General features: G+C 32.9%; 5 protein-coding genes and 1 pseudogene across 6 annotated transcripts in view; all 6 read right to left on the minus strand.

The window, feature by feature from the left end:
* Positions 1-3,964: 3,964 nt before the first annotated feature.
* Positions 3,965-6,693, minus strand: LOC132254259 (pleiotropic drug resistance protein 1-like; annotated as a pseudogene).
* A 6,500-nt stretch (positions 6,694-13,193) lies between these two features.
* On the minus strand, positions 13,194-20,596 carry LOC100251419 (pleiotropic drug resistance protein 1). The gene is made up of 24 exons (XM_010656415.3): positions 20,026-20,596; positions 19,659-19,779; positions 19,475-19,563; positions 19,233-19,317; positions 18,972-19,131; positions 18,780-18,856; positions 18,488-18,541; positions 18,296-18,386; positions 17,879-18,180; positions 17,498-17,779; positions 17,093-17,409; positions 16,828-16,988; positions 16,623-16,726; positions 16,381-16,540; positions 16,187-16,300; positions 15,949-16,112; positions 15,509-15,841; positions 15,113-15,403; positions 14,942-15,025; positions 14,708-14,841; positions 14,353-14,580; positions 14,095-14,266; positions 13,756-14,010; positions 13,194-13,655 (listed from the first exon to the last, which is right to left on the minus strand). Exons 1-24 carry the CDS (start codon positions 20,349-20,351, stop codon positions 13,395-13,397), a joined length of 4,365 nt encoding a protein of 1,454 aa, XP_010654717.1. The 5' UTR covers positions 20,352-20,596; the 3' UTR covers positions 13,194-13,394.
* Positions 20,597-26,548: 5,952 nt separating this feature from the next.
* On the minus strand, positions 26,549-33,948 carry LOC100246279 (pleiotropic drug resistance protein 1). Its single transcript, XM_010656414.3, has 24 exons — positions 33,446-33,948; positions 33,144-33,264; positions 32,960-33,048; positions 32,739-32,823; positions 32,477-32,636; positions 32,282-32,358; positions 32,095-32,148; positions 31,903-31,993; positions 31,508-31,809; positions 31,125-31,406; positions 30,720-31,036; positions 30,473-30,633; positions 30,268-30,371; positions 30,035-30,194; positions 29,841-29,954; positions 29,583-29,746; positions 29,160-29,492; positions 28,497-28,787; positions 28,323-28,406; positions 28,087-28,220; positions 27,734-27,961; positions 27,476-27,647; positions 27,139-27,393; positions 26,549-27,038 (listed from the first exon to the last, which is right to left on the minus strand). The coding sequence occupies exons 1-24, from the start codon at positions 33,769-33,771 to the stop codon at positions 26,778-26,780; spliced, it is 4,365 nt and encodes a 1,454-aa protein (XP_010654716.1). The 5' UTR covers positions 33,772-33,948; the 3' UTR covers positions 26,549-26,777.
* A 9,316-nt stretch (positions 33,949-43,264) lies between these two features.
* LOC132254260 (pleiotropic drug resistance protein 1-like) lies at positions 43,265-50,619 on the minus strand. Its single transcript, XM_059739527.1, has 24 exons — positions 50,095-50,619; positions 49,793-49,913; positions 49,609-49,697; positions 49,386-49,470; positions 49,124-49,283; positions 48,929-49,005; positions 48,742-48,795; positions 48,550-48,640; positions 48,155-48,456; positions 47,772-48,053; positions 47,367-47,683; positions 47,120-47,280; positions 46,915-47,018; positions 46,682-46,841; positions 46,488-46,601; positions 46,230-46,393; positions 45,807-46,139; positions 45,144-45,434; positions 44,970-45,053; positions 44,734-44,867; positions 44,381-44,608; positions 44,123-44,294; positions 43,786-44,040; positions 43,265-43,685 (listed from the first exon to the last, which is right to left on the minus strand). Exons 1-24 carry the CDS (start codon positions 50,418-50,420, stop codon positions 43,425-43,427), a joined length of 4,365 nt encoding a protein of 1,454 aa, XP_059595510.1. The 5' UTR covers positions 50,421-50,619; the 3' UTR covers positions 43,265-43,424.
* A 1,424-nt stretch (positions 50,620-52,043) lies between these two features.
* LOC132254261 (uncharacterized) lies at positions 52,044-56,704 on the minus strand. Of its 2 annotated transcripts, XM_059739529.1 has the most exons (7): positions 56,243-56,704; positions 55,201-55,741; positions 54,839-55,108; positions 53,808-54,728; positions 53,588-53,718; positions 53,429-53,504; positions 52,044-53,337 (listed from the first exon to the last, which is right to left on the minus strand). In XM_059739529.1, exons 2-7 carry the CDS (start codon positions 55,736-55,738, stop codon positions 52,118-52,120), a joined length of 3,156 nt encoding a protein of 1,051 aa, XP_059595512.1. In that variant the 5' UTR covers positions 55,739-55,741; positions 56,243-56,704; the 3' UTR covers positions 52,044-52,117. The 2 variants fall into 2 exon arrangements, with proteins under 2 accessions (XP_059595512.1, XP_059595511.1); XM_059739528.1 differs by lacking the exon at positions 56,243-56,704 and having other exon boundaries at positions 55,201-56,006.
* Positions 56,705-65,142: 8,438 nt separating this feature from the next.
* Positions 65,143-71,074, minus strand: part of LOC100241161 (pleiotropic drug resistance protein 1) — a 7,576-nt gene continuing 1,644 nt past the window's right edge. Inside the window, exons 6-24 of the mRNA XM_010656413.3 lie at positions 70,886-70,962; positions 70,699-70,752; positions 70,507-70,597; positions 70,112-70,413; positions 69,730-70,011; positions 69,325-69,641; positions 69,079-69,239; positions 68,874-68,977; positions 68,633-68,792; positions 68,439-68,552; positions 68,181-68,344; positions 67,758-68,090; positions 67,095-67,385; positions 66,921-67,004; positions 66,685-66,818; positions 66,332-66,559; positions 66,074-66,245; positions 65,737-65,991; positions 65,143-65,636 (exon numbers count right to left, since the gene is read on the minus strand). Of these exons, the coding sequence (XP_010654715.1) occupies positions 65,376-65,636; positions 65,737-65,991; positions 66,074-66,245; positions 66,332-66,559; positions 66,685-66,818; positions 66,921-67,004; positions 67,095-67,385; positions 67,758-68,090; positions 68,181-68,344; positions 68,439-68,552; positions 68,633-68,792; positions 68,874-68,977; positions 69,079-69,239; positions 69,325-69,641; positions 69,730-70,011; positions 70,112-70,413; positions 70,507-70,597; positions 70,699-70,752; positions 70,886-70,962 (3,584 nt within the window). The 3' untranslated portion in view covers positions 65,143-65,375. The remainder of the gene's footprint in view (positions 65,637-65,736; positions 65,992-66,073; positions 66,246-66,331; positions 66,560-66,684; positions 66,819-66,920; positions 67,005-67,094; positions 67,386-67,757; positions 68,091-68,180; positions 68,345-68,438; positions 68,553-68,632; positions 68,793-68,873; positions 68,978-69,078; positions 69,240-69,324; positions 69,642-69,729; positions 70,012-70,111; positions 70,414-70,506; positions 70,598-70,698; positions 70,753-70,885; positions 70,963-71,074) is intronic.

Consider the following 71,074-nt stretch of genomic DNA (forward strand, 5'->3'; position numbering starts at 1 on the left):
ATAGACATGATTGACTTTCAAAAGCTTAAAAAGAAAATGACTTTCAAAAGCTGCTAATGACTCCATGATACATGGGATATGAATTGTTAAAGATTGTCACAACTGCCCCTTTTGACCCTTCAAATTACTTCCACAGTCCATCACTTTGCAGCTTTCTTGACCCTTGTTTACCAAGTAACCCAATAGGCATAAGAATTATTGGAGGTTGGCCCAACAGCCCCTTTTGACCCTTCAAATGGCTGACACAGTCAACATTTTCAGCTTTACTCACCCTTCTCAACCAAGCAAGCAACTCACTAGGAATAGGAATTATCAAATTAAGTAACTTTGCCACAAGCAGCCCCAACCCCACCCCCAACCCCCCACCCAACATATTTTTTTGGCAATTTTTGTTAAATCTAATTTAATATTTTGATATTTGGATTACCTAAATTAGAAATGTAAGTTAATTTTTAGAATTTTGTTTGTAGTCTAATTTAATGTTGATTAAACTCGAGTAAGTTCAAATTAGGATTAAATCTATTTAAGGATGGTGTTAAACAAATGAGGAAACCTAAACCTTAATTAAGTGGGTTATTAGAAAAAATATTATGGTATTAATTATTGCATGAATTTGTATGGCTTAAAATTAGTTAATAATACCCCCTCATTATTATTCAATAAAAGTGGCCAATTCTATGGTAAAGAATAAAAATATTAAAAACATTAGATACCCCTCATTATTATTCAATAAAAGTGGCCAATTCTATGATAAAGAATAAAAATATTAAAAACATTAGTAAAAGATGTTTTAGACTTTACTAAAAAAAATTAAGTTAAAAGACTTTTTCAAAAGAATTTTAAAAAGTATTTAAACTCCCCACTAAGATATTTTTAATAAATCATTTGTTTTTTGTTTACCAAATGGAAATTTGAATTATTAAATGTTATCTAACTGCTAGACAAATTAATAACTTGTTTGACAATTATTTTTTGAGAAGTGTTTTTTGTTTTTATCTTTAGATTGTTTTCACTTATTTTTTTAAATTTGTTTAAAAAAATAATTATACAGAAGAATGATTAAAAATAAAGTATTAAATATAAAAAAAAATCATTTTTAAAAAACATTAAAAACTATTTTAAAATATTTTAAATTCTCAAACAAACTTTTATTTTACAAAAAAATAAAAAATAATTTTCAAAAATTGTTCTTAAAAACTATTTTTAAAAATTATTTTTTAACACAATTACAAAACAGATCATAACTTTCTTTGCCTAAGTGCAAATCTACCTAAATTGTAAATGTAAAATACTTTTTGGCAATTTATTTATAATTTAATTTTAAGATTCCACACTTTGGGTTTTGGATTACCACTTTTAATCTCCCAACTTTTTAGAGTAGGATTGGATTAGCTAAATTTGACTCAATGCTTAGAGTTAGGTCCCGGGTGGTTTTTGACTGGCTCATACTCTCCTAAATTATAAATGTAAGTACATCTTTGGGTTCATTTCCTTCTTTTTTTTTTTTTTTTTCAAAAACAAAATATCTTATATGAAAAAAAAAAAAAAAGAATTCTTGTATAAAAGCTAGTTATATACCTTGTATAAAAATTTAAGTAATTTTACTCCCACAAATTTTCTAGGTTTTGAAAAGAATTTTTAGAAATACAAGGTAAATTTTAACTTTTTATATAAAAGTTCTTATATTTTATATAGAAATTTTTATTTTTAAATATAAAAAATAAAAAATAAAAAATGTATCTAATCACCACCTAAATTATTTTTCACCATTTTTTTTATACTATAATCTAATGTTTATGATCCAAATCTAGTGTTTGTAGTTGAGTTTGTATTAAAGTTTAGTCAACGTATTCATGGATGAAGCTAAACTAATGGCAGAAACTTTATTTAAGTGAGCAATTAGAACAATTATGAGGGTAATAAATAATTGATAAATTTTCAAAATTTAAAATTTGTTAACAATTCCCCTCATTATTATCAAAAATATATATACAATTATAGAGGTTAATTATAAAAAAGAAAGAAAATATATGATATATCAAATTGAATAAAAATAATATCAAACATATTGGTTAAGATATTTTAGTTTTTCTAAAAAACATCCAAAAAATTAAAAGGTTTTTTTCAAAAGAATTAAAAAATAGTTGAAATTTTCAATAAGAAATTTCTAATAATTTTGTTTTAACAAAAAAAAAATCCTAAAAATATTTTTTTTTTAAAAAATTCAACAATTCCACTTATAAATTTCTTCTATTTTTCAAATAGCTAAAGATAAATTGACTGAGAAAACTATTTTTTTTTATGAAGTATATATAATATAGTAAAAATATCATATTAAGTTATATAATTTTTATAATTAAAGTTAAATTCAAATTCTCATGATATGAGTCATTATGTAGGATTAAATGAGATTTGATATGATGATACTTATAAAATCGATGATTGATATTCAAATGTTTCTTTTTAAAACAAATTGATTTAACTCTATAAATGATACCACCACCCATATAAATTAATATTAATTACAAACTTCCATAATACAAATCATTGCATAGGATTAGATTTATTAAAAATTAAATAACATATAAATTTATATAGCTTTGTAGTAAATTCTAAATTAGTGATTATTTGATTAAATCTAAAAAATAAAAATAAAATGACCAAATCAATCTGCAAAAAATTCACCACTCAAAATAATTTAATAAAATTTCAAATACTAATAGAATTTTTTGAGGGATGACGTTTAGAAAAATCAAATTTAGCTTTTTCTATTTGAAAAAACCTCATTTTCAAGGGAAGACATTATTAAATCCTCCTTGATGATGGTAAAGCTAGGGAAAGAAAAAGAAACAACAAATCTTAATATGATGTTTCAAGGAACCCTTTCTTCAATGAAGCAAACTAGTTTTATGGGGCCTAATTGACTGGAAGTTCTTATTTTCATTTGTCCAAATAAAGAAATATTCAGAAACTGAAAATCTTCTTTCCTCTCACAATTCTGAACAATCAAAGCAACTATTAATAAAAAACACTGAGAATATGACAGATTTTGAACTTAATATCATCTCGATTCACCTACTCAAGAAATTTGATGAGTTTTTGAGCTTGGAAGAGTCAGGTCAAATCCACATGTCTGAAAATTTGGAAGGCAGTGATTCTACAATTCAAAGTATAACTGCTTCATTTGGATATGATCATCAGGATACCACTGTATGAGCACCAAACTTTCTTACATTGAATGAGTTGAATACTAGGAAAACTGAACTAACTCTTTTCATGGGTCAATCATATAACTAGAAATGGGATCTGTAAGTGCAGTCATGGAACTGCTGGAAGCCTTGAAATACCTCTGAACTTTCTGAAGAAGGTCAAAACTTTTCTTTTTGCTAGCTCAAGTCTAAATTTAATAGCATTTCAAACCCTGCCCCGTCATACATTTGTGTCAAGTAGTCTGTCTTTGATATCTCCAAACTCTGCTGTAACCAATCCATACAAAGTTCATGCAACCGGACATGCCCAATAATACCATCTCCACCACACAGGAATCCTCTGCATTCATCATGGAAGAAATGCAACAAAATGAGACAGTTTCGTATCCATGTGCTAAACAAAGTTCCAATTTAAAGAATTATGGGTTGAGAGCACTAACAGTCCGTGGGACGATAAAACCTGAGAAGAGGTTCCATAATGCATAAAATGCTACAGCAATGATGGCAGCAATATGTTGATTTGTTGTGGCAGCCACAGCCATCATGCCAAAAAAGGTAAAGTATAATTGGCTGAAGAACGTAAAAAACAAATACCAGAAGAACTTAGCAGCTGTCCATTCAAATCCAATCATTGCATAAACTATAGCACCATACACCACAGCTTGTGAAAAGACACATGGTATCTCAACTAAAGCCTGAAACAAGAGATGAATTTTGATTAATAAAACCCATAAAGCATTAGAGACATACAAAGTCTAAAGCATAAGAAAACTTGTTACCTGTGCAAAGGCTTATGGCACGGATGAATACATTCCTGCAGCTCTTTCTCTGTAAAAGACTGTCTATTTCAACTGCCACGACTGGTTGCACCAATTGGCCATTCTGAAACCCAAGGAAGATAACAGCAGCTACATAGAGCCCATTGCATTAGAAAGATCTCGTTGCCTTGTTCTGCATTTTCCCATGTGAAGTAAAAATTGAAGTTGATTTGGAGAAGCATACTGAGTTCTCAAAATTCTTAACTTACTTCAAGTTACCTTTGGGTGCCGAGATCCCAGAACATGGTTCCAAACATCAAGGCTATGAAAGTTGTGAAGAAAAATCTCACTGCCGTGTATGGTGGATTGCGCCAGTATGACCAACATTGTTTCCATAAGCATGCCATACATTGGGTGAAGAAGGGCTGGGAGTATTGATTAGGGAAATAGAGGTCCTTAGAACTAGGGGTAGGTTGGCTCAATTCTTTAATTAAATCTTTGTTTCTCCTGAAACATATGCCACATCTTAGAAAAGGCTTCAACAACAAATTCAAGCCTGCATGATGAACATTGAGATGGCTGTATATGACATTTCAATATCATAAAGCATTCGGATATCCTATAGTTAAATCACCTGTATATGTCTGAGTTTTTGTATATTTCAGTGAAATTCACCCCCAAGATTAATTCTTGTGCAGAAATGGTAACTTCCAACATCTTTGATTTTTCCTACTCCTCCAATTCCCTAAATGAAAGCGAGTCACATGTATTAGTAAGCACTTGATATGAATTAACTCAAACTAAAGTATTTTGCTTATAGCTTTTACTTTATCATGGCAGCATACCTCAAAATACTTTATCAGATGAGAAGAATGTCTACCCAGTGGTCCCACATATATTTCTTGTCCTCCACTAAAAGCAAACAGCTCAAATTCTGCAAAACTGGTGAAAATTTCACACAGTAGCTTCTGTCTCACCTTCATGAAGGCATCGATATCAGGATCAGGCATAATATTTGCTGCTTTCTCTCTTCTTGAGAGCTCTGCTAACATGTCTGCAGATAGCCAAAAAAAAGTGTCAATCTCCTGGCCCATGCAAATGTCATACAACTACATTCACAACCTTCAAAAACAAAGAAAATAAAAGTGAAGGCAATGGTTTAGACTAACCATATCGATCTCCAACACCCTGGCATCTTGCAGAGAAGGTCAAGGTTTCCCGTACAGTCATTTCTCCTATATGGGTATCAAGTTGGCTTATGTAGGCGGCAGTTCTCTGGGGTACAAACTCATTCATGCCGTGACCCTTGTATGTCACCCTTCCCGCAACCTAAACAAGAAATTTCAGCTTTCAAATTGGATATGAGATTAAAGAGCTAAAAAGTGAATATTCATCAAAGAACAAAAGCAATAGAACTTTCTTTTTTTTTTTTTTTTTTTTTTTCAATTCAACCTTTAGACTAGAATCAAGGATTCCGTACAAATCCAATAAGAGAGTGGTCTTTTCAGAACTTGGAGGACCCAAAAGCAACGTCATTCTGCAGAGAGAAAAAATGCACAAAAAATTGAATACGGATCTTCAGGGCATTCTAAATTTGAGAAAATAAAAATTCATTTGTTTTATCAATCAATTTTTTACTAGAAATAAATTCTTATTCTCACCTTCGGGGTCTGATGATTCCGCTAACATCATGAAGAATAGTGAATTTCTTCTTTCTACTTGGAAGAATCCGAAGGGTGTTCAAGATATCCTTTAAAACAGAAAGAAAAATTATAATCTAAAGACAAACTTACCTAAGAGAATATTTGTTGCTTAGTTAGTGATCTGTCTTTGCATTTTAGTTACCTCAATTTTATTAAAAGCAGAATTAATGAATGAAGGCAAAGCTCTGCTTCCTACATAAGCTTCTGCATCAATGGTAAGATGCTCAAATCTAACTTCAATTTCGGGAAGATCAATTCCAACTCTGAAAAATGGAAGGGACATGAAAACCCATTATTAAGAAGTCAAAGGAAGATGCTGTTTGGTTGAGAAGAAAATGTAGGAAACACTGTCAGGCATATTTAAGTTGAATTCTTTCTTATCCACTATTTTCACTTTTCAATGTTCAAAAAGCGGCAAGGAACGCAAGAAAAGAGGAGAAACCGCACCTATCAATACGATTCTTGAGCTTCAACAAGAACTTCTCATTGTCCTCATCGGCGATTTTCACCAACCGCTCCACTAAACTCTTCTTTTCCTGAAGCCCAAGGTTTTGTATATCAACTTCACTGACCTCACCCTCTGATCCCAGCAGCAAACCTTTCCTTAACCGATTGTAGGTGGGGAGTTTCTCGAGTGCGGCCCATTTCAAAGCTTCCTTGTCATCCTCACCCCTCGAAGATTGGGTGAAAATCTCAACATCAGGGGTCCTCCATCTCATAGAACCGGCTCTACGAGTTTCAGGAGTCGACATTGCAACCAGAAAGGAAGAACTCTCCTGTAAAACCAAAAAGAACCCACCAAAACCCAGAAACCTTTCCGAAGAATATAAGCTCCTTTCTTCTCTCTTAGTACGATGCTTTGTCTTGTTCCATTGCTGCTACTTTGCTCTGCACTGGAATAAACATATAGAATGGAAGGTTTATATGGTGATTGGTAGGACAGAAAATGAAGCGGCTCAAAAGATTCGAAACTGGTTTATTTTCCTGTGATTCTTAGAAAATTGGCGGGGGAAAATTGACCATAGAGGAGTCTGCACAATGACTCCGTAATAATGTGCACATGCCACCATCTTTACCTTTCACAGTTCATAATTACTTCCTATATTAAGACTTTCACGGTTCATCTCACACTCCCTATTTAACAAAAAATTTATATTTTTCTAAATAAATGATAAAAATAAAAAATAAAAAATAAAAAATAAAAGAAAAATAAATTTATAATCTAAACACTCAAATGATATTTTAGACTAATGAAAAATAAAGAACCTAAATATTCAATAACATTCTCCTCTATTAAGCCATAAGCTTAGAATCTTAAAACAAATTACTCTAAGGCTATGTTTGGTTATCATAAAATTTGAAGGAAAATGCAAGGGAAAGAAAATGCAAAAGAAAAATAGAATGAAAGAAAATAAAAAATAGATTAAAAGTTGATAATTTTTTTTATTACTTTAAACTTATTTTATTTATTTTAACTCATCAATACAAAGATTGAATAATTTAAAAATACATAAGTTTTTAATTAGTTTTAATTGTATTTGATTTTCTTTTATATTTTTTATAGGACAATCAAACATGAAAAAATCATTTTCCTATGCATTTTTTTTCTTTCCTTAGTATTTTCCAGAAACCAAACATAACCTAAAAATATTTTTTAGAGTTGTGTATTTCAAAAAGAATGGGATTGCTTCTTTTTTTTTTTCATTTTAAGTCTTAAATTACTTTAAAATTTAAAATCAAAATATAAAAAATTTTATTTTTTACATTAAGATAAATTTATCTTATACAAAGTAACAAGTTAATAAACAAATAGTTTTAAAACGACTTAAGTCTTAACACAATTAAGTATTATTTTAAAATTAAACAATAAAAAAACCATCACCTTACAAATAAGATTTAAGTGGGTTTTACCATTCAAAATTGCTTGAAATCTAAGAGGTTATTTGTTTTTTAAACTTAAATCTTAAAGCTAATTGCTTTAAAATTTATTATAAAAATAAAAATAAAATAAAATAAAAACTTTTGTTGTTAAGACAAAATTTTATTTTAAAAATGATAAACTAAAAAATAATTTCAAAAATGACTTCGATCTTAAAGCAACCCTTTCTATTAGGATTCCATGTCTATCCTAATTAAAATTAATAATTAACTTGATTTTCAGTAAGATTATATCGATATTAACCGATATTATTTTCTAATAAAAGTATTTATGAAAGCACAAACACATTTATGCTTCAAAAAATGGAAAACATTTTTTAGTATTTACAACTATATTTACAAAATAGTTGGATTCCTCACATCCTTTCAAACACACTGCAGGTACAAATTTAGAATCCTCACATGCTTTCAAACAAACTATAGGTGCAAATTTAGAATCCTCACATGCTTTCAAACAAACTCTAGGTGCAAATTTAGAAGTTGTTGCCATAAGAGATTTTCAAATTTAATTTTTTTCCTTTTTCATAAGGAAAAAACCTAGGTACTAAATTTGTAGATACCAACTTTGTCTATCCACATAAAAATATTCCAAATATATTTAAAAAAAAATTGGAGTCCTCACATAAAGTCATCTTGAACAAAGGGTACTGCAACTTTTTGGGCTGTCTTAATTATCTTGAGTTAAATGGTATAGTGTTTAAGAATGTGGACCCGAGACACGAATAATTAGAGTAAGATATAACCAAATAAGACTAAGATACGAAATAATGAGACCAAAGAATTTGTCTCTAAAAGATATGAAAAAATGAGAGTTAAATATAAATTAACCCGATATAGGTATAAATTTAACAAGAGAAATATTAGCTATGCTTAAATGTGTGAATTTAGGAAAATCTAAAATTTCGATCATAATTTTTCATGATTAAATCAACTATATATAGGAATGGTTGAAAATAATGAAAGCAATGTATAACCAAATGGGACTAAGAAAAATAATGAAACCAAAAAATTTGTCTCTAAAAGGTAGCAATAAATGAGAACCAAGTATGAATCAACTAAATATAGGTATAAATTTAAATAAAGAAATATTAGCTATGCTTAAATGTGTGAATTTAGGAAAATCTAAATTTGGTCATAATTTTTCATCATTACATCAACTATATATAGGAATGGTTGAAAGAGTAGTAAATTTGGAAGGCTGTGATTTTACAATTCAAAGTATAGCTGCTTCATTTGGATATGATCATCAGGATACCACTGTATGAGCACCAAACTTTCTTACATTGAATGAGTTGAATAGGAAAACAGAACTAATTCTCTTCATGGGTCAAGCATATAACAAGAAATGGGATCTGTAAGTGCAGTCATGGAACTGCTGAAAATACCTCTGAACTTTCTGATGAAGGCCAAAACTTTTCTTTTTGCTAGCTCAAGTCTAAATTTAATACTATTGTTTCACTGTTACATTTGTGTCAAGTAGTCTGTCTTCGATATCTCCAAACTGTGGTGTAACCAATCCATACAAAGTCCATGCAACTGGACATGCCCAATAATACCATCTCCACCACACAGGAATCCTCTGCATTCATTAAGGAAGAAATGCAACAAAATGAGACAGTTTTGTATCCATGTGCTAAACAAAGTTCCAATTTAAAGAATTATGAATCATTGTAAAAGAGTAAATTTATGGACATACAAATTAATATAATTGTAGGAAAAAATAGGATTTGACTCACTAATACGAAAATATATAGAAAAAATAGCCTCAAATTGTTATTCCCTAAAATATCCTTTTTACTTATCATGTTATCAACACCAATTGATAACTAGATTCCTTCAAGTAAATTTATTATTATTATTATAGGAAAAAGTAGGTTTTGACTCACTAATATGAAAATATATAGAAAAAATAACTTCAAATTATTATTCCCTAAAATGTCTTTTTTACTTATTATGTTATCAACACCAATTGACAACTAAATTCCTTCACGTAAATTTATTTGTTATTATTATTATTATTATTATTATTATTATTATTATTATTCCTTCACGTAAATTTATTGTTATTATTATTATTATTATTATTATTAAAAATGCCCTAAACAATCAAAGTCCTTAAAATTAACCTCAACTTACCTTAATGAAAAAAAATCATACGAAGACCTTGGAAAAAACCATAAACCTTATTTTCAGCAAACTCAAATTAGCTAAGGTTTTACCTACTAGTTATATTCACACTCTTTCAAATTACCTCACTTTTGCTATGAGATGTTTGTTTATAGAAAAAAAAATCAACTTTTCCTAAAGGGTCTTTGTTTTTGGAGAAAAAAAATCTAAAATGATAATAATAATAATAAATATCTAAAAGGAAGATAATTAATTACGTGGAGTTTAGTTGTCAATTAATGTTGATGACATGACAAGTAAAAATGGCATTTTAAAAAATAATTAGATGACTCATTAAAAATTGCATGTATTTCAAATTATTTTAAAATAAATAAATATAATATCCATATACAAAATTTAGAGTTCTTTTTTTTTCATATATTTTCATATTAGTGAATCAAAACCCATTTTCCCCCCATAATTATATACTCAATTTATATATTAGCCATTATTTGATAAAATTTAAAATTATTTTTAAAATATCAAAATCAAGCCCTAGATAACTCACCATTAAAAAAATATTTAAGAAGTTATAAAAAGCTCCTTTTATTATATTTTTATGGTATATAGTAGAATTTAAATAAAATTAATTCTAAAATTTTTAAAAATTAAAACAAAAAAAAATCATTTATAAAAGTTATTAACCATTAATAATTGATAGTGGTTGTATTATAAAAAAAAAAAAAAGAAGGTTGTATTAGTCTTGTCATTGATATTCATAATTGATAATATCATATATTAAAATTATTAACCATTACTAATAAATCAACACTAATTATTAATTATTTAGACCTATTTTACAAAAAAAGAATGAAAATTTTAAATTAATATACCAAAATTAGTTTTAGAAGCATATAGAGAAGATTGAGAATAAAATTTGAGTTTTGTGGTGTTGTTTTAGTGTTTTAAGTTTTGAAACTTGAGTTAAGTGATTGTTCTTTGCTCTGTTTGGTTGTTGAGAAAAATAGAAGAAGATTAAGAATTCAACTTAAGTTTCGTGGTTATTGCTTTGGTGTTTGAAGTTTTGAAACTCGAGCCAAATGGTTGTGCTAATATATGTATCTTTTTTTGTATGGATTCTAACCAAATCATGGTGAACACACTTGTGCACACATCCAAGAACATATATATCAAATTTGAACAACCGTATAATGCAGTTGTATTGACCATACAAAGATAATGAACAAACTATGTAAAGGGTATACAAGACAAATCATGGATTTTGAACAGCTATACAAGACCGTTACATTGACTATATAGGAGCAATGAACCAACTATACAAAATTAATGAACTAACTACATAAAAAGTGTACAAAATAGGACATGAATTTTGAACAACCATACAATACAGTTGCATTCACTTTATAAGGCCAATGAACTAATTATACAACCAATGTATGAATTTGAATGTTTGTTTACAACTTATTTCTATCCCTCGCCAAAACACCTCAAAGGTTTATGACAATAAAAAGAAAAAAAAAAGTATTAATTTTTTTTTCAAATTTTAAAAAATCCAATAAATATAAAAATAGATTTTTATTTTTTAAAGATAAAATTAAAAATTGAAAAAAATATGATAAATTTAATTTTTTTTATCTTTAACTTAATTTGTAAATATTTTAAAAATAAATAGGAAAATTAAAATATTGCAATTGATTTTTAAGATAAAATTTGAAAACAAAAAATAACAATAACTTTCATATAAAATATAAAAACTTTTAGATACTTAGGTGGTGTTTATTTTTTTTACTTAATTCAAAATAGAACCTTAATGTTTAATAGTGTTAAATATTAGGTTGTTTGTTTTTATAGTATTTTATTTCTATTAAGTATTAAAAAGTAAAAAAAATAAATATGTTATTTTTTCTATTTAGAAAAAGCTACATATTTTGGCTTTTTCTATTTAATAAAAAGTTTATAATAAGTCATGAAAAAAGTAGAAAAACAAATAACCTAAATTCTAAAACTAAATTGCTTTCAGCAAAAAGCCAAAAAAAAAAACACCACCTTAAACTAAAGAGGTAATGGTAATAAAAAAAAGTAAAAAAAAAAAAAAAAAAAAAAAAAAAAAAAAAAAAAAAACTCTACCCCTGACTTGGTCCCCATGTTCGATATTGTACTATTAAACACACTTCATTCAAATCCATTCAAATTGCAGTCTTTGTATGAAGAGACTTAGCTCTGTTCATGGGGCATTACCTTGTTCAATGCTGAGTTTGAGCAGCAAACATAGCTCCCTTGAGTCCTAGAGACCTCAATGTGACTTTTACAGAGTCAGATGATCCCTTGCATGTCTTTTACCCTTGTTTAGATGGCGAGAAAATTAGAAGAAAAGGTTTTAGAAACTCACCACTAAGCAAGGATTCATGCAGAATTTGTTATGGGATGATGCACAGAATATTTGCCTTCTTTCTCCTCTGTTCTACAAGCTAAATGCACATACTAAAGTGTAGTATATAACTTTGTATTAACTCAATGAGATAGTGACACTTCTCAGACTAATAGAATGGTTTGATCAAATTCTGCAAGTATAAACAGTAAAGATCTCAGCTGAGCAAACAACTTTGTATTACTTTTTCATGTTGGCCACAATCACTAGATCCTCTATCCCCTGTTGAACTTTTTTGCTGTTAATGAACTCAAAAATCAAATTTAGCTTTTTCTATTTGAAAAAACCTCATTTTCAAGGGAAGACATTATTAAATCCTCCTTGATGGTGGTAAAGCTAGGGAAAGAAAAAGAAACAACAAATCTTAATATGATGTTTCTAGGAACCCTATCTTCAATGAAGCAAACTAGTTTTATGGGGCCTAATTGACTGGAAGTTCTTATTTTCATTTGTCCAAATAAAGAAATATTCAAAAACTGAAAATCTGTTTTCCTCTCACAATTCTGAACAATCAAAGCAAGTATTAATAAAAAACACTCAGAATATGACAGATTTTGAACTTAATCTCATCTAGATTCACCTACTCAAGAAATTTGATGAGTTTTTGAGACTGGAAGAGTCAGGTCAAATCCACATCTCTATAAATTTGGAAGGCAGTGATTCTACAATTCAAAGTATAACTGCTTCATTTGGATATGATCATCAGGATACCACTGTGTGAGCACCAAACTTTCTTACATTGAATGAGATGAATACTAGGAAAACTGAACTAATTCTCTTCATGTGTCAAGCATATAACTAGAAATGGGATCTGTAAGTGCAGTCATGGAACTACTGGAAATACCTGTGAACTTTCTGAAGGCCAAACTTTTCTTTTTGCTAGCTCAAGTCTAAATTTAATACTATTCCAAACCCTGCCCCTCATACACATTTCATGGTTTTGAAACCATACTATTTTCATGCTGATACCTGTCTTTATGATTTCAGCTGCTTAAAGCAGAGACTGAAAGTGGAGCACCATACCAGTAAGTTGGTCATCAAGATGAAAGGATTGCATAAGGTTATATTATTCTCTTGAATTTCAAATTTCAAATTACATACAACTGGGAGAAAACAAAATACAAGAATTTAACAAGATAAATATTACCTCCTCATAGCAGGGCTATCAATACTATCTAACAGCCTATACATAGAACGAAACCATTTTTTCATCTTTGAAGAACTTGAGCTTTTATCGCCTTTGGAAGTTAAATGCCTTAATGGAAAAGGCAAAGATAAATAAGAAAAGCACCGTAAACCCAACAATCACAGCTGCAACCACTCCCAGGAAATCATGTTCAAACCCAAAATAGTCATCCAAGTATTGTTTCACTGTTACATTTGTGTCAAGTAGTCTGTCTTCGATATCTCCATACTGTGATGTAACCAATCCATACAAAGTCCATGCAACTGGACATGCCCAATAATACCATCTCCACCACACAGGAATCCTCTGCATTCATCATGGAAGAAATGCAACAAAATGAGACGGTTTCATATCCATGTGCTAAATAAAGTTCCAATTTAAAGAATTATGGGTTGAGAGCACTAACAGTCCGTGGGATGATAAAACCTGAGAAGAGGTTCCATAATGCATAAAATGCTGCAGCAATGATGGCAGCAATATGTTGATTTGGTGTGGCAGCCACAGCCATCATGCCAAAAAAGGTGAAGTATAATAGGCTGAAGAACGTAAAAAAAATATACCAGAAGAACTTAGCAGTTGTCCATTCAAATCCAATCATTGCATAAACTATAGCACCATACACTACAGCTTGTGAAAAGACATATGGTATCTCAACTAAAGCCTGAAACAAGAGATGAATTTTGATCAATAAAACGCATAAAGCATTCGAGATATACAAAGTCTATAGGATAAGAAAACTTGTTACCTGTGCAAAGGCATATGGCATGGCTGAATACATTCCTGCAGCTCTTTCTCTGTAAAAGACTGTCCGTTCGACTACCACGACTGGCTGCACCGATTGGCCATTCTGAAACCCAAGGAAGATAACAGCAGCATACATAGAGCCCATTGCATTAGACAGATCTTGTTGCCTTGTTCTGCATTTTCCCATGTGAAGTAAAAATTGAAGTTGATATGGAGAAGCATACTGAGTTCTCAAAATTCTTAACTTACTTCAAATTACCTTTGGGTGCCGAGATCCCAGAACATTGTCCCAAACATCAAGGCTATGAAAGTTGTGAAGAAAAATCTCACTGCCGTGTATGGTGGATTGCGCCAGTATGACCAACGTTGTTTCCATAAGCATGCCATACATTGGGTGAAGAAGGACTGGGAGTATTGAGTAGGGAAATAGAGGTCCTTAGAACCAGGGGTAGGTTGGCTCAATTCTTTAAGTAAATCTTTGTTATTCCTGAAACATATGCCACATTTTAGAAAAGGCTTCAACAACAAATTCAAGCTTGCATGATGAACTTTGAGATGGCTGTATATGACATTTTAATATCATAAAGCATTCAGATATCCTATATTTGAATCACCTGTATAGATCTGAGTTTTTGTAAATTTCAGTGAAATCCACCCCCAAAATTAATTCTTGTGCAGAAGTGGTAACTTCCAACATCCAAGTTGCAGGGTTATAACCATCTTTGATTTTACTCACTCCTTCAATTCCCTAAATGAAAGCCAGTCACATGTATTAGTAAGCACTTTATATGAATTAACTCAAAATAAAGTATTTTGCTTATAGCTTTTACTTTATCATGGGAGCATACCTCAAAATACTTTATCAGATGGGAAGAATGTCTACCCAGTGGTCCCACATATATCTCTTGCCCTCCACGCTTCAACAGGAGCAACTTCAAATGCATTTTGAATATGTCAGTACTTACATTCAGGAGAGCATAGAAGAGAATAAATCCTTTCTATCCATTAACATTTCCCACCTCATCAAAGGCTTCAAAGATGTCAATACTTGGCTGATGGATGGTGCACACAACTGTTCTTCCTGTGTCCACTGTGTTCCTGACTGTTCTCATAACAATTGCAGCAGCTCTTGCATCTAGCCCTGAAGTTGGCTCATCCATGAATATTATTGAGGGATTTGCCACAAGCTCAACTGCAATGGTCAGCCTCTTGCGCTGCTCGGTTGAGAGACCATTTACACCTGGCAACCCAACTAGTGCATCCCTTAATGGGGTCAGTTCCACGAGCTCCATGACTTCCTCAATGAACATCTGTAACCATTAGCAAGGATTACAAATTGTTTGAACCAGCACTTTTCCCCACAGTGAAGCTCAACCAAGTTTGAAAAATATGGAAACAACTCAAGAAAGTCTCACCATTCTGGTTTCAGCATCCACATCAGGAGACAACCGCAGCCAAGCTGAGTAGAGCAAGGACTCGTGGATAGTAACATGAGGAGAGTGGATGTCATTCTGCTCACAGTATCCACAAATTCGAGCAAAAGTCTCTTGCTTCTTTGGGTAGCCAGAAATGCTGATGTTTCCCTCAATATATCCACCAGTTTTCCGACCAGCCAATACATCCATGAGAGTGGTTTTACCAGCACCACTAACACCCATCAGAGCTGTAAGAACACCTGGCCTGAAAGCACCACTCACCCCCTTCAGAAGCTCCAATTTGTCTTCAAGGACACCCTGACTTTTCATTTCCTGGAAATTCAATTCAAACAACTTAGTTCTCATTTTTGGTTTATTAGTACAGTAACAACACTCCTATGCAGCTAAAATGTACATTATTTGCAAAAATATGAAGTTACCTCTGGCATGTCAACTGAGTATCTAATATCATCAAAGGTGATAGAATGTGGTTGGAATGGGAGAACCATCCCTTTTTTCTTGTTATGGTTAGCCTCAGCAATGGCTTCTTCTGTCACATATGAGAATGTAGATGAGATACTTCTCCCAATTTCCCCTCCCCTCTCTGCAAGTTAAGTTTAAATTTAGTGAGCCATATAACACATGCAGTTAAATGACAACATGTAAGAGTTTCATCACTTGTGGATGCAGTTTGGTCAATTGAGCCTTTTCTATGGGATGATAACTCGATCTTTCCTCCAGTTTTGGCATTGTCAGACTCTTCTGTTATCACAGCTTGAGGCTTCTCAAATGCTGCACAATTTGCACAAATCTTAATGCACCAACATCCAATATTTTAGGAGTTTCAATGCAGAGATGGTAAAGATACCCACGATTTAGGTAAGTGAGAGCCACAGTGTAAAAGAAGTTGAAGACAAATATGAATCCAAGCAGTGCCCCGGCTCCTATCCAGCACCAGTGTGCCTCTGTGAAGAACCCACGAGACTTCAATACTGTGACTCCAAGGGATTCTGTTGAAGTGGTAGAAGCATTCTGAAAATTGGAAATACATTTAATCATCAGTTACTGACACAAATAAACACAAATATTTACATGGACGATTCAAGTAACTTACTTTGCTCCAACTTTTCCCAAGGAATTCATTTACCACTATTGCGTTCTGTGCATACATCAGAGGGGAAGACCAGTAAACCCAAATCCACCATTTCTTGATATTTTCTGCAGCATTGACCAAATACAAAAAGAAAACAAAAATCCATTATTAGGGTTTATGCACAAGAAGGTTCTACAATTCCTAAAAAAATCTTTCATCCTTATACCTCGTGATAGGACAAAACCACCCAATGCAAAGAGTAAAAGTAATGCAAATGTCCCAAATGTGTTTGCAATAATCATGTTTCTACTAGCTGCTGCTATAAATCGAAATAATGAAGATGCCACCTGATTAAGAAGCAAGAGGAGAAGATACTGTCTAAACAACCTGCAATAAAAGATCTGTTCATTGAGCATTGATCATTTTGGAACAGAGAAAACATGTGAAACAAATCTGGACAAGTTTCAACATCATAACTTTTTAACTTTTACCTTCCCACATTTGGATCAAATCCAATGACATAATAAGTGATGAATACCCAAACACCAACTTCAACAAATGTGATGGGGATCTTGAGGAACCATGAGGGAAGAGCATATGCCCATGCAGGATAGAAAAGTAGGCCTCTTTGCTTGTAAAAGACAGGAAGTTTTACAATGGTCATGGCAAGTTCTGACATTCCATTAAACATGACAGTGATGACAATGAAGAACAAAGCGCCAGTGTAAATGTTTCCATCTTCTGTTGTGTTTTTGTGCATTTCAGTTCTTAGGAAGATTGTCATGCCAATCACTGCCATTATTGTGAGCTAAAAGCAGAAATAGACTTAATAAATTAGGATCACATATAGAAAATTAAAAACCATCATTGTAAGTAACAACAGTAATAATACTCACTTGGGTGAGCTTGAAAATATAGACAAATGAGTTCCTCTTCATCAGCAAGTACTCCCTTGCAATGCAAGCATCCAACAGTTCCTTCTTTCTAACACCATACTTTTCGGTTTTCATAGCAGCTGGGTGGCTTTTGGTTTTGTCAAATGGAGTTGCAAGCTCATCTCCTAGTTTCCGTCCAATGTGAAATGACTGGAATGCCTCAGCAAATTCCTTGACTGTGACAAAACTGTAAGGCTCATCTTTACATATCCAATACTGCTCCTGATCTTTCCTAGATGTTACCTGTAATCAATTTTAAAATTCATGTTCTAGCTTGGGTTTTTCTAAAGAAGGGGAAAAAAATGAGAATATGCCAAAAGCTACAAAGCTATTAGCACTCACTTCTTGTAGGAAGTCTGCCACACCCTTCCTTTCAGGACATCTGAACCCCATGGATTCAAAAAAGTCAAGAACGTCTTCACGAGGACCCTGATAAACAATCTGGCTATCAGAGAGGAGAATGATGTCATCAAAAAGATTGTAAGTCTCAGGTGCTGGCTGGAGGAGAGAGATGAGAGCTGTCCCTTTGAAAATGTGGATGTTTTGTCTGAGAGAATTCACGATTTGATAAGTCGTTGAGCTATCCAAGCCAGTAGAGATCTCATCCATGAACAGTGCCTTTGATGGTCCAACCAGCATCTCACCTATCATTCATATATTTTCAATTAGTTGAACTATATTAGATTAATGAAGGAAAAAATATCTTCTTCTTTTTTCTTTTTTTTCTTTTTTTTCCTGTTAGGACACAAATTATCCTACCAGTTGTGACACGCTTCCTTTGTCCTCCAGAGATACCCCTCACCATTTCATCTCCTACCATGGTGTCTGCACAAACTTCTAGTCCCAGAATCTGTAAATTTAAGTGTAAATGAAAATAAACAAATTATGAGTTAGAATTGGATTTTCTTAGAAATCTGTATTCTATCATTGAAAGTTTTATGGTTCTGATACCTTTAATGTATAATCAGTGATCACATTCTCCTTTTGCCCTTCAGCTGCCACTGCCTGAAATGTTAGAAACCAATAATGAAAATCTCAACCACCATTAAAGCTAGTTTGGTTCATCAAGAAATTCCGTGGATAAGACCACAGAACATGAAGAAAACAAAGTCAATTTGCCTATCCATGTGAGAGATCAAAATTTTCATTCTAGAGAAGACAAGAGTCCATGTTCTCCACTAAAAACAAATAGCTCAAATTCTGCAGAACTGGTGAAAATTTCACAAAGTAGCTTCTGTCTCACCTTCATGAAGACATCAATATCAGGATCAGGCTTAATATTTGCTGATTTCTCTCTTCTTGAGAGCTCTGCTAACATGTCTGCAGATAACCACAAAAAGAGTCAATATCCTGGCCTATGCAAATGTCATACAACTACATTCACAACCTTCAAAAACAAAGAAAATAAAAATGAAAGGCAATGGTTTAGACAAACCATATCGATCTCCAACACCCTGGCATCTTGCAGAGAAGGCCAAGGTTTCCCGTACAGTCATTTCTCCTATATGGGTATCGAGTTGACTTATGTAGGCAGCAGTTCTCTGGGGTACAAACTCATTCATGCCATGACCATTGTATGTCACGCTTCCCATAACCTAAACAAGAAATTTCAGTGTCCAAATTGGATATGAGATTAAAGAGCTAAAGATTGAATATTCATCAAAGAAAAAGCAATGATTTTTTTTTTCCATTCAACCTTTAGACTGGAATCAAGCTTTCCCGACAAAGCCAATAAGAGAGTGGTCTTTCCAGAACTTGGAGGACCCAAAAGCAATGTCATTCTGCCGAAAAAATAAAATAAAATAAATAAATAAAAATAAAAATAAATAAATAAAGCTAAAAAAATGGAGTAAGGATCTTCAGGAGATTCTAAATTTGAGAAAGGAAAAATTCATTTGTTTTCCAAACAATTTTTTAGAAATAAATTCATATTCTCACCTTCGAGGTTTGATGATTCCGCTAACATCATGAAGAATAGTGAATTTCTTCTTTCTACTTGGAAGAATCCGAAGGGCGTTCAAGATATCCTTTAAAACAGAAAGAAAAATTATAATCTAAAAACAAACTTACCCAAGAGAATATTTATTGCTTGGCTAGTGATCTGTATTTGCATTTTAGCTACCTCAATTTGATTAAAAGCAGAATTAATGAATGAAGGCAAAGCTCTGCTTCCTACATAAGCTTCTGCATCAATGGTAAGATGCTCAAATCTAACTTCAATTTCGGGAAGATCAATTCCAACTCTGAAAAATGGAAGAGAAATGAAAATCCATTATTAAGAAGTCAAAGGATGATGCTGTTTGGTTGGGATGAAAATATAGGAAACATGAAAATCCATTATTAAAAAGTCAAAGCAAGATGCTGTTTGGTTGCAAAGAAAATGTAGGAAACACTATCAGGCATATTTAAGGTGAATTCTTTCTTATCCACTGTTTTCACTTTTCAATGTTCAAAAAGAGGCAAGGAACGCAAGAAAAGAGAAATCGCACCTATCAATACGATTCTTGAGCTTCAACAAGAACTTCTCATTGTCCTCATCGGCGATTTTCACCAAACGCTCCACCAAATTTTTCCTTTCCTGAAGCCCAAGGTTGTGTATATCAACTTCATTGGCCTCACCCTCTGATCCCATCAGCAAACCTTTCCTCATCCGATTGTAGGTGGGAAGTTTCTCGAGGGCGGCCCATTTCAAAGCTTCCTCATCATCTTCATCCCCTGAAGTTCGGGAGAAAACCTCCGCACCAGAGTTCCTCCATATGGAAGAACTGTCCTTCCTTAAACTACCACTGGCTCTATAAATTTCAGCCGTTGCCATTGCAACACGAAACGAGGAACCCTCCCTGCAAAACTAACCAAACCCACTAGAACCCAGAAACCTTTCCTACAAATCAGAGGGAAAAAAAACCCAAATTTCGAGCTCTGGAGCTGAAAAAGCTCAAAATCAGAGATGGGTCGCCTCCACCCTTTCCTCTATGCATGCAATTCCGTCTCTTTGCATTGTTAAAACTTTGTTCCATGTTGGAAAAATGTGAAGAATGGAAGGTTTATATATTGATTGGAAGGACAGAAAATGAGGCTGCTCAGAAGTTTGAAAACCGCTTATTTTCCACTGACTTCATCTAGAAAAATTGGCGGGGAAAATCGAATCTAGAAGAGGCTATGAAATTACGAATGTCTCCATTTTTGACTCTTCAAATTCTTATTTTTACATTTTCACATTTCATAATTTTCAGCCTTCGAGTACATTGTTTGTCAAGTGACTGTAAAGAAATGTAAATTGTTAAATATTGTCTAACCGCCGCACTAAGGGCTTGTGTAGACTTTCCCCCTGTTTCAAGAATGGGTTTTTGTTACTGAAAACAAAAAATACAAAAAACTTATTTGAGGAAGGGGATGTGTTTTTATTTTTGTGTTTTCCGTGTTCTCAAAAACCACTTTTTTTCAGAACAATAAAAAAAATGTTTTCATTATTTTTTCAATAGAATAAATTATTTTTTGTGTTTTCTTTTTCTTCTTTTTGTGTTTTTCTAGCTCCTTTTTGTGTTTTCACAAAGGTGAGCTCCACCCTCACCCTCACCTACAAACCCTTTCTTTTTCCTTAAATTATTGAAATTAATATATTTACACATTAACTTTCAAACATGTTTTTTGTTTTACTTATTCTAAAAAACTTTTTTATTAACTCAATAAAACATTTTTTTTTTAGAACAAAAACTGTTTTTCAAAACAATTTTCAAAAATAGCAACCAAACAGACCTTAACTTTTCGGTTTAGCTCAATTCCCCCTAAATTGCAAATGTAATTTTTTGTGGTTAAAAAGATGAGGGAAAAGTAGGATTGATTTACTAATATGAAAATACATGGAAAAACAAACCTCAAATTTTTTAAATAATTATTATCTTCGTTTATTTAAAAATAATTTCAAATAGATACATTTTTTAATGAGTCATCTAATTATTCCCTAAAATATTTATTGTCATATCATTAATATTAATTGATAGATAGATTCTTTCACGTAAATGTTTATCTTCCTTTTAGATTTATTATTATTATTATTTTATTTGGGATTTTTTTTTCACTGCTTTTATCATTCATACTCTTCAAACTATCTCACTTTTATGAGATGTTTATGAAAAAAAAAATGTCTTAACTTTTCCTAAGGTGTTTGTTTTTGGGAAAGAAAAAAATCTCAAATAATAATAATTGTGGGATGCTCACAACCGTCTAGCATGATCCTTATGTGTCGTCGAGAGTGATGCCTATTTTGTGCAATCGTCATGTATCTGTCTACCTTAAAATGCAAACAGACATAAATCATTGGGGCACTATACATTCCCACCAATCAAGTATTAAATACGACAGATATTAAGTGCATTAATTGACATAACCATTACTAAGCATAAAACGTCATACTTCCAAGGCTCAAAAACTAGTAATCATTAACATTAAAGACGATAAAAGTGCAATCAAATGTATAATAAACGCATTGAGAAGACATTACCTTTGAGCTTGAATAAACAGTCATTATTCATAAAAAAGAAGTGACTTAAGCTTCCAAAGGATGTATCCGAAAAACTCATTCAAACATTCTTTTGTGCAAGTGCAATCGTCGTCTACATCACATGAAGGCTAGCCGAATACTTCATTATTGGTCATGCACCAACAATAATGATAATAAATCTATAAAAAAAAGAAAAAGAAAAACCATTTATGTGGACAAGTCTAGTTGTCAATTAAGGTTGATGACATGACAAAAAACAATAACATTTTAAAGGATAATTAAATGACTAATTAAAAGCGCATGTATTTCAATTTTTTTTAAATAAATAAAGATAATATTGATTTAAAAAATTTAGGTTTCTTTTTTTCCATATATTTTCATATTAGTAAGTTAAAACTCACTTTTCCCTTAAAATTAAATTCAAATTCTTATTATTCAAAGCATTACATTAGTTTGGATTTATCAAATATTAAATAACATATAAATTAATATTAATCATAAATTCCCATAATATGAATCATTGTAAAAGAGTAAATTTATGAACATACAAATTAATATAATTGTAGGAAAAAGTGAGTATTGACTCACTAATATGAAAATATATAGAAAAAATAACCTCAAATTTTTTAAATCCATATTATCTTCATCTATTAAAAAGTAATTTAAAATATATGTACTTTTTATTGAGTCATATAATTATTCCCTAAAAAGTAATTTGAAATACACACACTTTTTATTATCTTCATCTATGAAAAAGAAACTTTTTTTTTCTTTTCATTTCTTTTATTTTTTCACACTCAATTGTTTTTCATATTATTCTTATATTTTAAAACAAAATAATTTCTTTAAATAATAAATTATAAAATGATTTTATTATATTCAATGCTTTTTTAAATTTGCAAAAATAGACCATCACCCTATTCACCTCCCTCTAGGGTGATTACCATAGGTTGGATTAACCTAATATTTCTAATAATTTTTAAAATATCAAAATCAAGCCCTAGATAACTCACCATTAAAAAAAAAATATTTAAGAAGTTATAGAAAGTTCCTTTTAATATATTTTTATGGTATATAGTAGAATTTAAATAAAATTAATTCCAAAAATTTTTAAAAATTAAAAAAAATCATTTATAAAAGTTATTAACCATTAATAATTGATAGTGGTTGTATTATACAAAAAAAAAAAGGTTGTATTAGTCTTGTCATTGATATTCATAATTGATAATATCATATATTAAAAATTATTAACCATTAATAATAAATCAACACTGATTATTAATTATTTAGACCATTTTTACGGAAAAAAAAATAGTGAAACTTTTAAATTAATATACCAAAAATAGTTTTAGAAGCATATAGAGAAGATTGAGAATAAAATTTGAGTTTTGCGGTGTTGTTGTTTTAGTGTTTTAAGTTTTAAAACTTGAGTCAAGTGATTGTTCTTTGCTCTGTTTGGTTGTTGAGAAAAATAGAAGAAGATTGAGAATGAAACTTGAGTTTTGTGGTTATACAGTTGCATTCACTTTGTAAGGCCAATGAACTAATTATAAAAGCAATGTATTGTTTACAACTTATTTTTATCCCTCACCGAAATACCTCAAAGGTTTATGACAATAAAAAGAAAAAAAAAAGTGTTAATTTTCCTTTTCAAATTTTAAAAAATCAAATAAATATAAAAATAGATTTTTATTTTTTAAAGATAAAATTAAAAATGGAAGAAAAATATGATAAATTCAATTTTTTACCTTCAAGTTAATTTGTAAATATTTTTAAAATAAATAGGAAAATTAAAATATTGCAATTGATTTTTAAGATAAAATTTGAAAACAAAAAATAACAATAACTTTCATATAAAATATAAAAACTTTTAGATACTTAAACAAAAAAGGTAATGGTAATGAAAAAAGTAAAAAAAAAAAAAAAAGTGAAGTTTCAAAAATTTTATCCCATCTCAAATTCAAAAATTTTTAAAAGTAATTTTTAAGGATATAAAACAAACCTATATTTTTTATATAAGAATTTTCCTTTTTTTTAAGTTATAAAAATTATTCTCAATTTCTCCTTTTAAAAATAATGAACAAGAAATGTATTTAAAAGAAACCTTATATTGAAAAAATTTTAAATGCCTAATAATTAAAAAAAAAATTCTAAATTTAAAAATAATAATTTAAGTTTTAAAATTATAAATCGTATATGGAACTTCTTCCCATTAAATAATTGCTTACTTAATCCCCACATGTGATTTTCTAAAAACCCAATTAAGGGTATTTTGGGCATTTTTGGCTCACAAAATGTTGGTACGTCCTTCATAGTAATTTGGAGACGTGCTCGACCCCATCACAACAATTATACAAATTCATGGTCTTTAGGGTCATTATCACCTTCATGGCTTCAATCAGCCCTCGATCATAGCCGGCTGTAGGTGCAATTTGGTCTCTTCTCACTTTATTAATCACACAGGACAAAGTCCAAAATCAAATATATTCTAAAAAATAGGTGGATTCTTGGCATGTGTATCAGGAATTTTACTTTTCATATGGAAAGTGGTGATTGCCTAAATGGAACGCGTGATTGACTTTAAGTCCTAAAAATAATAATAAATAAATAAATAAATAAATAATGAAAAATAAGGCAATTGTGCCTAACTATTGAATGAAAAAAATAAAATATTTTGTCACATCTATGGAAAGTTGACTTTGACAATGACATGATAGAATAGGTCAAGCCCACTAGATTTCAGGAAAGTAGTAAGTAAAAAATAAATATAAAATGATATTCTAGTATTTTATTGAGCATAAAAAATAGAAAATAAATTCAAATATAATTAAAATTAAATTTATGAATTTTAAGATTATTTAATTTTTATATAAAATAGTTAAAAAAATTAAATAAAATTTTAAAATATATAAAAAATAATTTATTGAGTTTAAATAATTTTTCTCATTATTTTATTTCTGGAATTTCCTCAAATTTTTCAAAATCCAAATGCTCTATGAAAATTGACTTTGACAATTACATGATAGAATAGGCCAAGCCCACTAGATTTCAGGAAAGTAGCAAGTAAAAAATAAATAAAAAATGATATTCTAGTATTTTATTGAGCATAGAAAATATAAAATAAATTCAAATATAATTAAAATTAAATTTATATATTTTAAATTTATTTAATTTTTATATAGAACAATTAAAAAAATTTAATTTAATTTAAAAATAATTTATTGAATTTAAATAATTTTTCCCATTATTTTATTTCCATAATTTCCTCAAACTTTTCAAAATCCAAATGCTTGGTTAAGCTTTTTGAAAGCGAATATTATAATAATAATAATAACAACTTATTGAACTTTCCATGCATCATCTTCCTTAAAATATAAATGCTCCAACTCCCATTTTCAAATTTATCATTACAAATTTTGCAATTTTGGTTTATTTAAATTTAAATACAGAAGAGGCCAATAATGGCTCCTAATACATGGAATACGCATATCCCACCATTTTTTACCCTTCAAATTCTTATATTAACACTTTCTCCGTTCTTAAATTCTAGCTTTTCTATGTCTTATATGGGTATATTAGGCTATGTCGTTTAAGATCGACAATTTTGTTCTATTCATTTTAGCTTAAAAGTGTCCAAGAATATGCTCTATATTAAACCTCTCTCATGTTAGTAGCTTCAACAAGATAGGAGTTCTTGATGGAACATCTATGGTCCGGGGGACATGATAGACAACCCATATGACTAGTTCACATAATTATGAATCTTCTATTCAAATATTTTAATATTTGACTCCCTTTTCCACAATGATAGCTATACTTATGAATGAAAAAATCAAGGCCATCAAAGCCTCCTTGATGATGGTTAAAGCAAGAAAAAGAAACAATGAATCTTAATGTGATGTTTCAAGGAGCCCACTTTTCAACGAGGCGACCTGAATTTAAGGGGCTTAGTTCACTGGAAGTTCTTACTTTTCTTGATTCCAGATAATGAAAGATTTGATATATATCTAGAAATTCAAAATCTTCTTGTCTTCACGCTTTCTGATCAAAGCAAGTATTAATAAAGAAAACAATCAGAACATGACAGATGTTGAACTTCATCTTGTCTAGATTCACAGAGTCGATGAGGTTCTGAGCTTGGAAGAGTCAGGTCAAATCCACATGTCTGGAAATTTGGAAGGCAGTGATTCTACAATTCAAAGTTGTATATCCACATGTCTGGATCTGATCAGCAGGATACCAATGAATGAGCACCAAGTTTAAGTAACTACTTTTCTTCATGGGTCAAGCATGGAACTTAGAAATACCTCTGAACTTTCTGAAGAAGGCCAAAACTTCCCTTTTTGCTAGCTCAAGTCTAAATTTAAGAGTGTTGCAAACCCTGCTCCTGATACACGCTTGTTGGTTTTGAAAACATACTATTTTCATGTTGTTACCGTGTCTTAATGTCTTCAGCCACTTAAAGCAGAGACTGAAAGTGGAGCACCATACTAGTAAGCAGGCAATCAAGATGAAAGAATTGCTTAAGGTTACATTATTGTCATGAATTTTAACTTACATAAAATTGGGAGAAAACAAAATACAAGAATTTAACTAGTATTATCTGCTCATTGCAGAGCTATGGATACTCTCTAACAGCCTATACATAGAACAAAACCATTTTGTTCTATCTTACAACCAAAGGTTGAACTGAGAATGTTACATATACATTAACCAACCATCTTTGAAGAACTCGTGCTTTTACCGCCTTTGGAAGTTAAATGCCTTGATGGCAAAGGCAAAGATAAATAAGAAAAGTACTGTAAACCCAACAATCACAGCTGCAACCACTCCTAGAAAATCATGTTCGAATCCAAAATAGTCATTCAAGTATTGTTCCACTGTGTCACCTGTGTCCTCAAATCTGTCCTGTATATCTCCAAACTGTGATGTAACCAATCCATACAAAGTCCATGCAACTGGACATGCCCAATAGTACCATCTCCACCACACAGGAATCCTCTGTATTCATCATGGAAGAAATGCAACAAAATGAGTCATTTCCATATCCATGTGCTAAAGATAGTTGCAATTTAAAGAATAATGAGTTGAGAGAACTTACGGTTCGAGGAACTATAAAACCTGAAAATAAGTTCCATAATCCATAAAATGCTGCAGCAACGATGGCAGCAATATGTTGATTTGGTGTGGCAGCCACAGCCATCATGCCATAAAAGGTGAAGTACAGTAAGGTGAAGAACATGAAGAACAGATACCAGAAGAACTTAGCAGCTGTCCATTCAAATCCAATCATTGCATAAACTATAACACCATACACCACAGCTTGTGCAAAGACATATGGTATCTCAACTAGAGCCTGCAACAAGAGATGAAATTTGATTAATAAAACCCATAAAGTGTTAGAGATAGACAGTCCATAGCATAAGAAAACTAGTTACATGTGCAAAGGCATATGGCATAGCTGAATATATTCCTGCAGCTCTTTCTCTGTAAAAGACAGTCCGTTCAACTGCAACGACTGGCTGCACCGATGAGGAATTTTGAACCCCAAGGAAGAGAACAGCAGCATACATAGAACCCATTGCATTACTCAAATCTTGTTGTTTTGTCCTGCATTTTACCATGTGAAGTATGAATTAAAGTTGATACAGAGAAACATACTGAGTTCTCAAAATCCTGTACTGGGTTCAAATTACCTTTTGGTGCCGAGATCCCAGAACATTGTCCCAAATATCAAGGCTATGAAAGTTGTGAAGAAAAATCTCACTGCCGTGTATGGTGGATTGCGCCAATATGACCTACGCTGTTTCCATAAGCATGCCATACATTGGGTGAAGAAGGACTGGGAGTATTGAGTAGGGAAATAGAGGTCCTTTGAACCAGGGGCAGGTTGGCTCAATTCTTTAATTAAATCTTTGTTTCTCCTGAAACATATGCCACATCAGAAAAGGCTTCAATAACCAATTCAAGCTTGCATGATGAACTTTGAGATGTGTATACATGAGATTTCAATATCATAATGCTTTCAGATAACCTATAGTTGAATCACCTGTATAGGTTCGAATTTTTGTATATTTCAGTGAAATCCACCCCCAACAAGAATTCTTGTGCCGAAGTGGTAACTTCCAGCATCCAAGTTGCAGGGTTATAACCACCTTTGATTTTACTCACTCCTTCAATTCCCTTAATGATAGCAAGTCACATGTATTAGTAAGCACTTGATATGAATTAACTCAAACTAAAGTATTTGCTGCTTATAGCTTTTACTTTATCATGGCAGCTTACCTCAAAATACTTTATCAGACAAGAAGAATGTCTACCCAGTAGTCCCACATATATCTCTTGTCCTCCTCGCTTCAGCAGGAGCAACTGCAAATCCATTTTAAATATTTCAGTACTTATATGCAAAGCTCATAGAAGGGAAACTATAAATTCTTTCTATCCATTAACATTTCCTACCTCATCAAAGGCTTCAAAGATGTCAATACTTGGCTGATGGATGGTGCACACAACTGTTCTTCCTGTGTCCACTGTGTTCCTGACTGTTCTCATAACAATTGCAGCAGCTCTTGCATCTAGCCCTGAAGTTGGCTCATCCATGAATATTATTGAGGGATTTGCCACAAGCTCAACTGCAATGGTCAGCCTCTTGCGCTGCTCTGTTGAGAGACCATTTACACCTGGCAACCCAACTAGTGAATCCTTCAATGGGGTCAGTTCCACGAGCTCCATGACTTTCTCAATGAACATCTGTAACCATTAGATAGGATTAGAAATTGTTTAAAAAAAAAATGCGAAGCCATAGCAGAGATGGTAAAAAAATTGACACTGCTTGTGACTCTTTTCAGTTAGCAGGTTGTGAACAAGTTTCTCTAGTCTTATTAAACAGATCAGTTCATGGTTGCCAATGCTCAATAACACCTATTAGCATGCATGAACTTCACCAACTTGGATTCCAGGTCAACCAAATTTGAACCAGCACCTTTCCCCAGGGTGAAGTTCAAGCCAAACTTGAACCTGATCTAAGCCCAACCAAGTTTGAAAAATCAATTCTAGGGCTTTACTTGTTCAGAGCCCTCAATTGAATAAGACAAATGTGGAAAGAACTCAGGAAGACCTCACCTTTCTAGTTTTAGAATCCACATCAGCAGGCAACCTCAGCCAAGCAGAGTAGAGCAAGGACTCATGGATAGTAACATGAGGAGAGTGGATGTCATTCTGCTCACAGTATCCAGAAATTCGAGTAAAAGTCTCTTGCTTCTTTGGGTAGCCAGAAATGTTGATGTTACCCTCAATATATCCACCAGTTTTCCGACCAGCCAGTACATCCATGAGAGTGGTTTTACCAGCACCGCTAACACCCATCAGAGCTGTAAGAACACCAGGCCTGAAAGCACCACTCACCCCCTTTAGAAGCTTCAATCTGTCTTCAAGGACACCCTGACTTTTCATTTCCTACAAATTCAATTCAAACAACTTAGTTCTCATTTTCGGTTTATTAGTGCTGCTAAAGCATGTACATTATTTGTATTAATATGGAGTTACCTCTGGCATGTCAACTGAGTATCTAATATCATCAAAGGTGATAGAAAGTGGTTGGAATGGAAGAACCATTCCTCTTTTGGTGTTACGTCTAGCCTCAGCAATGGCTTCTGCCCTCACAGATGAGGATGTGGATGAGATGCTTCTCCCAATTTCGTCTCTCCTCTCTGCATGTTAAGTTTAAAATTAGTGAGCCATGTAAAACATGTGGTTAAATGACAAGAACAAAGGCACACATGCACCATGAATGAGTTTCATCACCTGTGGATGCAGTTTGGTCAATCGAGCCTCGTCTATGGGATGATAACTCGATCTTTCCTCCAGTTTTGGAATTCTCAGACTCTTCTGTTATAACAGCTTGAGGCTTCTCAAATGCTGCACAATTTGCACAAATCTTAGTACACTAATCTCCAATATTTTAGGATTTTCAACACAGAGAATGTAAGGATACCCACCATTTAGGTAAGTGAGAGCCACAGTGTAACAGAAGTTGAAGACTAAAATGAATCCAAGCAGTGCCCCAGCTCCTATCCAGTACCAGTATGCCTCTGTGAAGAACCCGCGAGACTTCAATACTGCTACTCCAAGGGATTCTGTTGAATTGGTTGAAGAATTCTGAAAAATGGAAATACATTCAATCATGACACAAATAAACACAAATATTGATATGAAACATTCATAAACTTACTTTGCTCCAACTCTTCCCAAGGAATTCATTTACCACTATTGCGTTCTGTGCATACATCAGAGGGGAAGACCAGTAACCCCAAATCCACCATTTCTTGACATTTTCTACAGCAATGACCAAATACAAGAAGGAAACAAAAATTCATTATTAGGGTTTATGAACAAGAAGGTCCTAGTTTCCTAAAAAAAATCTTTCCTCCTTATACCTCGTGACAGGACAAAACCACCCAATGCAAAGAGCAAAAGTAATGAAAATGACCCAAATGTGTTTGCAACAATCATGTTTCTACCAGCTGCTGCAATAAATCGAAACAATGCAGATGCCATCTGATTAACAAGCACGAGGAGAAGATATTGTTTAAACAGCCTGCAATAAGAAGATTTGTTTATTGAGCATTGATCATTTTGGAACAAAGAAAACATTTGAAACAAATCTGGACATGTTTCTTTTACCTTCCCACATTTGGATCAAATCCAATGACATAATAAGACATGAACACCCAAACAGCAACTTCAACAAATGTGATGGGGATCTTGAGGATCCATGAGGAGAGAGCATATGCCCATGCAGGGTAGAATAGTAGGCCTCTTTGCTTGTAAAAGACAGGAAGTTTTGCAATGGTCATGGCAAGTTCTGACATTCCATTAAACATGATCATGACAACAGTGAAGAACAAAGCACCCATGTAAATGCTTCCATCATCTGTTGAATTTTTGTGCATCTCAGTTCTTAGGAAGATTGTCATGGAAATTGCTGCCATTATTATGAGCTAAAAGAAGAAACAAAAATAATGAATTACGATCAAATGTACAAAATTAAAAGCCACTGTTATGAGTAACAACAATAATAATACTCACTTGGGTGAGTTGTAAAATATAGACAAATGAATTCCTCTTCATCAGCCAGTACTCTCTTGAGATGCAAGCATCCAACAGTTCCTTCTTTCTAACACCATATTTTTCAGTTTTCAAAGCAGCTGGGTGGCTTTTGGTCTTGTCGAATGGAGTTGCAAGCTCATCTCCTACTTTCCGTCCACTGTGAAATGACTGGAATGCCTCAGCAAATTGCTTGACTGTGACAAAACTATAAGGCTCATCTTTACGTGCCCAATACTGCTGCTGATCTTTCCTAGATGTTACCTGTAATCAATTTTAAAATTCATGTTCTAGCTTGATTTTTTCTAAAGAAGGAAAAAAAAATATGAGAAGATGCCTAAAGGTACAAAACTATTAGCACTCACTTCTTGTAGGAAGTCTGCCACACCCTTCCTTTCAGGACATCTGAAGCCCATGGATTCAAAAAAGTCAAGAACGTCTTCACGAGGACCCTGATAAACAATCTGGCTATCAGAGAGGAGAATGATGTCATCAAAAAGATCGTAAGTCTCAGGTGCTGGCTGCAGGAGAGAGATGAGAGCAGTCCCATTGAGAATGTGGATGGTTTGCCTGAGAGAATTCACGATTTGATAAGTTGTCGAGCTATCCAAGCCAGTAGAGATCTCATCCATGAACAGTGCCTTCGATGGTCCAACCAGCATCTCCCCTATCATTTATATATTTCACAGTTGAATTAACTTAAATTAATGAACGAAAAATTCTAATTTATTTTATTTGGTTGGAAACCAAATTATCCTACCAGTTGTGACACGCTTCCTTTGTCCTCCAGAAATACCCCTTATCATTTGATCCCCTACCAAGGTGTCTGCACAGACTTCTAGTCCCAGAATCTGTAAATTTAAGTGTAAATGAAAATAAACAAATTATGACTTAGAATTGGGTTTTCTCAGAAATCTGCATTCCATCATTGAAAGTTCTATGGTTATGATACCTTCAGTGTATAGTCAGTGATCACATTCTCCTTCTGGCCTTCCGTTGCCGCTGCCTGAAATATTAAAAACCAATAATGTAAATCTCACTCACCATCAAACCAATAAGTACCTTAAGATATTCCAAGGACAAAAGATTTTGCTCTGCAGAACTGGTTAAAATTTCACTCAAAGTAGCTTCTGTCTCACCTTCATGAAGACATCGATATCAGGATCAGGCTTAATATTTGCTGCCTTCTCTCTTCTTGAGAGCTCTGCTAACATGTCTGCGAATAGCCAAATAAAAGTCAACCTCCTGGCTTATGCAAATTTCATATAACTAAATTCACAAGCTTCAAAAACAAAGAAAATAAAAGTAAAAGGCAATGAATGGTTTAGACCAACCATATCGATCTCCAACACCCTGGCATCTTGCAGAGAAGGCCAAGGTTTCCCGTACAGTCATTTCTCCTATATGGGTATCATGTTGGCTGATGTAGGTTGCAGTTCTCTGGGGTACAAATTCATTCATGCCATGACCATTGTATGTCACCTTTCCCGTAACCTAAAGAAGGAATTTCAGTTTCCAAATTGGATATGAGATTAAACAGCTGAAAATGGAATATTCATTAAAGAACAAAAGCAATAATTTTTTTTTTCATTCAACCTTTAGACTGGAATCAAGCTTTCCGGACAAAGCCAATAACAGAGTGGTCTTTCCAGAACTGGGAGGACCCAAAAGCAGTGTCATTCTGCAGAAAAAAAATATGCACAAAAGATTGAGTATGGATCTTCAGGATATTCTAAATTGGAGAAAGTAAAAAAATCAATTTGATATATATATATCAATTAATTTTTTTTCAAAAAAAAAAAAAATCATATTCTCACCTTCGAGGTTTGATGATTCCACTAACATCGTGAAGAATAGTGAATTTCTTCTTTCTACTCGGAAGAATCCGAAGAGTGTTCAAGATATCCTTGAAAACAGAAAGAAAAATTATAATCTAAAAACAAACTTACCCAAGAGAGTATTTATTGCTTAGCCAGTGATCTGTATTTGCATTTTAGTTACCTCAATTTGATTAAAAGCAGAATTAATGAATGAAGGCAAAGCTCTGCTTCCTACATGAGCTTCTGCATCAATGGTAAGATGCTCAAATCTAACTTCAATTTCGGGAAGATCAATCCCAACTCTGAAAAATGAAATAGACATGCAAACCCATTACTAAAAAGTCAAAGGAAGATGTTTGGTTGTGAAGAAAATGCAGGACTATCAGTCACATTTAAGGTGAATTCTTTCTTTTCCACTGTTTTCAATGTTAAAAAAGAAAAAGAAAAACGGCAAGAAACGCAAGAGAAGAGGAGAAATCGCACCTATCTATACGATTCCTGAGCTTCAACAAGAACTTCTCATTGTCCTCTTCGGCAATTTTCACCAACCGCTCCACTAAGTTCTTCTTTTCCTGAAACCCAAGGTTGTGTATATCAACTTCACTGGCCTCACCCGCCGAACCCATCAGCAAGCCTTTCCTCATCCGATTGTAGGTGGGAAGTTTCTCGAGTGCGGCCCATTTCAAAGCTTCCTCATCATCTTCATCCCTTGAAGAACGGGAGGAAACCTCCTCACCAGAGTTCCTCCATATGGAAGAACTGTCCTTCCTTAAACTACCACCGGCTCTATAAATTTCACCCGTTGCCATTGCAACACGAAACGAGGAACCCTCCCTGCAAAACTAACCAAACCCACTAAAACCCAGAAACCTTTCCTACAAATTAGGAGGAAAAAAACCCAAATTTCGAGCTCTGGAGCTGAAAAAGCTCAAAATCAGAGATGGGTCGCCTCCACCCTTTCCTCTATGCATGCAATGCCGTCTCTTTGCATTGCTAAAACTTTGTTCCATGTTGGAAAAATGTGAAGAATGGAAGGTTTATATATTGATTGGAAGGACAGAAAATGAGGCTGCTCAGAAGTTTGAAAACCGCTTATTTTCCACTGACTTCATCTAGACAAGTTGGCGGGGAAAATCGAATCTAGAAGAGGCTATGAAATTACGAATGTCTCCATTTTTTACTCTTCAAATTCTTATTTTACATTTTCACAGTTCATAATTTTCAGCCTTCGAGTACATTGTTTGTCAAGTAACTTTAAAGAAATGTAAATTGTTAAATGTTGTCTACCTGCCGCGGCCTGTTTAGTTCCAGTTTTCAAAAATGGTTTTTTGTTATTGAAAATAAAAAACACAAAAAAACTTATTTAGGAAAGGGGATGTGTTTTTGTTTTTGTTTTTTTTTTTTGTGTTTTCGGTATTCTCAAAAACCACTTTTTTTTAGAATAATAAAAAAATATATTTTCATTATTTTTTCAATAAAATAAATTATTTTTCGTGTTTTTTTTTTTCTTCTTTTTGTGTTTTCCTAGGTGCTTTTTATGTTTCCACGAAGGTGAGTTCCACCTTCACATCCACCCACAAACCTTTTCTTCTTCCTTAAATTATTAAAATTAATATACTTATACATTAACTTTCAAACATGTTTTTTGTTTTACTTATTCTAAAAAAACTTTTTTATTAATTCAATAAAACATGTTTTTTTTTTTTTGAGAACAAAAATTATTTTCCTAAACAATTTTCAAAAATAGCAACCAAACAGACCTTAACTTTTCGGTTTAGCTCAAATCCCCCTAAATTGCAAATGTAATTTTTTGTGGTTAAAAAGATGAGGGAAAAGTAGGATTGATTTACTAATATGAAAATACACGGAAAAACAAACCTCTTCGTTTATTTAAAAATAATTTCAAATACATACATTTTTTAATGAGTCATCTAATTATTCCCTAAATTATTTATTGTCATGTCATTAATATTAATTGATAAATAGATTCTTTCACGTCAATGTTTATCTTCCTTTTAAATTTATTATTATTATTATTAGTATTATTATTTTATTTGGGATTTTTTTTTCACTGCTTTTATCATTCATACTCTTCAAACTATCTCACTTTTATGAGATGTTTATGAAAAAAAAAATGTCTTAACTTTTACTAAGGTGTTTGTTTTTGGGAAAGAAAAAAATCTCAAATAATAATAATTGTGGGATGCTCACAACCGTCTAGCATGATCCTTATGTGTCGTCAAGTGTGATGCCTATTTTATGCAATCGTCATGTATCTGTCTACCTCAAAATGCAAACAGACAAATCATCGAGGCACTATACATTCCCACCAGTCAAGTATTAAATACAACATATATTAAGTGCATTAATTGACATAACCATTACTAAGCATAAAACATCATACTTCCAAGACTCAAAAACTAGTAATCATTAACATTAAAGATGGTAAAATTGCAATCAAATGTATAATAAAAGCATTGAGAAGACATTACCTTTGAGCCTAAATAAATAGTCATTATTCATAAAAAAGAAGGTATGTTGCCACTTTTCCAAAAAATCTCTTGCTCAAGTTTTTTACATCTGACTTAAGCTTTGAAAGGATGTATCCGAAAAACTCATCCAAACATTCTTTTGTGCAAGTGCAATCGGTCGTCTACATCACGTGGAGGCTAGCCGGATACTTCATTATTGGTCATGCACCAACAATAACGATAATAAATCTGAAAAAAAAAAAACATTTATGTGGACAAGTCTAGTTGTCAATTAAGGTTGATGACATGACAAGTAACAATGACATTTTAAGGGATAATTAAATGACTAATTAAAATTGCATGTATTTTAATTTTTTTTAAATAAATAAAGATAATATTGATTTAAAAATTTAGGTTTCTTTTTTTCCATATATTTTCATATTAGTAAGTCAAAACTCACTTTTCCCTTAAAATTAAATTCAAATTCTTATTATTCAAGGCATTACATTAGTTTGGATTTATCAAATATTAAATAACATATAAATTAATATTAATCATAAATTCTCATAATATGAATCATTGTAAAAGAGTAAATTTATGAACATACAAATTAATATAATTGTAGGAAAAAGTGAGTATTGACTCACTAATATGAAAATATATAGAAAAAATAACCTCAAATTTTTTAAATCCATATTATCTTCATCTATTAAAAAATAATTTGAAATACATGCACTTTTTAATGAGTCATATAATTATTCCCTAAAATTTCCATAAAAAAAAATGTTGGTTACCAATAATCACATCAAGAATTTTACATAAAAAAATAAAAAAATAAAAACAAAAATATATTACTTTTTTATATGTATCTCTATCTCCTGAATTGAAGATGAAATAAAAAAACAGAAGAATGTCCTAAACAATCAAGGTCCTTGAAATTAACCTCAACGTACCCTAATGAAAAAAATCCTACAAAGACCTTGGAAAAAACCATAAACCTTATTCCCTGCAAACTCAAACTCACCTATAGTCCGCTAAGGTTTTACCTACTTTTAATTTCCACACTCTTCAAACTACCTCACTTTTGCTACGAGATATTTGTTTATAGAAAAAAAAAATTCAACTTTTCCTAAAGGGTCTTTGCTTTTAGAACAAAAAATCTCAAATAATAATAATAATAAATATCTAAAAGGAACATAAATAATTACGTGGAGAAGTCTAGTTGTCAATTAATGTTGATGACGTGACAAGTAAAAATCAAAATTTAAAAAATAATTAGATGACTCATTAAAAATTGCATGTTTTTCAAATTATTTAAAAATAAATGAATATGATATCAATATACAAAATTTAGAGTTCTTTTTTTCCATATATTTTCGTATTAGTGAATCAAAACCCACTTTTCCCATAATTATATACTCAATTTATATATTAGCCATTGTTTGATAAAATCTAAAATTATTTTTATGAAACCAAGGTTTGGTTCATTGCGATTTTGATGATAACAAAACAAGGTTTAGAACTAATGATTTTATTTCAAGTGTGATTAGGCAAGATGATTTCCAAAGTGGTAATCACAAAGACAAATCAAGTCAAGGAGAAATTACGAAGAAGAAGACCACCTCAAAGAGAAGTGTTTTTCAAGACCTAAGTTTCATAAGATCTCTTTATAAAGTTGTTGGTGTACTAGGATTTTCATACATTACATTCTTTACTTATATTCCAAAATTATCCAAGAGTTATTTTGTTTTAAATATTTTAAAATTGGATGATTTCATGTTTTCAACTCAAACCTTGTGTCAAAATGTTTTTCAAACTTGTTTAAAAGGTTTTAAATTGAAAAAGTTGGTTGTTAAGCCAAAAACAGCTCAATCGGATGAGAAACCGATCAACCGCCAGCTCAACCGGTTTAGGAGCAGGTCGACCTCCAGTTCAATCAGTCAAGGGTGTGAACAGTAATTGGTCGATCGCCAGCTCAATAGGTCGATGGGTGCAAAAAACTTTATCTCTCTTCCAAAATGGTTGTTCAACTGGATGAGGAACCAGTCGACCCATACCTCAACCGGTCGAGGACCAATTGAAGTCCAATGGTCACCTACCAAGCATTAAATGCTAATAACTAGTCAACCGGTCGACCCCCAACTCGACTGATCGAACCCCCAATGGCTAGTTTGATTTTTTTTCCTCTATAAAAAGGCTTCAAATCTTCATTGTTCATGAGTTCAACTTTCCCAAACCTTTCTTGAATATATTTGAGTCTTGGAAGAGTGTTTTGAGTGCACCATTGTTCTAAAACTTGCATATCTTTAGTGCACCATTCAATCCTAGTTTTCTTATATCATTTGAGCTTAAAGTTTTTGTACTAGGATTTTGTAAGATCAATTATTTATATATCTTTGAGAGGAAGATTCTCAAGTGTAGGGTATCACTTGAGAGGTTGTTTAAGAGTGGGGTATCTCTTGAGGATTATAAAGGGTGCTTAGAACCAAAAGTCCAAAATAGTGAATTGAAACCATAATCCAATTGTATCGCTTAAAGGCTTGGTTTGGAAGCCTTGAATTAGTGGAACCTCAAGCTTGGGATTGAAGCTAGAGAAAAATGGATGTAGGCTAGGTTGCACCAAACCACGATAAAATCTTGTGTTTGCATTTTCTCTTCCCTACTTTTTTACTTTATATGCAATTATATTTATATTGTTTTATTATATACTTGCATATATTTGTCTCTTACATTCTTAAAAAACATAAATCTATTTTTAAAAACTATTACCAAGCAAGCTCTTAATTCATATTTTCCACATTTTAGGGTAATTAATTCACTTTCATTCTCATTTCTATCATATTCAAATTCTCTCATTCCACACTCCAGAGCTTTTTCCATAAAAGAAGAATGGTCGTGGGTTTCTCATTTTTTTTTTTGTATGAAATGTAAGATATTTCACTTTCATTTCCATTTCTATTACAGTCAAATTCTCCCATTCGACACTCCATAGCTTTTTCCATGAAAGAAGAACCGTTGTGGCAAGGTTTCTCATTTCCTTGTATGAAAAGTAAGATGATTTCACTTTCATTCTTATTTATATCATATTCAAATTCTCTCATTCCAGACTCTAGAGTTTTTTCCATGAAAGAATAATGGTCGTAATCAGATATTAAAATATCGTGTTTCAGTGGACCACGCAGTAGCTCAGCCAACCACTGGAGTAAGCTTACCCCTTGTTATATATACTGTATCAAATATATATGGACTAAAACTCATCATATAAACACAATATTAAAATAATATTTTAATGAACAAATTAATTATAATTATTTTATAATTAAATGAAAAAAAATCATTTAATTGATTGCCAAAAATATAAAATTATCATGATAATTTTCTTCATAGTGTTTTTAATATCATTAATATATTAATTAAATATTAATATATATCATTTATTTTACTCAATTGTTATTCACAACACTATTTTTACTAATACAACATTTTACATTCCTAAATTACCCTCCCTTATTCCTTCCCCCTCTCTCTCCTCTCCCCTCTCTCTTCCCCAACCTCGCATCCCAATTGCACCCCTTTTTGAATTTTTTTTCCCAATCCCCACCCCACATTTTAGCATTTTTTTTCTTTTATTTTTATCTTCCTTTTCATCTCTACAAACCCAACCCCCCAACCCACGTAAACTTCTTTTTTTTCTTTTCATTTCTTTTATTTTTTCACACTCAATTATTTTTCATATTCTTCTTATATTTTAAAACAAAATAATTTCTTTAAATAATAAATTATAAAATGATTTTATTATATTCAATGTTTTTTTAAATTTGCAAAAATAGACCATCACCTTATTCGCCCTCTTCTAGGGTGATTACCATAGGTTGGATTAACCTAATATTTTTAATAATTTTTAAAATATCAAAATCAAGCCCTAGATAACTCACCATTAAAAAAAATATTTAATAAGTTATAGAAAGTTCCTTTTAATATATTTTTATGGTATATGGTAGAATTTAAATAAAATTAATTCCAAATTTTTTAAAAATAAAAAAAAAATCATTTATAAAAGTTATTAACCATTAATAATTGATAGTGGTTGTATTATACCAAAAAAAAAAAGGTTGTATTTGTCTTGTCATTGATATTCATAATTGATAATATCATATATTAAAAATTATTAACCATTAATAATAAATCAACACTGATTATTAATTATTTAGACCATTTTTATGAAAAAAAAATAGTGAAACTTTTAAATTAATACACCAAAAATAGTTTTAGAAGCATATAGAGAAGATTGAGAATAAAATTTGAGTTTTGTTGTGTTGTTGTTTTAGTGTTTTAAGTTTTAAAACTTGAGTCAAGTGATTGTTATTTGCTTTGTTTGGTTGTTGAGAAAAATAGAAGATTGAGAATGAAACTTGAGTTTCATGGTTATTGCTTTGGTGTTTGAAGTTTTGAAACTCGAGAGTTGAATGGCTGTGCTAGTATATATCCTTTTTTGTATGGATTATAACCAAAGCATGGTGAACACACTTGTGCACACATCCAAGAATATATATATATATATATATATATATCAAATTTGAACAACTGAATAATGAAATTGTATTGACCATACAAAGATAATGAACAAACTATGTAAAGGGTATACAAGGCAAATCATGGATTTTGAACAACTATGCAAGACCGTTACATTGACTATATAGGATCAATGAACTAACTATATAAAAAGTATACAAAATAGGACATGAATTTTGAACAACCATACAACACAATTGCATTCACTTTATAAGGCCAATGAACTAATTATAAAAGCAATGTATTGTTTACAACTTATTTTTATCCCTCCTCGAAATACCTCAAAGGTTTATGACAATAAAAAGAAAAAAAAAGTGTTAATTTTCTTTTTCAAATTTTAAAAAATCAAATAAATATAAAAATAGATTTTTATTTTTTAAAGATAAAATTAAAAATGGAAGAAAAATATGATAAATTTAATTTTTTACCTTCAAATTAATTTGTAAATATTTTTAAAATAAATAGGAAAATTCAAATATTGCAATTGATTTTTAAGATAAAATTTGAAAACAAAAAATAACAATAACTTTCATATAACATATAAAAACTTTTAGATACTTAAACCAAAAAGATAATGGTAATAAAAAAAAAGTTAAAAAAAAAGTGAGGTTTTAAAATTTAATCCCATCTCAAATTCAAAAAATTTTAAGGATATAAAACAAGCCTATATTTTTTATATGAAAATTTTCATTTTTTTAAGTTATAAAAATTATTCTCAATTTCTCCTTTTAAAAATAATGAACAAGAAATGTATTTAAAAAAAACCTTATATTGAAAACTTTTTAAATGCCTAATAATTAAAAAAAAAAAATTCTAAATTTAAAAATAATAATTTAAGTTTTAAAATTATAAATCGTATATGGAACTTCTTCCCATTAAATAATTGCTTACTTAATTATCCCCACATGTGATTTTCTAAAAACCCAATTAAGGGTATTTTGGGCATTTTTGGCTCACAAAATATTGGTACGTCCTTCATAGTAATTTGGAGACCTGCTCTACCCCATCACAACAATTATACAAATTCATGGTCTTTAGGGTCATTATCACCTTCAAGGCTTCAATCACCCTTCGATCATAGCCGGCTGTAGGTGCAATTTGGTCTCTTCTCAATTTATTAATCACACAGGACAAAGTCCAAAATCAAATATATTCTAAAAAATAGGTAGATTCTTGGCATGTGTATCAGGAATTTTACTTTTCATATGGAAAATTGTGATTTATGGAATGCGTGATGGACTTTAAATCCTAAAAATAATAATAAATAAATAATGAAAAATAAGGCAATTGTCTGCCTAATTATTGAATGATAAAAATAAAATATTTTGTCACATCTATGGAAAGTTGACTTTGACAATTACACGATAGAATAGGTCAAGCCCACTAGATTTTCAGGAAAGTAGTAAGTAAAAAATAAAATAAAATAAATGATATTTTAGTATTTTATTGAGCATATAAAATATAAAATAAATTCAAATATAATTAAAATTAAATTTATGTATTTTAAATTTATTTAATTTTTATATAGAAGAGTTAAAATAAATTAAATAAAATTTAAAAATATATAAAAATAATTTATTAAGTTTAAATTATTTTTATTTTTCTTTGCTTTCTTTGACTTCTGTTTTTACTCATTATTTTATTACCATAATTTCCTCAAAATTTTCAAAATCCAAATGCTTATTGAAATTTATTAGTACAAACTTTGAAATTTTGGCTTATTTAAATTTGAGTGCAGAAGAGGTCAGTAATGTAGGGACCCCCCAGGACATGTGGCACGCACCTCTATTCGGGTCCCCCAAGGGGGGTATACGACACTCTCAAATATCATATCCGGGCGATGCTTTATCCTATCTGGACCTATTGTCCGGATCATTGACTGTAACGAGCAAGTCTTGCTGAGTCATCCCCGACAGTCTGCCACAACCCACGTTCCGTCGCCTGCAGAGCGAAAGAACAAGAGCGATGACAAGTCACCTCCCACGATCTTTGATGATGACCCTGCCACCACCTTGAAGACATCATGACAAGCCAAAAAGTTTTCCCACCATTAAAGAGGGGAGCAGAGTTTCTGACATTATATAAAAGGGTCTTCACACAAGGAGGAAGGTAAGCCTGAGATCCTAAAAAAGCCAATAGTCTGATCTCTTAAGCCATGACTAACAAAACCATCGGAGGGTGTGTCCGGACATCTTTTGCAGGATCGACTGAGCCAGAACTCCTTCTTGGTTGATAGCACGCGTCCACTTGGCAGCAGCAGGGATCCCTGGGACACGAGGCATCAACAAGTAATGGCTCCTAATACATGGAATATGCATATCCCACCATTTTTTATCCTTCAAATTCTTATATTAACACTTTCACGGTTCTTAATTTTTAGCTTTTCTATGTCTTATATGGGTATATTAGGCTATGTAGTTTAAGATCGACAATTTTGTTCTATTCATTTTAGCTTAAAAGTGTCCAATAATATGCTCTATATTAAACCTCTCTCATGTTAGTAGCTTCAACAACAGTGAGTCAAGTCCGGGGGGCATGATAGACAAACCCATATGACTAGTTCACATTATCAGGTCCTCTTGTACTATAATTATGAATGAAAAAATAGACGTTTCTAGAAATTCATGGGGCTTAGTTCACTGGAAGTTCTTATTTTTCTTGAGTCCAGATAAAGAAAGATTTGATATCTAGAAATTCAAAATCTTCTTGTCTTCACGCTTTCTGATCAAAGCAAGTACTAATAAAGAAAACAATCAGAGCATGACAGATGTTGAACTTAATATTGTCTAGATTCACCGAGTCGATGAGGTTTTGAGCTTGAAAGAGTGAGGTCAAATCCACATGTCTGGAAATTTGGAAGGCAGTGATTCTACAATTCAAAGTCCTATATCCACATGTCTGAATCTGATCAGCAGGATACCAATGAATGAGCACCAAGTTTAAGTAACTACTTTTCTTCATGGGTCAAGCATGGAACTTAGAAATACCTCTGAACTTTCTGAAGAAGGCCAAAACTTCCCTTTTTGCTAGCTCAAGTCTAAATTTAAGAGTGTTGCAAACCCTGCTCCTGATACACGCTTGTTGGTTTTGAAAACATACTATTTTCATGTTGTTACCGTGTCTTAATGTCTTCAGCCACTTAAAGCAGAGACTGAAAGTGGAGCACCATACTAGTAAGCAGGCAATCAAGATGAAAGAATTGCTTAAGGTTACATTATTGTCATGAATTTAAGTTACATAAAATTGGGAGAAAACAAAATACAAGAATTTAACTAGTATTATCTGCTCATTGCAGAGCTATGGATACTCTCTAACAGCCTATACATAGAACAAAACCATTTTGTTCTATCTTACAACCAAAGGTTGAACTGAGAATGTTACATATACATTAACCAACCATCTTTGAAGAACTCGTGCTTTTACCGCCTTTGGAAGTTAAATGCCTTGATGGCAAAGGCAAAGATAAATAAGAAAAGTACTGTAAACCCAACAATCACAGCTGCAACCACTCCTAGAAAATCATGTTCGAATCCAAAATAGTCATTCAAGTATTGTTCCACTGTGTCACCTGTGTCCTCAAATCTGTCCTGTATATCTCCAAACTGTGATGTAACCAATCCATACAAAGTCCATGCAACTGGACATGCCCAATAGTACCATCTCCACCACACAGGAATCCTCTGTATTCATCATGGAAGAAATGCAACAAAATGAGTCATTTCCATATCCATGTGCTAAAGATAGTTGCAATTTAAAGAATAATGAGTTGAGAGAACTTACGGTTCGAGGAACTATAAAACCTGAAAATAAGTTCCATAATCCATAAAATGCTGCAGCAACGATGGCAGCAATATGTTGATTTGGTGTGGCAGCCACAGCCATCATGCCATAAAAGGTGAAGTACAGTAAGGTGAAGAACATGAAGAACAGATACCAGAAGAACTTAGCAGCTGTCCATTCAAATCCAATCATTGCATAAACTATAACACCATACACCACAGCTTGTGCAAAGACATATGGTATCTCAACTAGAGCCTGCAACAAGAGATGAAATTTGATTAATAAAACCCATAAAGTGTTAGAGATAGACAGTCCATAGCATAAGAAAACTAGTTACCTGTGCAAAGGCATATGGCATAGCTGAATATATTCCTGCAGCTCTTTCTCTGTAAAAGACAGTCCGTTCAACTGCAACGACTGGCTGCACCGATGAGGAATTTTGAACCCCAAGGAAGAGAACAGCAGCATACATAGAACCCATTGCATTACTCAAATCTTGTTGTTTTGTCCTGCATTTTACCATGTGAAGTATGAATTAAAGTTGATACAGAGAAACATACTGAGTTCTCAAAATCCTGTACTGGGTTCAAATTACCTTTTGGTGCCGAGATCCCAGAACATTGTCCCAAATATCAAGGCTATGAAAGTTGTGAAGAAAAATCTCACTGCCGTGTATGGTGGATTGCGCCAATATGACCTACGCTGTTTCCATAAGCATGCCATACATTGGGTGAAGAAGGACTGGGAGTATTGAGTAGGGAAATAGAGGTCCTTTGAACCAGGGGCAGGTTGGCTCAATTCTTTAATTAAATCTTTGTTTCTCCTGAAACATATGCCACATCAGAAAAGGCTTCAATAACCAATTCAAGCTTGCATGATGAACTTTGAGATGTGTATACATGAGATTTCAATATCATAATGCTTTCAGATAACCTATAGTTGAATCACCTGTATAGGTTCGAATTTTTGTATATTTCAGTGAAATCCACCCCCAACAAGAATTCTTGTGCCGAAGTGGTAACTTCCAGCATCCAAGTTGCAGGGTTATAACCACCTTTGATTTTACTCACTCCTTCAATTCCCTTAATGATAGCAAGTCACATGTATTAGTAAGCACTTGATATGAATTAACTCAAACTAAAGTATTTGCTGCTTATAGCTTTTACTTTATCATGGCAGCTTACCTCAAAATACTTTATCAGACAAGAAGAATGTCTACCCAGTAGTCCCACATATATCTCTTGTCCTCCTCGCTTCAGCAGGAGCAACTGCAAATCCATTTTAAATATTTCAGTACTTATATGCAAAGCTCATAGAAGGGAAACTATAAATTCTTTCTATCCATTAACATTTCCTACCTCATCAAAGGCTTCAAAGATGTCAATACTTGGCTGATGGATGGTGCACACAACTGTTCTTCCTGTGTCCACTGTGTTCCTGACTGTTCTCATAACAATTGCAGCAGCTCTTGCATCTAGCCCTGAAGTTGGCTCATCCATGAATATTATTGAGGGATTTGCCACAAGCTCAACTGCAATGGTCAGCCTCTTGCGCTGCTCTGTTGAGAGACCATTTACACCTGGCAACCCAACTAGTGAATCCTTCAATGGGGTCAGTTCCACGAGCTCCATGACTTTCTCAATGAACATCTGTAACCATTAGATAGGATTAGAAATTGTTTAAAAAAAAAATGCGAAGCCATAGCAGAGATGGTAAAAAAATTGACACTGCTTGTGACTCTTTTCAGTTAGCAGGTTGTGAACAAGTTTCTCTAGTCTTATTAAACAGATCAGTTCATGGTTGCCAATGCTCAATAACACCTATTAGCATGCATGAACTTCACCAACTTGGATTCCAGGTCAACCAAATTTGAACCAGCACCTTTCCCCAGGGTGAAGTTCAAGCCAAACTTGAACCTGATCTAAGCCCAACCAAGTTTGAAAAATCAATTCTAGGGCTTTACTTGTTCAGAGCCCTCAATTGAATAAGACAAATGTGGAAAGAACTCAGGAAGACCTCACCTTTCTAGTTTTAGAATCCACATCAGCAGGCAACCTCAGCCAAGCAGAGTAGAGCAAGGACTCATGGATAGTAACATGAGGAGAGTGGATGTCATTCTGCTCACAGTATCCAGAAATTCGAGTAAAAGTCTCTTGCTTCTTTGGGTAGCCAGAAATGTTGATGTTACCCTCAATATATCCACCAGTTTTCCGACCAGCCAGTACATCCATGAGAGTGGTTTTACCAGCACCGCTAACACCCATCAGAGCTGTAAGAACACCAGGCCTGAAAGCACCACTCACCCCCTTTAGAAGCTTCAATCTGTCTTCAAGGACACCCTGACTTTTCATTTCCTACAAATTCAATTCAAACAACTTAGTTCTCATTTTCGGTTTATTAGTGCTGCTAAAGCATGTACATTATTTGTATTAATATGGAGTTACCTCTGGCATGTCAACTGAGTATCTAATATCATCAAAGGTGATAGAAAGTGGTTGGAATGGAAGAACCATTCCTCTTTTGGTGTTACGTCTAGCCTCAGCAATGGCTTCTGCCCTCACAGATGAGGATGTGGATGAGATGCTTCTCCCAATTTCGTCTCTCCTCTCTGCATGTTAAGTTTAAAATTAGTGAGCCATGTAAAACATGTGGTTAAATGACAAGAACAAAGGCACACATGCACCATGAATGAGTTTCATCACCTGTGGATGCAGTTTGGTCAATCGAGCCTCGTCTATGGGATGATAACTCGATCTTTCCTCCAGTTTTGGAATTCTCAGACTCTTCTGTTATAACAGCTTGAGGCTTCTCAAATGCTGCACAATTTGCACAAATCTTAGTACACTAATCTCCAATATTTTAGGATTTTCAACACAGAGAATGTAAGGATACCCACCATTTAGGTAAGTGAGAGCCACAGTGTAACAGAAGTTGAAGACTAAAATGAATCCAAGCAGTGCCCCAGCTCCTATCCAGTACCAGTATGCCTCTGTGAAGAACCCGCGAGACTTCAATACTGCTACTCCAAGGGATTCTGTTGAATTGGTTGAAGAATTCTGAAAAATGGAAATACATTCAATCATGACACAAATAAACACAAATATTGATATGAAACATTCATAAACTTACTTTGCTCCAACTCTTCCCAAGGAATTCATTTACCACTATTGCGTTCTGTGCATACATCAGAGGGGAAGACCAGTAACCCCAAATCCACCATTTCTTGACATTTTCTACAGCAATGACCAAATACAAGAAGGAAACAAAAATTCATTATTAGGGTTTATGAACAAGAAGGTCCTAGTTTCCTAAAAAAAATCTTTCCTCCTTATACCTCGTGACAGGACAAAACCACCCAATGCAAAGAGCAAAAGTAATGAAAATGACCCAAATGTGTTTGCAACAATCATGTTTCTACCAGCTGCTGCAATAAATCGAAACAATGCAGATGCCATCTGATTAACAAGCACGAGGAGAAGATATTGTTTAAACAGCCTGCAATAAGAAGATTTGTTTATTGAGCATTGATCATTTTGGAACAAAGAAAACATTTGAAACAAATCTGGACATGTTTCTTTTACCTTCCCACATTTGGATCAAATCCAATGACATAATAAGACATGAACACCCAAACAGCAACTTCAACAAATGTGATGGGGATCTTGAGGATCCATGAGGAGAGAGCATATGCCCATGCAGGGTAGAATAGTAGGCCTCTTTGCTTGTAAAAGACAGGAAGTTTTGCAATGGTCATGGCAAGTTCTGACATTCCATTAAACATGATCATGACAACAGTGAAGAACAAAGCACCCATGTAAATGCTTCCATCATCTGTTGAATTTTTGTGCATCTCAGTTCTTAGGAAGATTGTCATGGAAATTGCTGCCATTATTATGAGCTAAAAGAAGAAACAAAAATAATGAATTACGATCAAATGTACAAAATTAAAAGCCACTGTTATGAGTAACAACAATAATAATACTCACTTGGGTGAGTTGTAAAATATAGACAAATGAATTCCTCTTCATCAGCCAGTACTCTCTTGAGATGCAAGCATCCAACAGTTCCTTCTTTCTAACACCATATTTTTCAGTTTTCAAAGCAGCTGGGTGGCTTTTGGTCTTGTCGAATGGAGTTGCAAGCTCATCTCCTACTTTCCGTCCACTGTGAAATGACTGGAATGCCTCAGCAAATTGCTTGACTGTGACAAAACTATAAGGCTCATCTTTACGTGCCCAATACTGCTGCTGATCTTTCCTAGATGTTACCTGTAATCAATTTTAAAATTCATGTTCTAGCTTGATTTTTTCTAAAGAAGGAAAAAAAAATATGAGAAGATGCCTAAAGGTACAAAACTATTAGCACTCACTTCTTGTAGGAAGTCTGCCACACCCTTCCTTTCAGGACATCTGAAGCCCATGGATTCAAAAAAGTCAAGAACGTCTTCACGAGGACCCTGATAAACAATCTGGCTATCAGAGAGGAGAATGATGTCATCAAAAAGATCGTAAGTCTCAGGTGCTGGCTGCAGGAGAGAGATGAGAGCAGTCCCATTGAGAATGTGGATGGTTTGCCTGAGAGAATTCACGATTTGATAAGTTGTCGAGCTATCCAAGCCAGTAGAGATCTCATCCATGAACAGTGCCTTCGATGGTCCAACCAGCATCTCCCCTATCATTTATATATTTCACAGTTGAATTAACTTAAATTAATGAACGAAAAATTCTAATTTATTTTATTTGGTTGGAAACCAAATTATCCTACCAGTTGTGACACGCTTCCTTTGTCCTCCAGAAATACCCCTTATCATTTGATCCCCTACCAAGGTGTCTGCACAGACTTCTAGTCCCAGAATCTGTAAATTTAAGTGTAAATGAAAATAAACAAATTATGACTTAGAATTGGGTTTTCTCAGAAATCTGCATTCCATCATTGAAAGTTCTATGGTTATGATACCTTCAGTGTATAGTCAGTGATCACATTCTCCTTCTGGCCTTCCGTTGCCGCTGCCTGAAATATTAAAAACCAATAATGTAAATCTCACTCACCATCAAACCAATAAGTACCTTAAGATATTCCAAGGACAAAAGATTTTGCTCTGCAGAACTGGTTAAAATTTCACTCAAAGTAGCTTCTGTCTCACCTTCATGAAGACATCGATATCAGGATCAGGCTTAATATTTGCTGCCTTCTCTCTTCTTGAGAGCTCTGCTAACATGTCTGCGAATAGCCAAATAAAAGTCAACCTCCTGGCTTATGCAAATTTCATATAACTAAATTCACAAGCTTCAAAAACAAAGAAAATAAAAGTAAAAGGCAATGAATGGTTTAGACCAACCATATCGATCTCCAACACCCTGGCATCTTGCAGAGAAGGCCAAGGTTTCCCGTACAGTCATTTCTCCTATATGGGTATCATGTTGGCTGATGTAGGTTGCAGTTCTCTGGGGTACAAATTCATTCATGCCATGACCATTGTATGTCACCTTTCCCGTAACCTAAAGAAGGAATTTCAGTTTCCAAATTGGATATGAGATTAAACAGCTGAAAATGGAATATTCATTAAAGAACAAAAGCAATAATTTTTTTTTTCATTCAACCTTTAGACTGGAATCAAGCTTTCCGGACAAAGCCAATAACAGAGTGGTCTTTCCAGAACTGGGAGGACCCAAAAGCAGTGTCATTCTGCAGAAAAAAAATATGCACAAAAGATTGAGTATGGATCTTCAGGATATTCTAAATTGGAGAAAGTAAAAAAATCAATTTGATATATATATATCAATTAATTTTTTTTCAAAAAAAAAAAAAAAATCATATTCTCACCTTCGAGGTTTGATGATTCCACTAACATCGTGAAGAATAGTGAATTTCTTCTTTCTACTCGGAAGAATCCGAAGAGTGTTCAAGATATCCTTGAAAACAGAAAGAAAAATTATAATCTAAAAACAAACTTACCCAAGAGAGTATTTATTGCTTAGCCAGTGATCTGTATTTGCATTTTAGTTACCTCAATTTGATTAAAAGCAGAATTAATGAATGAAGGCAAAGCTCTGCTTCCTACATGAGCTTCTGCATCAATGGTAAGATGCTCAAATCTAACTTCAATTTCGGGAAGATCAATCCCAACTCTGAAAAATGAAATAGACATGCAAACCCATTACTAAAAAGTCAAAGGAAGATGTTTGGTTGTGAAGAAAATGCAGGACTATCAGTCACATTTAAGGTGAATTCTTTCTTTTCCACTGTTTTCAATGTTAAAAAAGAAAAAGAAAAACGGCAAGAAACGCAAGAGAAGAGGAGAAATCGCACCTATCTATACGATTCCTGAGCTTCAACAAGAACTTCTCATTGTCCTCTTCGGCAATTTTCACCAACCGCTCCACTAAGTTCTTCTTTTCCTGAAACCCAAGGTTGTGTATATCAACTTCACTGGCCTCACCCGCCGAACCCATCAGCAAGCCTTTCCTCATCCGATTGTAGGTGGGAAGTTTCTCGAGTGCGGCCCATTTCAAAGCTTCCTCATCATCTTCATCCCTTGAAGAACGGGAGGAAACCTCCTCACCAGAGTTCCTCCATATGGAAGAACTGTCCTTCCTTAAACTACCACCGGCTCTATAAATTTCACCCGTTGCCATTGCAACACGAAACGAGGAACCCTCCCTGCAAAACTAACCAAACCCACTAAAACCCAGAAACCTTTCCTACAAATTAGGAGGAAAAAAACCCAAATTTCGAGCTCTGGAGCTGAAAAAGCTCAAAATCAGAGATGGGTCGCCTCCACCCTTTCCTCTATGCATGCAATGCCGTCTCTTTGCATTGCTAAAACTTTGTTCCATGTTGGAAAAATGTGAAGAATGGAAGGTTTATATATTGATTGGAAGGACAGAAAATGAGGCTGCTCAGAAGTTTGAAAACCGCTTATTTTCCACTGACTTCATCTAGACAAGTTGGCGGGGAAAATCGAATCTAGAAGAGGCTATGAAATTACGAATGTCTCCATTTTTTACTCTTCAAATTCTTATTTTACATTTTCACAGTTCATAATTTTCAGCCTTCGAGTACATTGTTTGTCAAGTAACTTTAAAGAAATGTAAATTGTTAAATGTTGTCTACCTGCCGCGGCCTGTTTAGTTCCAGTTTTCAAAAATGGTTTTTTGTTATTGAAAATAAAAAACACAAAAAAACTTATTTAGGAAAGGGGATGTGTTTTTGTTTTTGTTTTTTTTTTTGTGTTTTCGGTATTCTCAAAAACCACTTTTTTTTAGAATAATAAAAAAATATATTTTCATTATTTTTTCAATAAAATAAATTATTTTTCGTGTTTTTTTTTTTTCTTCTTTTTGTGTTTTCCTAGGTGCTTTTTATGTTTCCACGAAGGTGAGTTCCACCTTCACATCCACTCACAAACCTTTTCTTCTTCCTTAAATTATTAAAATTAATATACTTATACATTAACTTTCAAACATGTTTTTTGTTTTACTTATTCTAAAAAACTTTTTTATTAATTCAATAAAACATGTTTTTTTTTTTTTGAGAACAAAAATTATTTTCCTAAACAATTTTCAAAAATAGCAACCAAACAGACCTTAACTTTTCGGTTTAGCTCAAATCCCCCTAAATTGCAAATGTAATTTTTTGTGGTTAAAAAGATGAGGGAAAAGTAGGATTGATTTACTAATATGAAAATACACGGAAAAACAAACCTCTTCGTTTATTTAAAAATAATTTCAAATACATACATTTTTTAATGAGTCATCTAATTATTCCCTAAATTATTTATTGTCATGTCATTAATATTAATTGATAAATGGATTCTTTCACGTCAATGTTTATCTTCCTTTTAAATTTATTATTATTATTATTAGTATTATTATTTTATTTGGGATTTTTTTTTCACTGCTTTTATCATTCATACTCTTCAAACTATCTCACTTTTATGCAAGGATTGAAATATCGGTAAACACGGATATATCGGTACTTGGATTTTACGGATATATCGGAAATATCGGAGAAATATCGGTGGATATTTTTCATCAAATATCGGTGAGACAAAAATTATCCAAAATTGATGGGAATGTTTAAAAAAAGCCAAAGAATGATAAAATAAGCAAGAATATGCATGTTAAAGTTATTTTATAAGTGTAATTGACATAAATATGGTCAAAGAAAAAAATATCGGTAAATAGTTTACGATACTTGGATTTGAAGAATAAAAAATATGAAATTTGGAATTGTACACTTAGAAAGTTAGAATTGAGTTAAGAAATATTTGATTTCATTAAATGAAAACAATTTACACATAAACATAATACATATGACATTGCAATGGTCCTTAATACCAAAATGAAGATCGATGTGGTTCCATCATATTGTTATTGTTAGATGAAGGGAGCCCATCTTGTTGAAGACAATATTCATACCAGGACATGGAGTTTCGATAGTATTGATTGTATGTACGAACATGCCATGCATAAATTTCTTGAGTCCTACCAACAACTTGTCCATGGATAGGAAATCCAGGGTTTTCCCATGTGCTCGTTTGAAATCCTTGTTGTTGCAGCTGATGTGGAAGGTAGTATGGCATTTGTGTGGAAGAAGGATAGTTATACCTTTCATACTCTTCATCAGTGGAACTTGAAAGATTTTGAGGAGGCTGACCATAACTCATTGCATAAGGGGCATAAATGTTGGCTTCGTTTGATGAATCACTGAATTGAGTCTCTACACTCATCGACTCAAAACTGGCCGACAATGAGTCCTCGTTGTATGGCATCATCCTTCGTTGTCTTCCTCTATATGGCTTTCCAATGGCTCCAACACCTGGACCGGCTCTTCTAGAGCCGTGGTCTTCATCTTGAGTACAATGTGTGAAATCATCTTCACAAGTAAATGCCAATGGTTGTCCACTTTGTTGTTGTTGTCTAACATCCCCTTCATCATTTCCAGGGTCGCTACCATCATTGGTCCCCTCTCCTCTTGAACCATCATAACCGGAAGCAGAAGTACCAGTAGCACTAGGTCTACTACTATGTTCAACACTCGTGGAGTCAAAAGAAGGTCGAGAAGTGACTGCCGGCTGAGAAATTCCTTGTTGAAATGAATCTCTCGTGTCTTGGCTGAAACTATCAGTATGAACTTCTTCGGATAACACTCGATCAACATCAACACCTGCTTCTCGGACATGTGCGGCAATTCGTGGGTCGGGATTTCCATCTTCATCATCTAGATGAAGAGGTCTAACCCATTGAAACAATTGGTTATCTTCTTCTTCACCAACCTCAGTTGCAATGTCAAGTAAATCGAGGTAATCTTTCTCTGCAACTTTGTCTTGTTCTGCTTCCATGTCACGTATCTTTAGTTTCATGTTATAATAACAGAAAACTAATTGTTGGAGCATCGGGTAAGCAAGCCGATTTCTTTGTTTTGTATGAATTAAGGCAAACGTGCTCCAATTTCTCTCACAAGCTGAAGATGATGCAGTTTGCGATAAAACCTTGATGGCCAACCTTCTTAATGTAGGAGCGTGATGTCCATACATGAACCACCATTCAGCTACAACCAAATAAATGATATCAATACTTATATTGGAAAGTTACAATAATATGCTAATGAAATGAATTATTATTTCACAAATAATACTCACCGGGAACCATTTCTGACCTCGAAGCAATCGCTGCTCGATCACCGAATCCTCTTTTTGCATCTCGGAATAGTATAATCTACATATTAAATAATTGAAAGTGAAAAAGTTGAGTAAATGAAATTCAATTATTTAATTTATATTATAACTCTAATAATTTACCTCATTTCCAAATTGACTAAGACCTTCTGATGTAGGATCTAATTTCGCAAAGACTTCATGAACAGCTTGAAGTAGATCAGGATCAGTACCAACTCCACGTTTATATTGAAATCTTGGATTAAGAAAGAATGCTACAATAGTAAAGTAGAAATGTAAAATTAGAATTTTATGAAAGAAACATATTAAATACCAATAAATTTCAAAGATGAATAATACTTACCTGCTGCATGAAGAGGATGTTTAAGAGTTCTATCCCAACGATCTGCAATTATTTCTAACACCCATTCTTTAGCATTAAGTCGAATGAGGTTCTCTTTCATAACTCGAATCAATTCGTACACAAATGGCATTGTAGGAACAACTTCTGAATCGACAATGCGAAGAACTGTGTATAGCGCCTCATATATTGACACTAACTTTCCCACTCTTTCCCAGTACGCATGGTCAAACATAAGTGATTCAACCTCTTTGCCGATTAATGTGCGACTTAAGTTGTGTTGTGCCCATTCATCACTGATAAACACTTTCTTCAAGTTTGCTTTCTTTTTCAAAAGACTGTCAAGGGCTATATAATTGGTTGCAAATCTTGTTGCTCCAGGACGAACTATGTCTCCACCACACACCTTCCGCATCTGTGCAAGCAACCAACTATGGTTATAAATGAAGTTGGTTATCTTTCGAGCCTTTGTAATCAGATCTGCAACACTCGTCCTTTTACCGATGTCTTCGAACATTAAGTCGATGCAATGTGCTGCACACGGAGTCCAATAAAGATTGTATTTCTTCATTAACAACTTCCCCGCCTTCACGAATGCCGACCCATTATCTGTAACTATTTGGACCACATTTTGTTTGCCAACTTCCTTGATCACATCCTTCAACAAACCATATATGTATTTGTTGTCCTTTATATTATTTGATGCATCAACGGATTTGAGGAAGATTGTGCTACCTTTTGAATATACCATGAAATTAATTATGCTTAATTTCGTGGGCCCAGTCCATCCGTCAGACATAATCGTGCATCCATAAGTCTTCCACTTTTCTCTTTGAATATTGACATAAGCTTCCATGTCTTTGTACTCCATATCCAAATACTTGTGTTTGATTTCATAAGGAGACGGCGGTTCTATACCCATACCTACCATCCATATATAATTAAAACATATAAGAACATTTGTGTCAATCATACTATATAAATAGTAATGATATTGTTCAAATAAATACAACTTTTAAAATTATAGTAATTACCTGCTTGTTGTGCACCAACAATCATGTTCTTGAAGTGGTGAGAGTCTGCTTTACTTGGCGGAACACTCTCATATATGAAGAACTTACTGATCAAACGTCCCATGGTTTCCTTGATGGCACCACCTTTGAAAAGATTTTTTACAGTTTTCTGTCTTGCTGCTGAAGATTTGTACAATGAGGGTGCATCAGGCAGTGATGCATCTGAATATCGAACACTTTGCGATTTTCGCATTTGCCTTGTTGTTGGATTGGTTGGATGTGAAGACTCGCCTATTATAATTATTAAAATTAAACATATATGTTAATTTAATATTATTGATAAAGTTGATAAGAAACAGTAATAATTCAAATTAATATTATACCTGTTTTTCTTTTGCCTTTTATAAAATGTTCTTGTTGTTGTCGATTCCATTCAGCAGCTTTTGATGCTCGAACTGCCTCTCTATAAGCATGTCGCTCATCAGGGTGCATGTCAGCCGGATACATATACACATCATCATCTCCATCATCATCATCATCACCACCACCACCACCACCACCACCATCACCACCAAGGTTCTCCTCATCGTCCTCATCAATTAAATGCCTATGTCTTCTTCCCATTGTGTCTCGCAGTTCTGCTCGAATCTCTTCTATATCAACAGCTTTCTTCGCTTTTGCCTTATTTCTTTGCTCTATAAGTCGTCTTATTTCTTGTTTCACTTCTGGAGGCACGTTAGGACACTTTTTTGTATTTGAATTAGGGTCTGTATGTGATAGGTGAAATTTAAAACGAGTAATCCCACCACTCTTTATTGCCAACCCACAGTAATTGCATATTGTTCCATTTTTGTTCCCTTCCATAGGTGTACAATATTTCCAACAAGGATCTCGACCCATGGTACCGCTTTCACTAGCCATTTTCTAAAATTGAATTATGAAACTAATATCAAATTTAAAATTATTAAAGATAAAACATGTAAGAAATTTAATATGCATGAAATTGATAAGAACTAATAAAAATTGAAATTAAAATTGAATTATGCATATATGAAATAGATAAACATTACAATAAAATTTTGATAAGAATTAAAATAAATTAAATTTGCATATTCATGAAATTGATAAGAATCACTACTAATAAAAATTAAAATTAAAAATGAATTATGCATATATGAAATAGATAAACATTACAATAAAATTTTGATAAGAATTAAATTAAATTAAAATAAATTAAATTTGCATATTCATGAAATTGATAAGAATCATTACTAATAAAAATTAAAATTGAATTATGCATATATGAAATAGATAAACATTACAATTACATTTCCATATGAATTAGAAAATATCAATTAAACTATATATAACAAATAAAATTTAATTATGCATAATAAAATAAATTTTATAAAAGGTAAGACATACCTTAATTAGCCTTTGACTTGGAGTTAATCCCCTTCACCACCAAATTTTCAAAATAAAAAATTTTTGCTAGATCATATAAGAATTTTGATGTATGAAATGAAATGGAATGTGGGTATTTATAGGAATTTTTTTGGTCAAACTAGCCGTTGGATGGTCAAACTAGCCGTTAGAAATTAATTTTAACCGTTGGATCAAAATTTGGTTCAAATTTCACCATTAGATCTTCATATAACCGTTGGAAACACTCCATAGCCCTTGGATAAAGTCAAGATTGATTTTCCACCATTGGATCACAAATCTGACCGTTGGAGGCCTTTACATACACGGGTGAAATCTGGGCCATCAGATCCTCAAAAATTCAAAATTGGCCGTCAGATCAAAAGCAGGGAATCTTCAAAAAAATCGCCGATTTTTTCAAAAAATCGCCGATTTATCGCGATTTTATCGGCAAAAAATCGCCGATTTTTTCAAAAAATCGGCGATAAATCGCCGATTTTACCGATTAATCGCCGATTTTTTGCTGTCCTCTGCCGTCTTCGCCGCGCGTGGCTCCACTCGCCGATGTTTCGCCGATTTTTCGGTCCTCCACCGATATTTCGCCGATATATCGGCGATTTTGCCGATTTTTGGCCGATTTTTCCGTCAATCGATAATCGGTGCCGATTATCGTTTCGATGCCGCCCGATAACCGATATTTCTCCGAAATATCGGCGACATTTTCCGATTTTTCAATCCATGCTTTTATGAGATGTTTATGAAAAAAAAAATGTCTTAACTTTTACTAAGGTGTTTGTTTTTGGGAAAGAAAAAAATCTCAAATAATAATAATTGTGGGATGCTCACAACCGTCTAGCATGATCCTTATGTGTCGTCAAGTGTGATGCCTATTTTATGCAATCGTCATGTATCTGTCTACCTCAAAATGCAAACAGACAAATCATCGAGGCACTATACATTCCCACCAGTCAAGTATTAAATACAACATATATTAAGTGCATTAATTGACATAACCATTACTAAGCATAAAACATCATACTTCCAAGACTCAAAAACTAGTAATCATTAACATTAAAGATGGTAAAATTGCAATCAAATGTATAATAAAAGCATTGAGAAGACATTACCTTTGAGCCTAAATAAATAGTCATTATTCATAAAAAAGAAGGTATGTTGCCACTTTTCCAAAAAATCTCTTGCTCAAGTTTTTTACATCTGACTTAAGCTTTGAAAGGATGTATCCGAAAAACTCATCCAAACATTCTTTTGTGCAAGTGCAATCGGTCGTCTACATCACGTGGAGGCTAGCCGGATACTTCATTATTGGTCATGCACCAACAATAACGATAATAAATCTGAAAAAAAAAAAACATTTATGTGGACAAGTCTAGTTGTCAATTAAGGTTGATGACATGACAAGTAACAATGACATTTTAAGGGATAATTAAATGACTAATTAAAATTGCATGTATTTTAATTTTTTTTAAATAAATAAAGATAATATTGATTTAAAAATTTAGGTTTCTTTTTTTCCATATATTTTCATATTAGTAAGTCAAAACTCACTTTTCCCTTAAAATTAAATTCAAATTCTTATTATTCAAGGCATTACATTAGTTTGGATTTATCAAATATTAAATAACATATAAATTAATATTAATCATAAATTCTCATAATATGAATCATTGTAAAAGAGTAAATTTATGAACATACAAATTAATATAATTGTAGGAAAAAGTGAGTATTGACTCACTAATATGAAAATATATAGAAAAAATAACCTCAAATTTTTTAAATCCATATTATCTTCATCTATTAAAAAATAATTTGAAATACATGCACTTTTTAATGAGTCATATAATTATTCCCTAAAATTTCCATAAAAAAAAATGTTGGTTACCAATAATCACATCAAGAATTTTACATAAAAAAATAAAAAAATAAAAACAAAAATATATTACTTTTTTATATGTATCTCTATCTCCTGAATTGAAGATGAAATAAAAAAAACAGAAGAATGTCCTAAACAATCAAGGTCCTTGAAATTAACCTCAACGTACCCTAATGAAAAAAATCCTACAAAGACCTTGGAAAAAACCATAAACCTTATTCCCTGCAAACTCAAACTCACCTATAGTCCGCTAAAGTTTTACCTACTTTTAATTTCCACACTCTTCAAACTACCTCACTTTTGCTACGAGATATTTGTTTATAGAAAAAAAAAAATTCAACTTTTCCTAAAGGGTCTTTGCTTTTAGAACAAAAAATCTCAAATAATAATAATAATAAATATCTAAAAGGAACATAAATAATTACGTGGAGAAGTCTAGTTGTCAATTAATGTTGATGACGTGACAAGTAAAAATCAAAATTTAAAAAATAATTAGATGACTCATTAAAAATTGCATGTTTTTCAAATTATTTAAAAATAAATGAATATGATATCAATATACAAAATTTAGAGTTCTTTTTTTCCATATATTTTCGTATTAGTGAATCAAAACCCACTTTTCCCATAATTATATACTCAATTTATATATTAGCCATTGTTTGATAAAATCTAAAATTATTTTTATGAAACCAAGGTTTGGTTCATTGCGATTTTGATGATAACAAAACAAGGTTTAGAACTAATGATTTTATTTCAAGTGTGATTAGGCAAGATGATTTCCAAAGTGGTAATCACAAAGACAAATCAAGTCAAGGAGAAATTACGAAGAAGAAGACCACCTCAAAGAGAAGTGTTTTTCAAGACCTAAGTTTCATAAGATCTCTTTATAAAGTTGTTGGTGTACTAGGATTTTCATACATTACATTCTTTACTTATATTCCAAAATTATCCAAGAGTTATTTTGTTTTAAATATTTTAAAATTGGATGATTTCATGTTTTCAACTCAAACCTTGCGTCAAAATGTTTTTCAAACTTGTTTAAAAGGTTTTAAATTGAAAAAGTTGGTTGTTAAGCCAAAAACGGCTCAATCGGATGAGAAACCGATCAACCGCCAGCTCAACCGGTTTAGGAGCAGGTCGACCTCCAGTTCAATCAGTCAAGGGTGTGAACAGTAATTGGTCGATCGCCAGCTCAATAGGTCGATGGGTGCAAAAAACTTTATCTCTCTTCCAAAATGGTTGTTCAACTGGATGAGGAACCAGTCGACCCATACCTCAACCAGTCGAGGACCAATTGAAGTCCAATGGTCACCTACCAAGCATTAAATGCTAATAACTAGTCAACCGGTCGACCCCCAACTCGACTGATCGAACCCCCAATGGCTAGTTTGATTTTTTTTCCTCTATAAAAAGGCTTCAAATCTTCATTGTTCATGAGTTCAACTTTCCCAAACCTTTCTTGAATATATTTGAGTCTTGGAAGAGTGTTTTGAGTGCACCATTGTTCTAAAACTTGCATATCTTTAGTGCACCATTCAATCCTAGTTTTCTTATATCATTTGAGCTTAAAGTTTTTGTACTAGGATTTTGTAAGATCAATTATTTATATATCTTTGAGAGGAAGATTCTCAAGTGTAGGGTATCACTTGAGAGGTTGTTTAAGAGTGGGGTATCTCTTGAGGATTATAAAGGGTGCTTAGAACCAAAAGTCCAAAATAGTGAATTGAAACCATAATCCAATTGTATCGCTTAAAGGCTTGGTTTGGAAGCCTTGAATTAGTGGAACCTCAAGCTTGGGATTGAAGCTAGAGAAAAATGGATGTAGGCCAGGTTGCACCAAACCACGATAAAATCTTGTGTTTGCATTTTCTCTTCCCTACTTTTTTACTTTATATGCAATTATATTTATATTGTTTTATTATATACTTGCATATATTTGTCTCTTACATTCTTAAAAAACATAAATCTATTTTTAAAAACTATTACCAAGCAAGCTCTTAATTCATATTTTCCACATTTTAGGGTAATTAATTCACTTTCATTCTCATTTCTATCATATTCAAATTCTCTCATTCCACACTCCAGAGCTTTTTCCATAAAAGAAGAATGGTCGTGGGTTTCTCATTTTTTTTTTTGTATGAAATGTAAGATATTTCACTTTCATTTCCATTTCTATTACAGTCAAATTCTCCCATTCGACACTCCATAGCTTTTTCCATGAAAGAAGAACCGTTGTGGCAAGGTTTCTCATTTCCTTGTATGAAAAGTAAGATGATTTCACTTTCATTCTTATTTATATCATATTCAAATTCTCTCATTCCAGACTCTAGAGTTTTTTCCATGAAAGAATAATGGTCGTAATCAGATATTAAAATATCGTGTTTCAGTGGACCACGCAGTAGCTCAGCCAACCACTGGAGTAAGCTTACCCCTTGTTATATATACTGTATCAAATATATATGGACTAAAACTCATCATATAAACACAATATTAAAATAATATTTTAATGAACAAATTAATTATAATTATTTTATAATTAAATGAAAAAAATCATTTAATTGATTGCCAAAAATATAAAATTATCATGATAATTTTCTTCATAGTGTTTTTAATATCATTAATATATTAATTAAATATTAATATATATCATTTATTTTACTCAATTGTTATTCACAACACTATTTTTACTAATGCAACATTTTACATTCCTAAATTACCCTCCCTTATTCCTTCCCCCTCTCTCTCCTCTCCCCTCTCTCTTCCCCAACCTCGCATCCCAATTGCACCCCTTTTTGAATTTTTTTTCCCAATCCCCACCCCACATTTTAGCATTTTTTTTCTTTTATTTTTATCTTCCTTTTCATCTCTACAAACCCAACCCCCCAACCCACGTAAACTTCTTTTTTTTCTTTTCATTTCTTTTATTTTTTCACACTCAATTATTTTTCATATTCTTCTTATATTTTAAAACAAAATAATTTCTTTAAATAATAAATTATAAAATGATTTTATTATATTCAATGTTTTTTTAAATTTGCAAAAATAGACCATCACCTTATTCGCCCTCTTCTAGGGTGATTACCATAGGTTGGATTAACCTAATATTTTTAATAATTTTTAAAATATCAAAATCAAGCCCTAGATAACTCACCATTAAAAAAAATATTTAATAAGTTATAGAAAGTTCCTTTTAATATATTTTTATGGTATATGGTAGAATTTAAATAAAATTAATTCCAAATTTTAAAAAAAAAAAAAAAAATCATTTATAAAAGTTATTAACCATTAATAATTGATAGTGGTTGGATTATACCAAAAAAAAAAAGGTTGTATTTGTCTTGTCATTGATATTCATAATTGATAATATCATATATTAAAAATTATTAACCATTAATAATAAATCAACACTGATTATTAATTATTTAGACCATTTTTATGAAAAAAAAAATAGTGAAACTTTTAAATTAATACACCAAAAATAGTTTTAGAAGCATATAGAGAAGATTGAGAATAAAATTTGAGTTTTGTTGTGTTGTTGTTTTAGTGTTTTAAGTTTTAAAACTTGAGTCAAGTGATTGTTATTTGCTTTGTTTGGTTGTTGAGAAAAATAGAAGATTGAGAATGAAACTTGAGTTTCATGGTTATTGCTTTGGTGTTTGAAGTTTTGAAACTCGAGAGTTGAATGGCTGTGCTAGTATATATCCTTTTTTGTATGGATTATAACCAAAGCATGGTGAACACACTTGTGCACACATCCAAGAATATATATATATATATATATATATATATATATATATATATATATATATATATATATATATATATATCAAATTTGAACAACTGAATAATGAAATTGTATTGACCATACAAAGATAATGAACAAACTATGTAAAGGGTATACAAGGCAAATCATGGATTTTGAACAACTATGCAAGACCGTTACATTGACTATATAGGATCAATGAACTAACTATATAAAAAGTATACAAAATAGGACATGAATTTTGAACAACCATACAACACAATTGCATTCACTTTATAAGGCCAATGAACTAATTATAAAAGCAATGTATTGTTTACAACTTATTTTTATCCCTCCTCGAAATACCTCAAAGGTTTATGACAATAAAAAGAAAAAAAAAGTGTTAATTTTCTTTTTCAAATTTTAAAAAATCAAATAAATATAAAAATAGATTTTTATTTTTTAAAGATAAAATTAAAAATGGAAGAAAAATATGATAAATTTAATTTTTTACCTTCAAATTAATTTGTAAATATTTTTAAAATAAATAGGAAAATTCAAATATTGCAATTGATTTTTAAGATAAAATTTGAAAACAAAAAATAACAATAACTTTCATATAACATATAAAAACTTTTAGATACTTAAACCAAAAAGATAATGGTAATAAAAAAAAAGTTAAAAAAAAAGTGAGGTTTTAAAATTTAATCCCATCTCAAATTCAAAAATTTTTAAGGATATAAAACAAGCCTATATTTTTTATATGAAAATTTTCATTTTTTTAAGTTATAAAAATTATTCTCAATTTCTCCTTTTAAAAATAATGAACAAGAAATGTATTTAAAAAAAACCTTATATTGAAAACTTTTTAAATGCCTAATAATTAAAAAAAAAAATTCTAAATTTAAAAATAATAATTTAAGTTTTAAAATTATAAATCGTATATGGAACTTCTTCCCATTAAATAATTGCTTACTTAATTATCCCCACATGTGATTTTCTAAAAACCCAATTAAGGGTATTTTGGGCATTTTTGGCTCACAAAATATTGGTACGTCCTTCATAGTAATTTGGAGACCTGCTCTACCCCATCACAACAATTATACAAATTCATGGTCTTTAGGGTCATTATCACCTTCAAGGCTTCAATCACCCTTCGATCATAGCCGGCTGTAGGTGCAATTTGGTCTCTTCTCAATTTATTAATCACACAGGACAAAGTCCAAAATCAAATATATTCTAAAAAATAGGTAGATTCTTGGCATGTGTATCAGGAATTTTACTTTTCATATGGAAAATTGTGATTTATGGAATGCGTGATGGACTTTAAATCCTAAAAATAATAATAAATAAATAATGAAAAATAAGGCAATTGTCTGCCTAATTATTGAATGATAAAAATAAAATATTTTGTCACATCTATGGAAAGTTGACTTTGACAATTACACGATAGAATAGGTCAAGCCCACTAGATTTTCAGGAAAGTAGTAAGTAAAAAATAAAATAAAATAAATGATATTTTAGTATTTTATTGAGCATATAAAATATAAAATAAATTCAAATATAATTAAAATTAAATTTATGTATTTTAAATTTATTTAATTTTTATATAGAAGAGTTAAAATAAATTAAATAAAATTTAAAAATATATAAAAATAATTTATTAAGTTTAAATTATTTTTATTTTTCTTTGCTTTCTTTGACTTCTGTTTTTACTCATTATTTTATTACCATAATTTCCTCAAAATTTTCAAAATCCAAATGCTTATTGAAATTTATTAGTACAAACTTTGAAATTTTGGCTTATTTAAATTTGAGTGCAGAAGAGGTCAGTAATGTAGGGACCCCCCAGGACATGTGGCACGCACCTCTATTCGGGTCCCCCAAGGGGGGTATACGACACTCTCAAATATCATATCCGGGCGATGCTTTATCCTATCTGGACCTATTGTCCGGATCATTGACTGTAACGAGCAAGTCTTGCTGAGTCATCCCCGACAGTCTGCCACAACCCACGTTCCGTCGCCTGCAGAGCGAAAGAACAAGAGCGATGACAAGTCACCTCCCACGATCTTTGATGATGACCCTGCCACCACCTTGAAGACATCATGACAAGCCAAAAAGTTTTCCCACCATTAAAGAGGGGAGCAGAGTTTCTGACATTATATAAAAGGGTCTTCACACAAGGAGGAAGGTAAGCCTGAGATCCTAAAAAAGCCAATAGTCTGATCTCTTAAGCCATGACTAACAAAACCATCGGAGGGTGTGTCCGGACATCTTTTGCAGGATCGACTGAGCCAGAACTCCTTCTTGGTTGATAGCACGCGTCCACTTGGCAGCAGCAGGGATCCCTGGGACACGAGGCATCAACAAGTAATGGCTCCTAATACATGGAATATGCATATCCCACCATTTTTTATCCTTCAAATTCTTATATTAACACTTTCACGGTTCTTAATTTTTAGCTTTTCTATGTCTTATATGGGTATATTAGGCTATGTAGTTTAAGATCGACAATTTTGTTCTATTCATTTTAGCTTAAAAGTGTCCAATAATATGCTCTATATTAAACCTCTCTCATGTTAGTAGCTTCAACAACAGTGAGTCAAGTCCGGGGGACATGATAGACAAACCCATATGACTAGTTCACATTATCAGGTCCTCTTGTACTATAATTATGAATGAAAAAATAGACGTTTCTAGAAATTCATGGGGCTTAGTTCACTGGAAGTTCTTATTTTTCTTGAGTCCAGATAAAGAAAGATTTGATATCTAGAAATTCAAAATCTTCTTGTCTTCACGCTTTCTGATCAAAGCAAGTACTAATAAAGAAAACAATCAGAGCATGACAGATGTTGAACTTAATATTGTCTAGATTCACCGAGTCGATGAGGTTTTGAGCTTGAAAGAGTGAGTTCAAATCCACATGTCTGGAAATTTGGAAGGCAGTGATTCTACAATTCAAAGTCCTATATCCACATGTCTGAATCTGATCAGCAGGATACCAATGAATGAGCACCAAGTTTAAGTAACTACTTTTCTTCATGGGTCAAGCATGGAACTTAGAAATACCTCTGAACTTTCTGAAGAAGGCCAAAACTTCCCTTTTTGCTAGCTCAAGTCTAAATTTAAGAGTGTTGCAAACCCTGCTCCTGATACACGCTTGTTGGTTTTGAAAACATACTATTTTCATGTTGTTACCGTGTCTTAATGTCTTCAGCCACTTAAAGCAGAGACTGAAAGTGGAGCACCATACTAGTAAGCAGGCAATCAAGATGAAAGAATTGCTTAAGGTTACATTATTGTCATGAATTTAAGTTACATAAAATTGGGAGAAAACAAAATACAAGAATTTAACTAGTATTATCTGCTCATTGCAGAGCTTTGGATACTCTCTAACAGCCTATACATAGAACAAAACCATTTTGTTCATCTTACAACCAAATGTTGAACTGAGAATGTTACATATACATTAACCAACCATCTTTGAAGAACTCGTGCTTTTACCGCCTTTGGAAGTTAAATGCCTTAATGGCAAAGGCAAAGATAAATAAGAAAAGTACTGTAAACCCAACAATCACAGCTGCAACCACTCCTAGAAAATCATGTTCGAATCCAAAATAGTCATTCAAGTATTGTTCCACTGTGTCACCTGTGTCCTCAAATCTGTCCTGTATATCTCCAAACTGTGATGTAACCAATCCATACAAAGTCCATGCAACTGGACATGCCCAATAGTACCATCTCCACCACACAGGAATCCTCTGTATTCATCATGGAAGAAATGCAACAAAATGAGTCATTTCCATATCCATGTGCTAAAGATAGTTGCAATTTAGAGAATAATGAGTTGAGAGAACTTACTGTTCGAGGAACTATAAAACCTGAAAATAGGTTCCATAATCCATAAAATGCTGCAGCAACGATGGCAGCAATATGTTGATTTGGTGTGGCAGCCACAGCCATCATGCCATAAAAGGTGAAGTACAGTAAGGTGAAGAACATGAAGAACAGATACCAGAAGAACTTAGCAGCTGTCCATTCAAATCCAATCATTGCATAAACTATAACACCATACACCACAGCTTGTGCAAAGACATATGGTATCTCAACTAGAGCCTGAAACAAGAGATGAAATTTGATTAATAAAACCCATAAAGTGTTAGAGATAGACAGTCCATAGCATAAGAAAACTAGTTACCTGTGCAAAGGCATATGGCATAGCTGAATACATTCCTGCAGCTCTTTCTCTGTAAAAGACTGTCCGTTCAACTGCAACGACTGGCTGCACCGATGAGGAATTTTGAACCCCAAGGAAGAGAACAGCAGCATACATAGAACCCATTGCATTACTCAAATCTTGTTGTTTTTTCCTGAATTTTACCATGTGAAGTATGAATTAAAGTTGATACAGAGAAACATACTGAGTTCTCAAAATCCTGTACTGGGTTCAAATTACCTTTTGGTGCCGAGATCCCAGAACATTGTCCCAAATATCAAGGCTATGAAAGTTGTGAAGAAAAATCTCACTGCCGTGTATGGTGGATTGCGCCAATATGACCTACGCTGTTTCCATAAGCATGCCATACATTGGGTGAAGAAGGACTGGGAGTATTGAGTAGGGAAATAGAGGTCCTTTGAACCAGGGGCAGGTTGGCTCAATTCTTTAATTAAATCTTTGTTTCTCCTGAAACATATGCCACATCAGAAAAGGCTTCAATAACCAATTCAAGCTTGCATGATGAACATTGAGATGTGTATACATGACATTTCAATATCATAATGCTTTCAGATAACCTATAGTTGAATCACCTGTATAGGTCCGAATTTTTGTATATTTCAGTGAAATCCACCCCCAACAAGAATTCTTGTGCCGAAGAGGTAACTTCCAGCATCCAAGTTGCAGGGTTATAACCATCTTTGATTTTACTCACTCCTTCAATTCCCTTAATGATAGCAAGTCACATGTATTAGTAAGCACTTGATATGAATTAACTCAAACTAAATTATTTGCTGCTTATAGCTTTTACTTTATCATGGCAGCTTACCTGAAAATACTTTATCAGATGAGAAGAATGTCTACCCAGTGGTCCCACATATATCTCTTGTCCTCCTCGCTTCAACAGGAGCAACTGCAAATCCATTTTAAATATTTCAGTACTTATATGCAAAGCTCATAGAAGGGAAACTATAAATTCTTTCTATCCATTAACATTTCCCACCTCATCAAAGGCTTCAAAGATGTCAATACTTGGCTGATGGATGGTGCACACAACTGTTCTTCCTGTGTCCACTGTGTTCCTGACTGTTCTCATAACAATTGCAGCAGCTCTTGCATCTAGCCCTGAAGTTGGCTCATCCATGAATATTATTGAGGGATTTGCCACAAGCTCAACTGCAATGGTCAGCCTCTTGCGCTGCTCTGTTGAGAGACCATTTACACCTGGCAACCCAACTAGTGAATCCTTCAATGGGGTCAGTTCCACGAGCTCCATGACTTCCTCAATGAACATCTGTAACCATTAGCAAGGATTAGAAATTGTTTAAAAAAACAATGCAAAGCCATAGCAGAGATGGTAAAAAAATTGACACTGCTTGTGACTCTTTTCAGTTAGCAGGTTGTGAACAAGTTTCTCTAGTCTTATTAAACAGATCAGTTCATGGTTGCCAATGCTCAATAACACCTATTAGCATGCATGAACTTCACCAACTTGTATTCCAGGTCAACCAAATTTGAACCAGCACCTTTCCCCAGGGTGAAGGTCAAGCCAAATTTGAACCTGATCTAAGCTCAACCAAGTTTGAAAAATCAATTCTAGGGCTTTACTTGTTCAGAGCACTCAATTGAATAAGACAAATGTGGAAAGAACTCAGGAAGCCCTCACCTTTCTAGTTTTAGAATCCACATCAGCAGGCAACCTCAGCCAAGCAGAGTAGAGCAAGGACTCATGGATAGTAACATGAGGAGAGTGGATGTCATTCTGCTCACAGTATCCAGAAATTCGAGCAAAAGTCTCTTGCTTCTTTGGGTAGCCAGAAATGTTGATGTTACCCTCAATATATCCACCAGTTTTCCGACCAGCCAGTACATCCATGAGAGTGGTTTTACCAGCACCGCTAACACCCATCAGAGCTGTAAGAACACCAGGCCTGAAAGCACCACTCACCCCCTTTAGAAGCTCCAATCTGTCTTCAAGGACACCCTGACTTTTCATTTCCTACAAATTCAATTCAAACAACTTAGTTCTCATTTTTGGTTTATTAGTGCTGCTAAAGCATGTACATTATTTGCATTAACATGGAGTTACCTCTGGCATGTCAACTGAGTATCTAATATCATCAAAGGTGATAGAAAGTGGTTGGAATGGAAGAACCATTCCTTTTTTGTTGTTACGTCTAGCCTCAGCAATGGCTTCTGCCCTCACAGATGAGGATGTGGATGAGATGCTTCTCCCAATTTCGTCTCTCCTCTCTGCATGTTAAGTTTAAAATTAGTGAGCCATGTAAAACATGTGGTTAAATGACAAGAACAAAGGCACACATGCACCATGAATGAGTTTCATCACCTGTGGATGCAGTTTGGTCAATCGAGCCTCGTCTATGGGATGATAACTCGATCTTCCCTCCAGTTTTGGAATTCTCAGACTCTTCTGTTATAACAGCTTGAGGCTTCTCAAATGCTGCACAATTTGCACAAATCTTAGTACACTAATCTCCAATATTTTAGGATTTTCAACACAGAGAATGTAAGGATACCCACCATTTAGGTAAGTGAGAGCCACAGTGTAACAGAAGTTGAAGACTAAAATGAATCCAAGCAGTGCCCCAGCTCCTATCCAGTACCAGTATGCCTCTGTGAAGAACCCGCGAGACTTCAATACTGCTACTCCAAGGGATTCTGTTGAATCGGTTGAAGAATTCTGAAAAATGGAAATACATTCAATCATCAGTTACTGACACAAATAAACACAAATATTCACATGAAACATTCATAAACTTACTTTGCTCCAACTCTTCCCAAGGAATTCATTTACCACTATTGCGTTCTGTGCATACATCAGAGGGGAAGACCAGTAACCCCAAATCCACCATTTCTTGACATTTTCTACAGCAATGACCAAATACAAGAAGGAAACAAAAATTCATTATTAGGGTTTATGAACAAGAAGGTCCTAGTTTCCTAAAAAAAATCTTTCCTCCTTATACCTCGTGACAGGACAAAACCACCCAATGCAAAGAGCAAAAGTAATGAAAATGACCCAAATGTGTTTGCAACAATCATGTTTCTACCAGCTGCTGCAATAAATCGAAACAATGCAGATGCCATCTGATTAACAAGCACGAGGAGAAGATATTGTTTAAACAACCTGCAATAAGAAGATTTGTTTATTAGCATTGATCATTTTGGAACAAAGAAAACATTTGAAACAAATCTGGACATGTTTCTTTTACCTTCCCACATTTGGATCAAATCCAATGACATAATAAGACATGAACACCCAAACAGCAACTTCAACAAATGTGATGGGGATCTTGAGGATCCATGAGGGGAGTGCATACGCCCATGCAGGGTAGAATAGTAGGCCTCTTTGCTTGTAAAAGACAGGAAGTTTTGCAATGGTCATGGCAAGTTCTGACATTCCATTAAACATGATCATGACAACAGTGAAGAACAAAGCACCCGTGTAAATGCTTCCATCATCTGTTGAATTTTTGTGCATCTCAGTTCTTAGGAAGATTGTCATGGAAATTGCTGCCATTATTATGAGCTAAAAGAAGAAACAAAAATAATAAATTACGATCAAATGTACAAAATTGAAAGCCATTGTTATAAGTAACAACAATAATAATACTCACTTGGGTGAGCTTGAAAATATAGACAAATGAATTCCTCTTCATCAGCAAGTACTCTCTTGAGATGCAAGCATCCAACAGTTCCTTCTTTCTAACACCATATTTTTCAGTTTTCAAAGCAGCTGGGTGGCTTTTGGTCTTGTCGAATGGAGTTGCAAGCTCATGTCCTAGTTTCCGTCCAATGTGAAATGACTGGAATGCCTCGGCAAATTCCTTGACTGTGACAAAACTGTAAGGCTCATCTTTACGTGCCCAATACTGCTGCTGATCTTTCCTAGATGTTACCTGTAATGAATTTTAAAATTCATGTTCTAGCTTGATTTTTTCTAAAGAAGGAAAAAAAAATTGAGAAGATGCCTAAAGGTACAAAACTATTAGCACTCACTTCTTGTAGGAAGTCTGCCACACCCTTCCTTTCAGGACATCTGAAGCCCATGGATTCAAAAAAGTCAAGAACGTCTTCACGAGGACCCTGATAAACAATCTGGCTATCAGAGAGGAGAATGATGTCATCAAAAAGATCGTAAGTCTCAGGTGCTGGCTGGAGGAGAGAGATGAGAGCAGTCCCATTGAGAATGTGGATGGTTTGCCTGAGAGAATTCACGATTTGATAAGTTGTCGAGCTATCCAACCCAGTAGAGATCTCATCCATGAACAGTGCCTTCGATGGTCCAACCAGCATCTCCCCTGTCATTCATATATTTCACAGTTGAATTAACTTAAATTAATGAACGAAAAAATCTAATTTATTTTATTTGGTTGGAAACCAAATTATCCTACCAGTTGTGACACGCTTCCGTTGTCCTCCAGAGATACCCCTTATCATTTGATCTCCTACCAAGGTGTCTGCACAGACTTCTAGTCCCAGAATCTGTAAATTTAAGTGTAAATGAAAATAAACAAATTATGACTTAGAATTGGGTTTTCTCAGAAATCTGCATTCCATCATTGAAAGTTCTATGGTTATGATACCTTCAGTGTATAGTCAGTGATTACATTCTCCTTCTGGCCTTCCGTTGCCACTGCCTGAAATATTAAAAACCAATAATGTAAATCTCACTCACCATCAAACCAATAAGTACCTTAAGAAATTCCAAGGATAAGAGATTTTGCTCTGCAGAACTGGTTAAAATTTCACTCAAAGTAGCTTCTGTCTCACCTTCATGAAGACATCGATATCAGGATCAGGCTTAATATTTGCTGCCTTCTCTCTTCTTGAGAGCTCTGCTAACATGTCTGCGAATAGCCAAATAAAAGTCAACCTCCTGGCTTATGCAAATTTCATATAACTAAATTCACAAGCTTCAAAAACAAAGAAAATAAAAGTAAAAGGCAATGAATGGTTTAG

This window comes from Vitis vinifera, chromosome 9, assembly GCF_030704535.1.
Source record: "Vitis vinifera cultivar Pinot Noir 40024 chromosome 9, ASM3070453v1".
In the NCBI taxonomy this organism is placed as follows: domain Eukaryota; kingdom Viridiplantae; phylum Streptophyta; class Magnoliopsida; order Vitales; family Vitaceae; genus Vitis; species Vitis vinifera.

Bases quoted from the DNA above. Each gene is read 5' to 3' on its own strand.
- LOC100246279 (XM_010656414.3), bottom strand. From the start codon at position 33,771: ATGGCAACGGGTGAAATTTATAGAGCCGGTGGTAGTTTAAGGAAGGAC. The intron at 28,407-28,496 runs GTAGGAAATGTT...ATGGATTTGCAG, and splicing joins TCTTTGAAGCCTTTGATGAG to TTGCTCCTGCTGAAGCGAGG. The intron at 27,962-28,086 runs GTGATTCAACTA...CATATGTTTCAG, and splicing joins AAAAATTCGAACCTATACAG to GAGAAACAAAGATTTAATTA.
- LOC132254261 (XM_059739529.1), bottom strand. From the start codon at position 55,738: ATGGCTAGTGAAAGCGGTACCATGGGTCGAGATCCTTGTTGGAAATAT. The intron at 55,109-55,200 runs GTATAATATTAA...TAATTATAATAG, and splicing joins AAAAGGCAAAAGAAAAACAG to GCGAGTCTTCACATCCAACC. The intron at 54,729-54,838 runs GTAATTACTATA...TATGGATGGTAG, and splicing joins TGTTGGTGCACAACAAGCAG to GTATGGGTATAGAACCGCCG.
- LOC132254260 (XM_059739527.1), bottom strand. From the start codon at position 50,420: ATGGCAACGGGTGAAATTTATAGAGCCGGTGGTAGTTTAAGGAAGGAC. The intron at 48,796-48,928 runs GTGAGACAGAAG...TTAATATTTCAG, and splicing joins ATATCGATGTCTTCATGAAG to GCAGCGGCAACGGAAGGCCA. The intron at 47,019-47,119 runs GTATAAGGAGGA...TCATTGCTGTAG, and splicing joins TGGTTTTGTCCTGTCACGAG to AAAATGTCAAGAAATGGTGG.
- LOC100251419 (XM_010656415.3), bottom strand. From the start codon at position 20,351: ATGGCAACGGCTGAAATTTATAGAGCCAGTGGTAGTTTAAGGAAGGAC. The intron at 15,404-15,508 runs GTGAGACTTTCT...TAATGGTTACAG, and splicing joins TGGATGCTGAAACCAGAATG to ATGTTCATTGAGGAAGTCAT. The intron at 14,267-14,352 runs GTAATTTGAAGT...GGGAAAATGCAG, and splicing joins TGGGATCTCGGCACCCAAAG to AACAAGGCAACAAGATCTGT.